Source organism: Pungitius pungitius, chromosome 19, assembly GCF_949316345.1.
Source record: "Pungitius pungitius chromosome 19, fPunPun2.1, whole genome shotgun sequence".
NCBI lineage: Eukaryota > Metazoa > Chordata > Actinopteri > Perciformes > Gasterosteidae > Pungitius > Pungitius pungitius.
Genome location: NC_084918.1, coordinates 5,106,171 through 5,178,259, shown reverse-complemented (window position 1 = coordinate 5,178,259; position 72,089 = coordinate 5,106,171). Strand labels below are relative to the sequence as shown.

The following is a 72,089-nucleotide window of genomic DNA, read 5'->3' as shown; positions in this document are numbered from 1 at the left end:
TTCCTTTTCTCTGTATTCCACATATCTGCATGACAGGTGAGCCCACTGGAGTTTTGCACCGGAGCCATGATTGCACGAGACGCACACGGTGTCAGCAGTCGCCCTAGGCAACCGATCCATCCGAAAAAGAAAAACTCTCTTTGTAAACTAGGATTTTTTTTCTACGCACCCTCCTGGATGCGCGTTTAAAAACAGGAAGTCGCCGTCCGCCTGTGATGTGCTCATTATTGGTATGTTGATCATTCTTACCCGACTGCCCTCATTAGGTCTGACAGGTCACGCAGTGATTAAAAATTGGAATGCTGCAACAACAGTGCAAGCATTAGGATCAGTGACTGCCTTAACTCCCAGTGACAAGGGAAGCCTGGCCAACGACTCCTCTCCAGTCAGTGGGAAATCTTCAGCCTGGCTGACTTCCGCCGATTCAAAGCGACGGCTCCTCAAAGTGTAAGCGAGACCGCGAGTTCCAGCGAGGGCTTCTGGGGTGGGGGGTTGGTTTTTTTTTTCCACTTCTTGCCTCTATTATTATCTGGGTTCAATCAGCTACAGCTCAGAGGTTGAAAAAGGGCTCTGCGCAAGCGAAACTGCGGATCCGGACCGTCTCTGCCAGCCTTGGACGGAAAGCACGGTGTGAGCGCCATATGCCTTTTCCGGGCGGCCTGCGCCATGCAAATATTCGGGTCGACAGTTGCGATGACACCCCGAGCCAGCTCGCCGCATACGAGGAGGCCGAGAGGAGGGAAAGATTCTGTTTGCGCGATCGGCGTCCAAGTTCAAGGACTCTTAATTAATCATTTTCCGAGGGTCGACTTCACAAGTCAGACAACGCGCTGACACACACGGGGCCGCAGTCTCTGCACAGACAGGAAACATTCAAGCGTCATATCTCAGTCCAGTGCGTTTGAGGCGTCACTCAAACTAAACATTGATGGATGGGCTCAGTTTTGTGGTCCAAAGGTGATGGATTGTTGGTACGGGGCCAGCGGATAAACGTAACTCCGCCCACACGCCCCGGAGAGAGCGAGAGGGCGCCGGACGAAAGGCACGACGACACGTGCCGGCCAGGCTGTGGCCCTGCCACCAGACCCCCTCCCCGCCCCCCCCCCCCGCCCCCGTCATTACCCTCACCTGCTGGGAGCAGACGAATGAAACTACCCGAACCTCGCAAGCTGCAGTCCGGTAGCGACAAAAAAAAGAAAGAGAAAAGGACCCGGGCTTTAGACAATATAATGGAAGCTCCGAGGGATAAAAGGCGAGGATGTCGGAGGAAGAGTCGGTTCAGTATGTCAGCGTTCTGTGAAATGCGCTCAATGACTTGTCATTCCACTGGTTCAATTAAGAGGATCACCCATAATCTTCTCTTGAGCATGTCGATGCCAGCGGAGTTTGTCTTTTTGATGGATTGAACATTTAGTGTGACATAGCGGAATGAAATAAGAGTGAATGAAACTCACTGCTATTTGTAGACAATAAAGTTTTAACAGCATCAGAAAAACATGGATGACTTTTAATAACTAATAACAAAAAGGATCTGTGTCCAGTGTATTCCTTGTGTTTATTTAAATCTCATCACAGCTTTTGTTAAACTTTTCAATTAATAAACTAATTGTAGCATTCAGCTATTAATAAATTGTGGTGAAGACAATCTAAGGTTACGCGTGAGTGGATTGTGTGGTTCTACTAAAAGACCACAGGACCGAATAAAAAGAGGGCAATTATAATAATCTGTCAGATTGAAAATAAAAAAATTCAGTCAGTTCACTAAGTTACTGCCCTTCAAAATAAAACCTTGTTGAGAGAGCCAAATATTGATTAAATCACAGAGCAGGCATCTACAATCAAAAGATGTTCACTGAAAACAGAGTTGGTGGGGAGTTAATTAAAAGGCATTTCTACTGGTGAGAACAGGAATAAAGACACATCTAAACATGGTGAACTATGGAGAGCATCATACTGCACTTCCAACATTTATGTATTTCATGAATAGAACTCGCACCGTGGCTCGAAGTTCACTGCGGAGTCCTGGGAGACATTTAAGCATTCTTATTTCACTGGTTCAATGTTTTTAATTATATGTTGGCAGGGCTTAAGATCTCATTAAATTTGTGAGTATCATTTGGATGCTTGAAAGACAGCTTAGTGTCATTCAGTGCTTTGGTGATGGATATAATAAATCCCATGCTTTCTAATCCTTGCGATGTTAAATTCATTTTCCAAACCTTGCAAATAAATCGCCAAAGACAACCTCTGAAATGCGTAATAGCAGATGTCACAGCATTCACAGACAAGTTGGAATACCCTTATTTCACAAGTGTCAGATAAAGACAGAGAAGCCAAAAAAAAAGCAAGTAGAGAGGAAACAGATTGTTAGCCTCCAAAGTAAGACGAACTCACTTGTGCATCACCCCCCACCAGCATGTCTTAGCTGGGTCACATGTACTGACGCTGATACTTGTTCTGTCTACAGTCAGCTGTCAGTGGCGTTCATCTCGTGTCATTTGTTCATCTCTGCTGGCGGATTGCGGTGCCAGGTTTAAACCAGGAACTACGAGATGAAGAAGATAATATCTCAAGTTCCGCTGCCTCCATTTTGTTCATTTTTCTTGCAAAACTGTGCGTAATGTAGTAGCGCTGTGGATGTTACAGATGGTACAATGATAAATTGCTGGAAGTCCTTTATTAAAAAGGCAACAAATGCATGCGTTGGTCTTTGTATTTCGTAAGGCCTTTTTCCAGTTGTACATCTTTTTTTTCGCCAAGAAGACGCCAAAGTATCTTCCTTCCCAACAAGAATTCTAAAGATGACATATACCCCTACGCATTGGCACAAAATGTAGTTATGATCACGCACAAATAGGCCTCTTCAGCGGAAAAATGTGAAAACAGCCTTCGAACTCTGCACATACATCATTCTGCATGGTGAAGGTCAAATGTCCAAGTGAGGTAACTATGAGAAAAAAAACATTTTCTTTTCTTTTTTTTGAGTTGGGGGGGGGAGGCTTTAAGATTTATTTTTCCTCTTCGGCCAGCGCTGCACTTTAGATTTTCTGTAAAAATAAAAACACTCAGAGCTTAATAGCTTCAGATGCCTTTTTGTGCCTGATTGCAGCTCAGTCAACCTTTACATAAATGTTCTTTAGTTGTTGCTCTTTTTTTCAAAGAAAAAAAAAAACGCACTGAATCACAGTCAGGTAGAACCCCCGACCAAACATTTTTTCCATTTGTTAAACGGAATTAAAAAAACAGTCCTGAAGAGTACAAAGCAATTAAAAGAATCAAACCTGATTCCCAACATCTGTCCAGTCACATTTGAACATTCCTGGGTTTCCTAGTCAGCGAACAGAATGAGATTAAGGGATTGTACTCATTGAGGCAAGCTCAGTGTTCACTTTGAAACGAATGAAGACTCAACAGGTAATTACTTCACCTGCCATTGACACTGGACGTCCGCTCGCCAATCTGAAGTAAGATAACTGAGCTCTCTCACTTTTTCTGTCTGGCAACATTAAACAAGGTACTCACCTCAGTGTCCCAAAAACACATGCAAGAACACGCGTGTACTTTGTGGATTCCTCCAGCAGGTCCATCGGCAGCAGGAGGCGGGTGGAGTGATTACACAATAGACCTTGACACGCTGATCAAAATGTGGTGTAATTACCGACTGCATTTCACTCTAATGCTTCCATCTTACAGTAGGTCACATGTATACCACCGCTGATCAGCAGTGAGGGAGTTATGAAGTGGTAATGTGTTTTCGTAAACTCCCAATATTTTTACTTCTAACGCGCCGGTCCCTTTCGCATCCAGATCCTTTGTTCAATAAAAGAATATGACACACCGATCGGCAGAGCATGGTCCACAATGGTTTCTTGGATGTGGAGAAACCACCAGATTCAATTCAGATACATGAGGCTATATGATAAGGACACCTTGTTATACCAAAATGGACTCTTATGAGTCACTGAATATACTTGGGTTAGAATAGATAGACTGTTAGTTCAGTGACAATCGTAAACTGCACCATCCCTCTTCTCAATGAGACTTTGGTGTGCCATCCATTTCGGAAAAGATACGATCTCCTGCTGTTTGTTTGTATTTCAGAGCTGTCCTATATACCTAAGAGAGTGTTTTCTCTCAAACTCCAAAATGAGATCAAAACAATATAAAGCACACAATCCCAGAGCCAGTGGTCCAGAAATGCAATAACATGTTTTTTTTTCCTTCTCATTCCAGCATTAATGAAGTTCATTCGTAACAGTTTAGTTTAATTCCCACAAATTGAAAGATGGGCTCTCCATTAGCAGCAGTGAACAAGTACGACTTCATTACCACAAGTAGAACTGTGCATCATAAAAATCTTATTAAAAATTGCCTTCTAAATTGCCATATTACTTTCTTTATGGGGTAATTTCCATACTACATGCAGTAATAGAATATTTTCTTTACCCTCTAGTGCATATTAAACTCACTTATCATCCCCTATAAACTCAACGCATTGTGAACTTAATGGGGAAATAGGAAAAGTTGTTTCCCATCTTTCCCCGGCAAATATATTTACAAGCCAAAATTGACATTGGCATATGCTTTAGAGATGCAAATAGCCTTTTTAGCAGATAGTCACGACATATTCAGTCCCTTTTCCATTAGAAAGCAGGGCCTATGACAATAAGTTGAACACAGGAACGACTTACAATGGATTAAAAGAGAGTCCATGGCTTTAACGTATAGGTCAAGGTTGGATGGATGAAGCAGGGAGTCAAAGAACGCCAATAATTAAGTGATAAATGATTCAACTCTGATTAGAAATATTGCAATTTTTCAGTGTTGTCAGTGGAGCCAAGGCATCAGCACAATGGACTAGTTACTGCCTTTTTCATAATTGAGACCAGACCTTCTAGCTGTGCCCCACAGCTCATCATTAATCACGCTGAGTGAAGCCGAGGCGATGTGACACGTCGGATGGTGAAGGCGCTTTTTTAGGTATTCAGGCGAACCAGAGAATCATTTGTAACCTAACGGTTTTCTGCTTGTGTTCAACGATATCTGCTGTGCTTATTATCTTTATATTTATAGTGTAGTTTGGTATCATGGCTCATGGCAAAGGACAAGTTCTCTTTTGGGTCTATTAACGGACTAGTTTGTATCGATAGCTAACACATGGCAACATCTAATCCCCATCCTACTAAAACATTTACACATCATCTCAAACCTCACCTCAAAACCTTACATCTTAATTAAATATTAGTTTTAGTTTAACTTTGAAGGCATAAAACCCAGTAAATCTTCAAGTCGACAGTGACGGGCTCTCCTAACTGGCTTGTCACGAAACAATCAATAGGTTGGTGTAGAGGCAAAGCCCATTATTGTTGAGAAAGATGTTCATTAATTATGTCATTTAATTGGATTTAGGCAGGTGCACAATGAACACCTCGGCCAGGGTGGTCAATGGTGGGAAAAGGCCTGAGCGTCACTTCTCTCTTTTTTCCTATTAGGAACCAGCATGGCCCCTGTCTCCCTCCAATCGCTCTGCTCTTTATTGATTAATGACCCTAATACATTATCGAGAAGGCTGTGAGTCGCGCTAAATGTACTATCAATCAACTTTGGGCATCAAGTTATGAGGGTCCGCGTTGAAAAGGCCAACCGGGAACGCAGGAGACCAAGTGGCTGTTTTCCCTCGGCGCCTGTCGCCAGGAAGTCAGAGGTGCTGATGTTTAACGGGAGTTAAGAGTCTTCCGTGGCTCTAATACCGGCTGCCCCCCGGGTGACAAATGCCCCCCTCGAAGGAACTCAACGTAAATGCCGTTTGATGGAGCGGGCCGCCGCGTTTCCTCCCACCTGTTCCCGGGCGGGCCAACGAGAATAATGAAACGCCCGTCCACACCCTCGACGGCCATCTATTCATTTGAGGACGGGAGCGAGGAAAAATGCCCCCCAGCTCCGAATATATCACGGATAGATCAACAATATTATATTACGCTGAAAACAGATGAGAGGTTAAAGGACTGCAGGCAAAGCCACAATGATTCCCAACTCCCGCGTGGCTGTGCAGGGCTATTATTCCCCGAGTGAAGACATTTATGACACTTTAAACTCAGCTTTGCACAAACTACAATTGATCATAATTTCTGAATTCTTTGCCGAACATCCTCCAGCTGGTAGTTACTCCAAATGCATTTGAACCCTTCAAAAGTACTCTTCTTTTTTTTCTGCAGCCGTGTTGTGATGTATTTTTTGAAGGATTTTACAATTAACCTCTTAAGCTCGCTGGATCTCGGTGCCACTTGAATTACCCCTAATTTAACTGTGAAGGTTATAACTAGAAATCAGTCCATATACTTGTTATTTTTTATTGAATTAATGTAGTATTAAACTCTCTGTTAAGTTACAAGTTAACACAAGCAAATGTTCTTTTCCTTTCAGTTTTCACCCAACTTCTCCATTTTAATTAATTTCCAACATTTATATACATTTCCAATCCTTGAATGTATTTTTCTCTATTGAGTCCTGCGCTCTCTCGTTACCTACATATTGGACCATTATAGCTGCAGTTATTCTGAGGAACCAGGGACTATTTTCTCGTCAAAAACCCATTAGACTGTTGAAACTCAAAAGTCGAGGGAGTGAGAAAGCTGTCAGCAGTCGTTACAAGTTTCACATCTATAGTTGCTTGTGGGATTGTTCACTATGGCCCACATTTAACTGTCCTATACCGCTGACAAAAAGTCCATGATTTCTTTTTAGCTATGAGAAACTATCCAGAGCAGTTACATCAAATCTGTACAGTAAAAGGCTGCATTGATGAAGAGTGCTACAAATGTGAGATGTATTTTTTACACTTTGGAGAAGAAAGTTCTTCTGGGTTTGGATTTTCGGTAGTGGTTTGTTTTTGTCAACTGGGAGTCGCTATAGGAGATTAGTTGAATACGACAGTCCAAAGTGTGCGATTAGCATTGAATTTGCAAGATGCAGAAATGCGTCAGTTTGAGACGAGGCGATTGAGGATTGACCGAAGGAGATCGACTGCCTGCTAAGTGTGAACCCAAATTTGTTGGACAAAATTTAAAGACATCACTCTGTTATTGGGATGGACATTTGTTTGCTAAACTCATTTATCTGTTGAAGATTCTATTTGATTATGAGACTAATTGTAAGTTGCACACATCTTGAATTCAAAAGCCTGACGGACTGCTGCTTGCTACTGTAATCAATTACGCCCCTTGGGGGTAAAAGCTTGAGGTTAAAGGTAATTGTAAACACGCTGCTATCTAGCTCGGATCGGGATGTATATCCCCTCGGGGCGAGCCCGCGTGTCACAGGGTCACAGGAAGCGTGGAAGCAGTCAGGAATCACAGGGGAAATGTGAACAGCTTTCCCAAAATGGCTCCGCGGTACATGACAGGAAACAAGCAGATCCTCCAAATGACGACAAACTCTGTTTTTTTTCTCCCTCTCTTCTTTTAAAGGACGGTAACCTTCGAGATTATTCTTTTTTTTTTTTCTTTTTTTATTTCATGCGCAGCCCTGGCGTTCACAGCCCGTGGCAGGTGTGCCTGACTCCGAGGTTTTTTCGCCCCTTGCGGGCACGCATGGCTGAGCTGCGAAAAAAAAAAAAAAGCAATGTCCCGTGATGATCAGGGACAATCCGCTGGTTTGTCAAAACCTGGCAGAATCTCCGGCTCCTGCAATGGCACCTTGTTAGATTGAGGTGCTCAATCAGGGGGAGTGCTGGAGTGCCCGGCCAGGTTGAGAGTGGTGATTACCGGGCGCGCGGCTGTCCAAAGCCGCTGAAACGCTCCGCCTCGCCACAGGAGGCCCTCTGACATTCAAGCCTGCATTTTCTGAATCAGTCTTGAGTGATTAGGGCAGCGACAGGCAAAAGGACAGATCAAACAATTATTCCTCTCTATCCTTTTGACGTGTGGCAGAGCAGGAAGAGCTGCAAGCCCTCCATGTCGACCATGCTAAATCTGTCCTAATAGAAAGAGCATCGAGGTGTTTGTTTTATTGCTTCAAGCTTCAATGCTGCTTTCTTCATTTTTATTAAATGCACGTCTTTTGTAGAGAAGGATTATCTTATTGTATGAAAACAACAAATGAACAAATGGACAAAAGAAAACCACTAATCACTCTATTTCTTTCACCAGCAGAACTGTGAGGTGTAAAGGGCTTTATTACCATTGCGCCAAAGCAATATGCCACTAATATATATATATATGTATATATATACTGTATATATATATATATATATATATATATGTACGAATATATGCTTTTGCAGCCGTTTGTGACTGTCTGTGGAACCTGCAGGCTTCACAATAAAACCAAACAGCACCCACATCAGCATTTTCAACGACATTTACCTCATATTTAGCCGCACAGTTGGCGGTTTTGTTGTTTTTCGCCGCCGTGCCATCAGCGCTGCCGGGACCCACAACAGTAAAACGGGGTGAGGCAGTACAGCACGTTTCAGAGCACAAGAGGGCAGCGTAAAATCCCTCCGCCAGCCGTCCGTCCCACCGACTTGCCGCCCACCTGAAACAACAGCCGTAAAAAAAAAAAAAACTGTTGTAGGCCGCCAATCTCCAATGGCTGTTGGTCCCCCAGTGAAGTGCAGGCCTGAGATCTGATTACAGAGGGGGAAACGAGACCACAGTCTGCTTACCACGGACGGGGTGACAGTTTTGCGTGAACCGTTCAGCAGGGATTCTCCTTTCATCTTGGCGGAGAGCGGTACCCATCTGCATGAGTGCGTTTTCAGACGTAACAACAAACAGAATTTGCAAAATAATTTTGTTTTTAAAGAAAGAACATTGAGCGAGATAACCTCACATCGACTCTGCTTCGCTGGCTTTCAGCAGATTTTCAATGAAGAGGTTCTTTGAAATGAGTTGAATAATGTAAAATCCAGAGAACTTTCTGTGAATGAGTGGTTTCCTCTGTGTGTGGAGATGAAACGTGAAAATGGTTGCACCATATTAAAAATAACGTAAGACATCAACATCATCTGTAGTCGCAGCTGAGAAATGTTGCAGAGACGCAAATGACTGCCAACAGAGCATTTGGGTGAACTAATCCTTGGAGGAAATTATATGCTGTACAGGTTTAATCACACGGATAAAGAAACTATAATCCACAGAGTTTTAGCAGCTATAAAATGTCACATGAAGATCGTCATCAGCAAAAAAATACACCAAATCATATGGTGCTACTAGAAAGAATCATGAAAAGAAATGTGCGCATGGATTCTTTTATATTTCCAAATAGCATACATAGGTGGTGGGTGTGATAGTGTGTGTGTGTGTGTGTGTGTGTGTGTGTGTGTGTGATATTTTGGTCGTAGCCTTTCAGAAAGTGGCCCTACTTCAAAGGCTGAGGGATTAGGGGCTTTTTTTTATCCCATAATTAATATGACGGAGGAGAAGGCGACAGCACCTGTAAACTGGACACAGCCGCCGGTATCCTACTGTGGCCAGAGAGCACCCCACTACCCACAATGCACCACATGCCGACTCCTTCAAAGACACAATGCCATGTTAACCACATGTCTTCATTCAATGGGCTTAATGCTATCTTTTTTTTGGGGGGGGGGGGGGGGGGGGGGGTTCATGTCTGGTGTTTGAAGACCAAAACAAATAAATCCAGCACATGTATTTGTTCAAATTAAAAATGAATTGCGTTTCTGGTTTAAATATATTTTGGGGAATTTTCTTTTTTCAAGCCTGTTTAGTTTTTTGGATCAAAACAACGCTCAAACCATAAACTCTATGTATCATTTTGCGGCTCAAACCACGACATTGTCTTATATTATTTTTTTGCATCCGATGACGTAGGCAACAAAAATATTTCAAAAAGATCTATAAACATATGGATGACTCGCTAGGCCAATATAGGCAGTATAACGTATATGCTGTACTGTAAAATCTGAATGTGACATTTCCTCCTCCATTAATCTCATGCCCAAAAACAGGTGAAAGGTTGCATTGCTTTCAGGGGGAATGCTGATTTGAAATTGCCAGCAGTTGCTTTGGAGAATTCCCTGGTTGCTTTGAAGTGTGCACCCCACTGAGTGTCCTAACTTTGACACAGAGAGCCATGGCTGCGGCTATTTATACATCTTGTGGGAGAATAGGTCTCCCCCACGTAACAGACTCCCTTTTTTTCCCCCTCTGAAGCCACCCCGAAAACACAGCTATGCCACAGAATTTGGTGTTGGTTGGTTGAGTTAGTGTGATAATTGAAAGAAGTACAAAAGTGTCGTCCTTGCTGTTGTTTAACGTTGTTATTTTCACTGTTGTTGAGGGTTGTAGCTGCCTCCTTGGCGACTTCTATATAGTGAAGTAACGGGGTCACAGTCAGAGAGCCCAAACCAATGCATCTCTTACAATTCTCACAGTCTATTGATTCTCCCTCTGAAATTTATGTTGCTTTTCAGTGGGACCCCCTACTGTGGCCCTCACAGCCTCCCCCCCCCCACAGGAGGGTCACGGTGACACAAGAGTGTTGGGCCAGATGCCGAGTGATCCCCTCTGATGCACCTCCACTTCTAAAAGCCACATCCATCGCCGCTATTGGACAATCAGCCAAGAAATACCACACACCGAACCTGAATCTCCAGCACGGCCCGCTCTCCTGCTTGCCGTTTTTTCTCTCTTTAATTCTACCAACAACAGTGTAAGTGTAAATCTCCGGAGCAAATGCTTGGAGAAAATAAAAATAAAAAGATGGGAGAAGAACTGGGGACGATGAAGAGGGGGCGAAAACAGAAAGAAAGGGAAAAAAAAACGCGCACACACACACACACACACACAAGTGGAGAACAAAACGGTCCAGCTGGTCCACCTTTGCCACTGGAAGTCACCCCGTGTTTTTGTGAGGGTGCGTGTGAACAAAACGGCCTTTGAAGTTGTGTTACAGCACTGTACTGTGGCATCACTACGGCCACTACTAAGCCCCTGCAAAAATGTGCTGGGTGGTTATAGAAAATGCTATAGAATCTAGTCATAAATCAACTAAATTTTCATGCAAATCGCCTCCTCCATGGGGCAGTAATGTAGTGTGTATAGCAGCATCAATAGTGCATAAAAGGCACCGTTTGGCACTTAAAAGAGAAATCATTGAGACATCACAGACCAAATGCACACACAACCTTCAAGGTCAAACACTGCGAAATAATGAAACCCCCGACACACAGAGAGAGAGACACACACAAACACACAATTGGGAGGTACAACAAGACTGGAGAGTCGTTAAGGCTTTTATCTTCTGCTTGAAGGAGAAAGATCCACCCGACATCCCAGAGGGTACTGATCAATCACGGCCTGACTGGCTCAAACTGTTTGTGCTGGATTTCCACATCTATCACCATCCGATGGAGCTCTGTGTCCGACTACAGCAGCCCCGGAAAAAAAAGAGAGCACTTTCAATTAGGGCATGGCGAAATAGATTCACACCACTTGATTTATAGTGCACGACTAATTACACAAGGCTTTTTTTTCTTCTTCTGCCTAATGCAGACGGAGCTGAGACTTAGCCTTGTACTTAAGGAGGTTATTGTCTTACGGTGGTTTCCGTGTCCTTTAGAACGGCTCATGATAACGACATGAAGGATAACAACGGACTCAGCCGCTTTGATGTTTGAGAGTAGAGCGTCGTTTTTTTTTTTCCGTAAGTATTTCCTCCAATCACGTAAGACGTCATGATTTAAAAGGTTCATTCCCAAAGCCACATTTTATAAGACGAAAACATGTGATACGAAGCAGACATTAAGAAAGGGGCCTGGAATACTTTCATATTTCAATCACGGCTTTTCTGCACTACGCACGAGTGTAGATTATGTCATTTACTTAAATGTTGCCACGAGCCTCAACCTCAGGGGTAGATAGGAATAGATTTAACAATAGGTACAAGCTACAGGCAGAGCACAGGGGTACGCTGCAACTCATGAATATCATTAGCTGTGAGCTGAATTTGTATTACTTTGGGATTACATCTAAACCTGCAACGCAACCTGATTGTAATTGCGAACTGGAAATATGTAATGTAATCATATGTAAAGCAAATGTAAAAATACAAATCACGAGAAGCATTCCTGTTGGTTGGTTCTTGGAAAGAAGTCAGGGAGTCTGAGGGCTCTCCGTTATTTTTTTCTGACAGGGCCGTTTATATTGAATGATTCACTGCTGTTCGTAATGAAAACACATAAAGAAACACGACGTGTGAGATGTCCTCATTGCCTTCAGTACAAACTCCTTTTCAGGTAACTAGAAGCAAAAGAAACCTCCATGCTCCTTAGTTTTACAATGAAATGCACCGGATGGCTTTTACAACCTAATTTATCCACTAAGCACACAATTATCCACCTACAACAATTCCACACTAGTATTTAACTCTCTAATCAGTGCAATCGGGGGACAGTTGATAATGAATTTACTCATCCTATATACCTTCAACATAATGATCTCATAATGAAGGCGTTCTCGTGTTTGAACACCCCCTTTCCCCTAAAGACACTGGCTCCCACAGTAGCAGAGGTGGCGGAGATGGGTGTCAAGCTGGGATTTTAGACACATTTCGCTCTTCAACAAGCCGCAAAGAATTACAAAATCTCCCTCGAGACGGTCTACGCTTCCCAGTAGGTGCTACATCCAAGATGAGGGGTGGTGTGAGATGGTGACGAACGAACGTGATTTCATTAGTGAAATATTATTAGCCAATCAATTTGTGCTTTCAAGTCAACACATAATGAAGTGATTCCTGAACGTTCAAGTTGTCGCTGACAGATTCCACCAACTAACAATTTGGTGATTTTTGTTCAATCCTTAAAAAAAAAAAACTTTTGAGAAAAATGCTGGATCAAAAACAGGAACTTGAGCAGCCCGCAACCCGAGTTTGAAAGAGCGCCACTGCAGGGCGATGTAGTGACAAGATTGGGATTAAAAACTCCGACGGTGACACAAGGTTCCACTCTGATGGAATTTGAGAGCCGCTGATCAACCCCCAGTTAAGGCCACGCGAACAGGACGGAAGAGGTGTCAGTTCAGAGCTTAGCTGGAGGCATAAACGCCGCACTCCTCCTTAAGCAAGATGAAAGAATGTTCCGCTTGATACAAAACCCGCCTGAACACTTTGACGGATGTGATCGACCAAGCCCCCCCAAAAAAGACGCGTAGTGACGGCAGATGATCTGCTCAGGTAAGCAGCATCGTGCGTTTTCAAAGTGCTTTACATTGCGACTTGTTGTAAGAGGTTGATTTCAAAGTCACTGCTAGTCTGCAGCTCGACAGATTTCCTGCCCACGTGTGGCAAAGTCACGGATGTCTGGGAGGCACAGGTGATAATAGGGCCTTAATCGCCACGCTGGTTCTGCTTGTCCCTCTCAATGTCACATATCCGGATGAATGTGGTACGTATCAGCCCATAGTTGGAATAATGTCACTTTATCTGGTTTTGTCAGACCAAGGTCTTGGTCACGTGAAGTGGGTGAGAGATGAAAGGGGCATCTGTAACATTTTAACGCTAGTGTACTGTATAATCACCAGGTTAATACTATTTGGAAGTTGCAAATTTGGATTAAAAATAAAGCTGAAAGGCCTCTTTTTGCATGCAAGATGTGAAGGCTTTCTAAACGAAAGGCGGCTGCTTTGAGGGTTATTAGCATTTTCGACACAGACAGGTGATCAGAGCAGACGAGTGTAGAGATCCAGCCTTTGGTCAATGGGAGTTTTGTTGACAATGTGAATGTAAAGTAACAGAGATAACAACAAAATACTAATTTTCATTTGAAAAAACAACACAAGACATAAATCACCAAAAGCAAGCCTCCCAAGACGATGCTTTGATGAGGATGGTTCTTGGCAGAGACACGTCGCCCCCTTCCCTCCTCTTACCCTCGACCATACCGGCTGCACCTCATCCAGCCATGCCTTACCAGCACCCCTGCTGTTCAATACCGTCTCATTTGTTATGTATCAAACGCAAAATTTCAACGCGTTGCCCTCACATATGCCGCGGTGCCCCAGTGATGATCTGGCTGCCGTCCAATCCTCAGCTGAATAAACACAGGGGCCATTTGCAGGTTGGCAGACACTGAGATGTTTGTCTTTCAAAGGCAATCCACCTCCCTTTACTCTGGTTCACCCCTTTCCCCCTTCAACGCAAAGGGGGGGTGGGGGGGGGAAACGGCGAGAGCTTCCAACAGAAGACGTGTACAGCACTTGAGCCGCTGGGATCGGCCGTCATTGAGTTCCTTGTGTCATGGGCAAGATTTTAAAGTTGCGAGAGGAAGAGGAGAAAAAAAAAAAAAACGTCAAACTTCAGAGGACATCATATCAAAGCGGCTGGATCAAATAGGCTGAATAGATGGTTTGGATAATCGCTGTTATAACAAATCCAATCTGCAAACAAGGGCGCAGATTAAAATATAAAGTAAATCTCGAGTTAATTAAGTAATTACACGGCTATAAGGAATCCTGACATTTGATTGTGATTATTTTATCAAATTCTACAGCAGACGCAACATTGTCCAGTGGAAGCTTTGGGTTCTGAGGGAATGTGAACGTTTTCTCCAAGGGATCGAAGGATGGGCAGAAACTTATACACAGCAGGTCAAGGTTTGCATCCTGAGTTCAAGGAAAGCTTGTGGATTGGTTGAATGTTGATTTATGGACAAAAATAAACTAAATGAATGCCATTCCCATCAGCCCCCAGGTTGAATTTGTGTGTGAATTAATACATGTTTTCATAGTGGTGTTGCAGGCTGACGCTGGCACGTGGGTCACCTTGCAGGGATTTCATTTTGTCACTTAAAGGGAATGAAGTCTGGAATAAAAAAGTGGATCCTGGGTAGGAAAAAAATAACCTCTCCCACTAACACGCTAAACTAAGATTTAAACAAAGGTACTTTTTTGCAATTTTTCAATGCAATATCTGTTTTGGGAAACCGGGTTACCTCGTCCACATGTGCACACACACACACACACTGAATTTTTAAACTCAATGTTTCAGTGATGTGTCTGTCTCTCTAAACTCCCCAACCTCTCAAACAGCTCACTGGAAAACACAGGAAAAACATGAGCATGGTAAATGCAGCTCAGTCCAATCTCCCGGAAAAATGGTAACAAGAAAACACAAAAACCTAAAACCCTAAAACAAATGCTACTCTGAAAACACTGTCCTATTGTGTATTCATGACCCGGCTCCTCTTTGGAGATGGCCTTTCAACGACACAAAAGCAAGCAGGGTCTGCTGTTTCTGCCGGTTTAAACAAATAACAATGATGCAACAGGAGTGCTTCCAGTGAATGTGAAATACACTGTTGAATTACCCACAATGGTTTGCTACGCATCACAACAGCCAGGACAGGCTCAATATTAACATTTCCTTTTGACGTGTGGCAAAAGGTTTTCTTTAACCCGTGGAGGTTGAATGGGAATCAGCGGATAATAAGAAATTAAAAGGTAAAGAGGACACAAGGGGAAAGAGCGAGAGAGAAAGCCAAATCCTGGCCCCGGGGCTTAATGTAAGAGCACAATGGCCGCCGAGGCAGTAAAGGAGTGGACATTTCTTATTCGCCCCCTCCCCTACTGCCACCTGCATTACAATTAACCTCATGGCAACCTTGAGGTCTCTGATTAGTGATGGCCTATTGTCTCGGCCCCCCATTAATGCTCGGCCCCCACTCTGCCCTCAGCGCACTCGCGTCAACAAATCAAACCCAGTTTCCGGCAGGGTCTTTTACCACAGCGAGCTGGCCTTTAATATGGGACACTAAGGGGTGGCTGTGGAGAAGACTTGCAGAGAACTGCTTTCGGTACCTCTGTGAGGCAGGGGGCAAGACTGAAACTTAAAAAGAGAGTATCATGAGATAAGAATGCAAATTCAGCTCGCATTATCACACGGCCAAATCCGCCATATTCAACGTAAACAAGCCGCAGGGGGGGGGTCAACAAAACGAGGACGGAACCTGGAAGAAAGCAACTGGAAATGGATACTTTCCTTTGCCTAATTGAGAATAAAAACAGGAATCCAAGCATTTTTTTGCCAACCAGGAGAAGGGAAAACCATGGAAGCGGAAGCATCCTAAAAAACTCCAAGCACGGCAGATGTTGAGATCCCCCCAAGGAGTGAACCGACACATTAAACATAACTTCATCTCATGCACTGAAGTGCAATCACAGCTTCTCTCAGGGGGAGTTGTTGCACCATGTGTTGCGGACACTGTTTAAATCTCAAGAACTAGCAAACGAATGCTCCGCGGAAAGGGTCGGCCCGCGCAAAGAGTACACCTGGGAGCTCCCGAGTGGCTCGTCAGGAGCATCAGCTATGTTTCTATTTGTATTAAGCTCAGAAATCAACTCGGAGTGGTTATAACTGATCGTATCGGGAAGATACACGTCACGCGTTGATGTGAAAGCTGGTAGCCAGTAGCACAGTCCTCTCATTCCCCACTAATTGTTCATCATCAAACAAACATTCTGATTATTATAAGTAAATATATGATCAGAATTAGTCAAAGTAGCTTCAAAACATAAACAGTTGTGAGATGTAATGCATATTTATCACTTTAATGACGAGATTGAGTAGAAACCAGCTTGGTAGTTTTAGTCACTGAACAGTACAATTTCTTGTGCCAATGTAGGATTTGTGTGATGAGGCAGTTAAGTCAAAAATGAAGAATTACAATAATGTCAGCTTTGCAAGGGATTGTAATTACTGTTATTATTAAGTAATTATTGTAAATACGGAATGTTTAGTATTCATGTGTGTAGAGGTATGATAATGAACTGTGGAGTAAAGCATTATACATTTCATCTTTTGGATCGTTCATCAAAGAGTTTGAATAGTTAGTCATTTGACCATTCTGCTATCAGTTGAAACATTTCATGCAGTTCATGCAGTAGTATTAAGGGATGTGAATGTTTTGTTCCATTCGTTCCAGTGAAAGCTGCTAACCGCTTCAATGCCAGACAATAGTTCAGGTTTGAGCGTTTTGTAATAATAATTTCAAGAATACATAATGGCTAATAAAAAGACAATTTAAAGGGTGTATTAATAAAGTATTTGTGAAGCTCAGATTTTTTCCTTTTTTTCAATTTAGCAATTGCTTTAAAAGCAATGCAATCTCAAATGGCACCATTGTCCTACAATATCTCACATATCAGCCCAGTCTTTAGGGCTTTATAGCAATCAGCCTTCAGTAGTCTTTAGTAGCCTTCAGTAGTCTTGAGTAGTCTTTAGTAGCCTTCAGTAGACTTTAGTGGCCTTCAGTAGTCTTGAGTAGTCTTTAGTAGCCTTCAGTAGACTTTAGTTGCCTTCAGTAGTCTTTAGTAGACTTTAGTGGCCTTCAGTAGTCTTGAGTAGTCTTTGGTGGCCTTCAACTTTCTTTAGTAGTCTTTAGAAGCCTTCGATAGTGTTCAGTAGTCTTTAGAAGTCTCTAGAAGCCTTTGGTAGTCTTCAGCAGTCTTAAGTTGTCTTTAGTTGTATTCAGTAGATTTTAGCAGTCTTTAGTAGTCTGCCTGCTCTTTCCTGTGAACACATGTAGAGTGAGATGATAGGGGGAAGGGACATAAGCGGAAACTTCATCTTTGTAGGGGGAAAGAGAAGTCTGTCAGTCGCACCTGGCCGTCAGCAACACAAGTTTATCTCCATAACATTATTATTATCACTGGGACAAAGATACACTGTTCTGTTGAAAACAAATGTCAGTGTCTTCAAAAGAAATCAAAGAAGTGCAACATATGAAATCTGATTAGTAACATTTGTGAATAAAACATTGAGAAACTTCTAAAGAGACCACAGACAAGGCCTACAGAGGGAATATAATATGGAGCTTATTTTATTTTTTGTAATTGCATACTTTGAATCTTGTAGCTGGGAAATTAGCATCAGCTTTCTTGGATCTTCCACTGGATTCATTTGTTTTATGCTGGCACTAATGGCCATTCAAGCTCCGCAGATAGACTCCGGGGGACGAAAGGGGTCAATTTATTCCAACATAAAAGAAAATATTGGTGTTTCTGAGCTTTCTGGTCGTCTCTTTCATTGTTAGCTCAAAGCCACTTAGACTGTTATTCTATCCGTGTAGCATGTCATTAAATGAGCAACTCAATGCCGCATTTATCTTTTACGGTTAGCGTCTTGGTTTTCCAACAAGTATCCTCGGAGTCATCAAACACCCTGGACGATCCGATAAGATGATTAGTCAAAGCAAAATGGTGGTAGCTTGTTCTCAGGTTAATGGCAACTTCACAGTTTATATTGTTTACTTTATCTTCATCAACGCCCAGGTGAGGCTTGGCGTTTATGAAGAATGAGATTGCAGAGTCTTTTTTTTTTGCCTATTAAGTATTTAATCCATCCTCGGCCAGGTGTGTGTCGCTCTGTCCAGCTAAGCAATACAGCGGTTACACCAATTATGGGCTGTCCAGTGTGCAGGTGGCGGGGGAAGCTTTTGGGGCACATCTGCCAGCTGAATCAACCGTTAGAGCACGTACCACACCGTCTGTAGCCCTTCTCCCCTTGGGACGGCCCTCGCCATGCAGGTGCAAAGACGGAGGAACCGTGATGGATTACACCAGATTTAGCTAATTCTCCATAACCTCTTTCATTGTGTGCGTGAATGAGACAACTAGATGCATATTTTTATTACATTTCCTGAAACATTTTTTTCATGGTTTCGATTTTTGACTTTGACTCTTGTAAAAATAGTTGAAAGGTGTAGCGAGCTCGGCTTCCAGTCTGTAAAATGTGAAAAACTGGGCACTCTTTGACTTTTTCTGTGAACTTAGCTCGAAAACATTTTTTCTTTTCCCAATGCAATGGTTCCATGGGCCAAAGAGCTGCCACATTGCTTTTATGGCTACACCCGGCAACCATGAAACATCTAAAAACACACACAGCTTTAAGCCCCCGCCAAAGGCCACGCCTAAAATAACACCAGAAACAAAAGCAAAAAGTCACAATCCACTGCAGTGCACAAAATGTAACTGGTTTTAATTAAAAAATCATCATTTTTGTTTCAAAGCTTTCCGAATATGTATGTGGTACAAAATGCAAGGTGGACATTTTGTAGAGAAAAGTATGATCAATTATGGTGTTTTCTGAACTGGACAGCTTAAAAATGTAATTAAAAAACGGAGGATAACCTTTATTTGCAATGTAACAATTCTAATTTGTCACAGATTAAAACAAACACCATAAACTTCTCATACTGCTGGAATTCATGACGGAATAGAAATAGAGGTTGTCCCATTAATATTCTGAGAGGAATGCGTTGGCCTGTTGTTTTCTTCCAAAAGATTCATCAATGCTGGTAGTTATTGTCCAGACCCCCCATGGTCGCAATTCTTTATCCTTGCCATCTCGGTAAAGTGCATTATTTATTTTTAAAAAATGATGTATTTTTAATCTTGCAGACTCCAGGCTGACCGAAAGCAGCCGCAACGTAAGTGGGTTTGCTCAAGTAACGGCTGAGTGTGTTTCAGTTATAGATTATGGAAGCACTCCCCGGATCTTACACGAGAAGGGATTACAGTTTGGTTGCACTCGTAGATGTTACTATTACTAGCTATTGTTTCCTCAGATGTATGTAAATCCTTTGTTTAGCGTGTTTCCATATGGTGAAACACAAAGATAATACATTACACCAAACTACGTGTTGATTTATCTCAACTGCGCAATTAGTCTTTCCTTTAAAGCGCACACGAGCCTCAAAACAAAAAAAATCGACACAAAAGACAAAACGGGGGTTCAAACACAAAATACAAAGGCATTTGCATTTGATTTAGTTCACATGTAAATGAATCATTTAGCTCTTTGAGGAGCTATTACACACTGCTGAACTGTTTGCTGACGTGCAACTTGATTTCATCCTCATCATCTCAGCAATTTAGAGTGGTGTTTTTATCGAGCCTGTAAACAAAATAATCATTAACCAGCATTGGAGAGAAAGCGTTTTGTCTTGGTAAAATATTACACCAGGTGAGGCTGCGTGTCTTGACAGGTCGCCATTTTCCAGCCACTAATTTGCTCTCTTTGTGGCAGTGGCAACTCCCCGCACAGCGGCACGACAATTATATCCAGGTGCAAGGATTTGATTCAACAAATTCTAGGTGGATCATTCCAGCTTGCGGTAGCCTCCCCCCTCCCACCCCCTTCTCCTCCACTCCCTCATTGCAGCGCCTTCTCTCTTCTGGGCCAGCTTAGAACAGATGCCCTTGAAAGATCCACAACCCTCACAAGTGACTGAGGACCTTGACAAAAAGCTGAAACACTTCCAGAAACGTGAAAGTCATCACGAACCATGGTGTATTTCACAATAATTAGAAACAGGGCAACTGAAAACATTCCCCTGAATATAGATGGTAACATGCTAATGAGCATGGAATCAAGCCAATCAAAGAAAAAAAATGGAAGAAAAACGAGACCCTGGTGGAGATGGGAAGGTGCCCAACAAAAAAAAAGAAAAAGTATTGGAATGGAACATGTGGGGTGGGTGGGACGTATGTATGCGTGCTCTGTCTTCTTGGCATCACTGTAGAGGGCAGGGTGGCCCCGTACAATCCGCCTGTCAAAACTAAACTGCTGTAGAACAATTGGAGGGAAGTGTGATTCGGGAGCTCGCACCTGGCAGACGGAGAGACGTCCTGCCACGCCAAAGTACTCAAGCAACGCCAAGGGAACCAAAAAAAAAAAAGGCAACTTCTCGGGAAATATTGTAAATAAAAAAAAGTGTGTTGTCAAATGTAGTGATTTGTTTGAGCGGATTGAAAGTAAATGGAGTTTGGAAAACTCAACCGTCTGTCCTTATAATCCGTCTGTCCTTATAATCCAACTAAAAGCATGTAGCGTCTTGATCATTTCTGAATTGACATTGGGTCTTATAGCGTGATTCCCCTTTTAATGATAATTGCTACTTCAGGAGGAGAAGACAAGTGTCTTATTAAAAATGCTGGACGGGATCGTCCCCCTTCGGCAAACTCTGTCATCGGTGACAAGCTACATCTCAATTCCGCAGACAGCTGATTGGATTTACACAAAACTTGGGCTGGAGAAAGCCTCACGCTGAGAGTAAAATTGACTTAGGCCTGTATTCACAGAGCAAGATGAAGGGCATCTTCTCACACTCCATCCCTTGTCTCTCTGCAGCCCCAATACTTTCCATGTGTTCCTCCGGCGTGTGCATGAGGATTTTCTCTACGTGTGATGTCACCGTGAAGACGGGATCCAGTCGAAAAGGGAGGCGTGAGGGGTCGAATGAGGAGTGCTGCCAAACATTTTATGGCTTCGGGATGCCTGGGGTTCAGTGAATGTGCGATCACTGTAGATCAGAGATGCCAGAGAGCACCGGGGGCAGCGGGATGAACACAGTTGTAGCTTGATGTTTGTGTGACAAAGTTGGGTAAGAGCGGCGATATTTGGGAAATTCAAAGCCTATTCAGCGCATAATATTTAAGAAAAAAAAAATCTGATTGTGACTGGGGGTTAGGGGATAGAGTCAACAACGCCACTTGGGGACCCACGAGCTATAGAAAAACACCCAAGGCACGCAGAGAAGTTACTGTGGGCTATAGGCAGAGACCAGTTGATATTTAAGTAAACGGTTTAATTAAAACAAAGCAATAAAACCACAGTAAATTCTAATAACTACAAGAAAACAAACAAACTCAAGTCTACTCAACACGGCAAACAAAACACAGCAAAAAAACAACCCACAAACAGTACAACGAAGAAATGACAAAGTAGAGAAAACATAACCAAATATAATTGAGCAAAACAACAGCAGGGTCCCTGTGCAGCACAACACAAGAGGTCCTGTTTGTCTACAGATTTAAAGACAACATTAAAAACCAACACAACAAAACATACCTGTGCAGCACAACACAAGAGGTGCTTGAGGCCCTGACGGCAGGTGCTTTTAAAGGCCTGCTCTTAATTGGCCGTTTGGCTGGGGAGGAGCCAGCCGAAAGGCTGCGTTCAACCCCACCACATAAATATAACCAGAAAACATTCTTTCGAGAATCACAACTGTTCTTCTAATTTGTTCAGACGTTTTCTTCATTTTCCATTATGATAATGCCACCTTAATTTTATACTGTAAGATTTTCTGAAAGCATTGTGATTCAGATTCATTAACATGGCTCAGGGTTACACGTCACAAAGATGAACGTTTTATTGCTTGTTACATGTGAATTTCATTTGACGAACCGTAACTACGTTTCTGTAACTCTAATGTATAAAAATGCAGACAGTGCAACCAGGGGGGGGGCTGCGTATAATTTCATTCCCACTGCATCCTCACTGGGGTGCTGGTTCCCAGACTTCAGCCAGAACACAGGCCTTTATTTGATTTAGGGAGCTCCCCCTCCCTTGTGTCTGCTCATGAAGTGTCCCAGTATGGAATGTCTGCATTATTACACGGCTGACAGAGATTGATGTGTCTCCGAACCATCTGCACACGCAACAACCCTCGACTGGTACTTACTTACATGTAGATTCATTAAAAAAAAAAAAAACACTTTTAAGAGTTTGAAAGTAAAAAAGAATAATAAGTTTGACTTTGGTTGTTACGGTTTAAAACATCAATGGGAGAAAAGGTTTGGCGATGGGCGTTTGATATTCTAGTCAAACACCATCAACAAAAGTTTCAGGAATGTGTGATTTATTGAAACGCAGCACGTGTCCACGAGGTTGGGTTGTGGCCGGAGCAGCTGAAAGCCACCGAGTGATGTAACTTTGAGATGATTTACGAGCCAACGACATATCAGTCAGACTCCCAAATCTGGGCCTCCCAAAATAGTCGTTCAAATAATCCTGAATGGTCCTTTGTAATATTAAATAAACTTATTTGAATAATGTGCATGTCAAAACATTAGAAAGGCAGTCGATTTCTAAGAAGGCTTAGTCAAAAACAGCCACACAACATATACAGTATATATATATATACATATGTATGTTATTATAACTATAACTATATCTTTCTTAATTCACATAAGCATGTGTTCACGGCTCAGAGAACAAAGGCTACGGTGCACTTGAGATTCAACCTGTAACCCAGAGGGATAAAGTGTTCAAACCTTACAGTACGTCACAGTTTTGTTTAACAAGGCCAGGGATCACAACACTAATCCCCCCCCCCCCCCCCCCCGCCCCCCCTGCTCTCCCTTTGGTTATAATTAACTCGCAGTGCTTGATGCTAATGCTATTTTAAAGATGTGTTACTATAGACTCTAATCCCGATTCAATCTCTCTGGCTGTGTGTAAAGCACTGAGAGGAGAAACGAAGAGGGTGACACATGTTACATGATAAGTGGAAAACCTAATATCACACGGTGTTATGACCTGAATATATTTAGGAGGAGCGGAAGAGGAAGGTTCAGTTTACAAAGCGCAAGTACAAGACTGATGAGATTGTGTGACAAGAAGCGGCACAAAAAAAGAATATTTGATTCCACTTGAAACCAAAATGACTATTGCAAAGCCTAAGTAAAGAAAACTTGTACGAGATCCAAAACATTTTAATCTGATGTTTTTCTCTGATTTACCCCTCAGTCGATCATTTTTTTTTGACACGAATGAATCACACAAGTCAAAAGATAAACAAAGCCAGTGGTGCAATGGCGAGACTCAATCCCAGAGTGTGGTTTTAAGCATGAACCAATTATTTCCTGAAAAGAAAGTACAAACAACTAGAGGAAGGAATTTTTTCGAGATATATTTAAACCATTTGCAGACACAGCTCCTTTCAAACCACCCATTCCACTCGCCATTAAGCAGCAACGTGCCGCCATTTATCCGCTGGAGGACGAGGGCTTGCGGATGTCTGTGGAGCGATGACAGCCCGATACTTACGCCACGTAAGTTTGGAGGCAACCTTTAGCGAGAAGTTCAGCTGGATGCTTTTCTTTTTTTTTCAAAGGACTGCATCAACACTCGTCCATTAGACACAAACCACTGCTGCGCAAAGGCTTCGAGGCAAATGGCCGAGTGTGGACGCAGTGCAGGGGGCTGTCACATGTTTCCAAAAAAAAACAAGTGGTTGCATTCAAGTTGTGTGTCACTTAAACACCAGTCCTGCTATTTGCTGTGAGCAAACAGACAAATTATTCACAGCGGATTGAAACCGTAATTACATATGAATTTGTGATGGTTAGATTGCAGCATATCGACACTGTTGTCATGCCACAGAAGACCTTTCAACAGCTGCTGGTTCAAGGTTCAACTGAACACAAACCAGCAGTGCAGCATTACTTGTACATCTTACCCATTGATGTTCCGATGCGGTTTTGCATTCGGTCGTAACGTTGCTCTCCACTCAGCTCCGGAAACACTTTCATCTGGATCCCACTCGTCATTCCTACAATTCCTGCAAAGTTTGGATACTATTTGTCGGTTTAAGCCTTGCCGTTTTCCAGAACTTTATGTTTTGCAGAGACTTGACCTTTAGTGAGTACGAACATTTTATTTGCCCTTTCATCGGAGTCAAGAGCTTTCAGAGACCTCAGTAATGCAGAAATCCACTTTAAGTGGTAATATAAAAACATTGTCTTGTACTGAGTTGAACTACTTTGGTCAACAAAGGAACGATTGGTTAGTCATCAACAAACAGTTTTCTGGAACATATTGTAATAGAAAGTCTTTATTGATGCAACATTATTCAAACACATTCCACTCTGACTACAAAGTGTTTTTGTGTGTCCATTGGCAGACATTAAGCATCATGTCACGTCCCACACAGGGAACCGACCTCAACCAAGACATAATCCCCTGACATGGCGGGCATGGAAATCCACTCTGGTCGTTTACTTACAAAACCCTCCGACACGGACGCTGTTCATGCTGTGCAAGAGACAATGACACAACCAATGAAGTCACCACAACCTACTTCAGTTTGGGATATTATCTTTTTCGGTAAGCGTAGGTCAAAATCATGGCAATCCAAATAAACATTTGAATAGATTTTCCACAAAAGCGTCACATGTGGGTTTTTTGGGCAGTTGTGGTATAATTTCCATTGCAAGGGGGAAACATCAATTAGTGATTAATTGAAGAGGGTGGAAAATGAATAAACACCTGGACCGGGAAAATGTAGGCCAACCATTATCAATCAAACCGTGAGTGAGCGACGAGCGATTGTAATTAATGGGATCACGGGGCCTTACAGTGTCGTTTTATTTAGGAATCATTATCAGCAAACACGCTGAACGATCACAGTGGAAACCGCCAAGCGGTTGGTCACTCGGGCAGCAGAGATGGATTTATTGTCTGCCAGGACGCTTTACTGCGAAATGCAACCAAAGCAACGCAGTAAGAAAACTCTGTTTATAAGACATGGGTGTCTTCCACCTCAAATAGTCAAAATGTAAGCAAAAGGTTGGTTTATGTTTGACATTTTACAGGATAGTCTTATTCTCAACCTCCTTGTGTATTAACAAATAGTGTTAGCACATTAGGTTTTATTAACCTGCATGTTTAGAAGAAAGGGGGCTGCTTAGGCCCCCAAGCGCCTCAGCTCTGTGCACCTTTCGCTTAGCGACCGTGCCCCCCGAAATGAATTCAAAAACCTTTTGCCATGTATTTAATATTTCTAGAGAGGTGCTTTCACACGCTTTTTTCACATCCCTGTCAAAGGGAGCACAGAGGTCACAGCGGCTCCTGGGAAGGACTCGACCCCGTTACATCACACATTTCCATCCATTCTCACCCGAGCCGCGTCGAGTCACTCGCGTTGGCTTTGAAATAAGGAGCCAAAGACGTCAAAAACCGAGAGATACTTACAGGAGCAGCTGCTGCACACAGGCCGGAGCGCGGCGTTGTGAAATGGGGAATCGTTGAGCAGGATCCAGCAGCCTACACACCTCACCCAGCAGATCGTTGTGAATTTACAGGTTTGACATTTGGTTTTTACAGTCTAAAACGAGGTTTATTCTCTGTCATGAGTCACATTCCTCCACGATCTCTCCTCCGGTAACATGAGGTAAAGCTAATATTCTTTGCCTGCTAGAGCCCAGCACACACAGACAAACACTCTCCGCTTCCAGAGCTTTCTTGGCTCCCATCACCAGTCAAGTTGCATTTCCACCGGCGTCCCGCTGATGCAGCTGGTGAAAAATACTCCACGCCAAGCGTGCTGTTATGATGATACCTTACACGCCATGTTTGGCTTGCCAAATTCTACTTTTTAATCACCCTCTTTCTGCGATACCAGTATAATTATAAATGAACGCACTGCAGAGAGGTGGTATGATTGAAGCGTTGCATCAGTCCGTGTGTTTCGACTGCGTCTCTTGTTAAAATGCAATGATTTTGATACCTGCTCTATGAAAAAGACGTCAAAACGGTTTGTTGACATTGTTGGGTCGTAATATTTTACTGCTGGATTTCCGTTTTTTGGCTTGATGACACAGTCGTATTTTATTTGGTGAACACTGGAAGCAATAACAACTATTTACCAGTGCACACACTAATACAACAAACTGGCCCCAGTATAGGAACTGGACTACTGCTGGAGAGATGGACCAACATTAAAGAAAGATTTACTGAGCATTAACAAAAAATAGGCAACAAACGTGCAGAGAAGAAAGTGTAAATTTTGAGTTGTGAATGTAACTGATGAAAATCCATTAGTTCAAATATCTGCACTCAGAACACATGGCAGGCCAAAAAAACTGTATTTACTGCCTCTTGTCCTTCACAAGTATTTGAAGGTTTTGAGAAGCAGCCCAACAAGAAAACAACAATAGATTTTTAAAAAACATGGGTTTAAGATTTATTTGTGTTTTTTTTAACACCTGAGCACGGAATAAAGTTGGAATTAGAAGAAAAAAGATTTTCCGTCGACAAAGTCCAAATCGGAAACTACTAAATTCCTGTTTTTGTGGCACTGGGTGAGAACATGAGCTTGTAAGATTTCCAAATTGCAAGCAGTAAGAAAATAATTCAGGTTTAGTAACAATCCAATAAAAGCATGGCCCCACAGAACAATGGGTGGATTGGGGCTCGGCGTTTAAGAGGGTTCAAGCACGCGGCTGAATAAAACCCAAACTTCAGTTGGCATCAGGCTTAGCGTCATTATAAACTAGGAGTTCATATGTTTTCAGCCATATTCCCCCCCCAGGCAACCCCTCATGATGCACACTGACAAACATCATTTCCCTGGTGGAGTGGATCAGAGGGAATCTGTCAGTCATTATCTTTGTCTGGTCATCCTCATTCCGAAATAAGAAGTCATTATAAGACTCATCAAATAAGCAGATGTCGACAAGCTGCTTTGTAAAGCGAGAAGACCTCTCCTATTAACACACCATATGTGTTGTTTTTTTTACCCATGAAGTAGAAATGTTGGCTGTTGTCATGGATTTATTAGCAAATCCTTTGATTTGGATTTTTCTATAACAAATCAGATGCACTGAGATGCGGGTCAACGAAAGGATGTGGCTCCAAACAAACAACATTGGAAACACAAGATTGGAAACAGCTCTATTTAAGCTGTTGTAGAACATGTTAGGGAAAAAAAGTAAAATAAATATGTGCAAGGGTTAAATGGAGCGAGATTTTGTAACCGGAAGCTCAGCCGCTGGCATTCCCTTGCATTAAATACCACTCTCCAATCTTCCCACGGCCACTGCTGCCGGAGTGCCCTTGAGCAAAACACCCCCACAAAAAAAACAACAACAAATAACGGCTCAGCGGAACACCGCGACGCCGTTGCACGTCCCCCCCCCCCCCTCTCACACCCCCCCACCCCTCGCCCTCCTCGGAGGTTTACAGCGGCATCAACCTGTCGCAAAGAGCTAATTGGAATGGCCTCATTTAGCGACACGTCAAGGGGGGGGGGGTGAGGGTGAGGGTGAGGAGGAGGAGGGGGGCGGGGGGGGGGGGGGGGACAGCGCCGTGTCAGCGCCTCCACAAATCTCCTGCACGGTCTGAACTTAATAGCGTGTCAGAGACCACAACTGATGCACGCGGGTCACCGCGAGCCGATGTTTCACGATAACGAGCCCTCTGCAAACCGGGCGCGGGGGCCGCGGGGGCCGCGGGGGCCGCGGGGGCAAAGCCGAGATGAATGTCCCAATCAGGGATGTGGTTACGTTTTTTTTTTTTTTTTTTTTTAAAGAGCTGTGAACGTGCGAGCTCCAGTCTGGATTATCGTAAGGAAGTACATTGAGGAGGGAGGGAGGGGGGGGGGGGGGGGGCAATTGGATTTGGTTGGATTTCTAAGGATGGATAAAGCTGATTTTGCAGATAACACAGGCGTGTTGGACCGACTAATTCGGACCTGTGCAATAGTGGCGGTTCGTAAATAATAAAAAGATGGAATGGCAGTGTGCATAGTTGTCCATTGTTGAGGTCAACGGCGAACAAGTCGGTCGGAAAGCATGATGTATACTATTTAATTTAAATTCAAGATCAAATATTACTTTGTGATTTTTACACGTGTAAAGTTAAATAGTAATGCAATAATGATTTGCTTTTACCCTCTTTCTTAGTTGTATTTCTGAAGACGAAATACAACTAAGAAAAAAACAACAACTACAACTAAAACATTCTAGCATAATTCCTTTTGTGTAAGAACTAATAATAATAAAAAAAACAATGACTGCATTATTTCTGTGTGCAAACGTCGACGTCCCGTGTGGGATGTGTCGCTCCATTACACACAGTCTGGCAATTAAATCATTCTATGGCCGCAAATACGACAAGGTTCCTTGAAGACGTTTTGTCGTGTCTGCTGCCAATAAACTAAAGTGGCCTTGACTTGAATTTGACCTTTTTGTATTACGACCCTCAAGCTCGGCAGATGGAGGCTGATAACCGTCAAGATGCAAGATATTTCCTAACTTGGAGCGTTTTACAACTTTATTGCTGTAAAAAAAATATAGATATCACGTGTGATTTCTCTCACACACGGAATCCTGGTGAAATAACAACTGCAAATATGAATTAAGTTATTGATTTGGTTCTGAGTGAGTGACGGCAGCTGGCAGACTGCTCAAGGCATGGGCACCTCATCCATCAAGGACCACGTGATAAGGCGTTCTTCTAATGATGGACCATAATCCAGGTGTCAGTGGCCGCAAATGTGTCATCAAAAATTCAATTTATCCGAATATGATGTTTAGAAAAAACGGTAAGACATGATGAATTTGGCTCTGAATAGCCAGTTCTCCACAAAGTGCCACACGAGTTCCGACATGTCATCAAAAGACACTTAAATTGAAGACAATCTTGCACAAAAAAAAATTAAAACTGTTATAGTATAACTTGCGTGGTTTTACTGAATGGTATTTGGCACCGATAAAAAAAAGACCCCCCAAATACCCCCACAATTCCGAATTGTAGACATGTAAAGCCATGAGGGGAAAGGCGGTGTGATATTTGATGCACAGCTAAGCTGCCGAGTGTCTACCTCGGTGGTAACACACACGTCAGGCTCGCTTTACTGGCCACAAGTGCTGCTGATAAATATTCATGACGCCGGCGCCTGCGCTTTCTCCATATATCTCTGTGTTTTCTCATTTCCAGACTGGAGCGTAAATACATCTAAAGTGGATGTTTTTCCTGCGCTCCTATTTGATCATGGAGTCCCCACTAGCACTTTGGCAGTCTGATAGCACGCGCGCTGCAGCCTGTCGTCGATTTATTTTTTATTTTTTTTACGATTATTTTATTTTTGATACCGTGTGCGGTGGGTTCAGTGTAAAGTAATAGAACAGAAGGGGGAATTAAACTGCCCAGTTTGCATCCAGTCGTGGCACGTTAAAGGAGCAGCAGCGATTTGGACCCAATATTTTATAGTTTCTCTATTCAGTTAAACATGAGCAGGGGAATAAAATAAAAAAGAAGGAGGGAGAATTTAATTCCATAATGAGGGAACTATCCCCAAAACCAAACAAAACCCATATTCTCAAAGGGGTTTGGGGTTTTGGATATTGTCCATCAATATAAACCTGGACTCTAAACCCGACTCCCCTATTTCTTTAATTTAAATGGTTCTCTCAAGTTCAAGTGGTTTTAATGGAGCATTCAGCTTTTATATTAACGTTTACAAATCTGGCCACAGCTTTCTATTGAAATATGGCGCATGTGTGGAATATGTCGCCAGTCTTAAAACCACACAAGATTGCTTTTAACACATCCACTCTTTAAACAGCATGCTTTATATTTCGATTTACATGTGAACATGTTTCTATAAAGCTGCAGAGTGACTTTCTGAGACGAATTCACTCGGCGTGGAGCGCGTCTTTTTCCCTATAGCAGTGCATCAGCGACGCATCAGCACCGGAACCTAAATAGATAGTGTTAAATAGAGTCGAAAAAAGTCATTTTTATTACCATCCTTCATTTATCTCCAAATGTAATAGTCCGTGAAAAGAAAATATGAATACATTTCAATACATTTCAGCAAATCATCTAAGATGGTGGATGTATTTTTTCTTCTCTTCTTTTATTTCTATTTTGTTTGATATAAACGGGAAAGCTTGCGCGCGTCCGTGCGCACGCCCCCTACACACACACACACACACACACACACACACACACACACTCCTGTGCTTTGGATTCTTATTCCGATTAAATTCGCCATTTGGTTGTTCTCGGCTATACAGCCGCCCCGACAGAGCTGCAGACTGACAGATCGGGGCTCCATGCACACTGGCAGTGTTAACCATGATCACTGGCGGCTGCTGATGTGATCTCTGCCTAATGGGGCGGTCAAGCAAGCTGCAGCCAGGAACAATGAGGGGGGGCACATTGACTCCTCCAGCACCCTACATCTATGAAATCCGGGCGAACGCGGAAAAGAAAATAAATTAGATTTGAAAATTAGATTCCCGAACAATTAAGTAACGCAAACTATCTCGGTTTACACTGAGGAACAACCGCCGTGATTAATCGATTTAATTTGCACATTACTGCAGGGCAAAGTGTTGTTAATTTGGGATAAACAGGAGATGCAGAAAGGGGGAGGGAATTTGCTTATCATTGACTGTCAGGGAAGTTGTGTCAGTGCGGTTGAAACACAATCTTAAGCGTATGATTCGTGCAAAAGCACACACACACACACACACACACACACATACACACAATAAAGTGTTAGACTTATTTGTGCAGAAGGCGATAATTCTTTCCTCAAACCCGTGCTGAATGCATTATTATGGTGTAAAAAAGTCTGCTGTAGGCTGCAGCTAATTATTAGATTGTATGCAGCTTACATTAAAGAAACCCATAGTTTCACACAGCACCCCATGTCGAGATAAACCTCAACAATGAAACCAATAACCTCCAACGCAATTCATTATTGTTTGTTTTAATCCTTTAATATAGTACGAAATGTATCCAAACATTTTTTTTGTAAACTAAATTTTACATACGAGCGCATTTCTCCATAAATACCGATCAATTCTAACATGTTACCGGTCCTTTACATGCGGATAAATATGGAAAATTGAGCTACTTACATGTAATAATACTTCCTTTCAGACAAAGCAATTGACAGAGATTTTATATTTATCACGTACATAAACAGATTGACACGGAATTTCAGGCTTTCACTACAAGATTTATCGACATGACATTAAATAACAACAATGATACTGTGCTACTCAAACTGGACCTTGGACGAAAATGTTGCACTGAATAGGCTACAAAAGCACATTAATACTAGGAGTCGGTTAGGTCGACGTGTAGACTGTAGTAATACTGAATAATTCACATTTGGTTCACAACTATAACATTCTTTTCAATGAAGTTCTATTCATCGCAATATTCTTAAAACCCTCTCATTTTCCATATATCTAGGGACCACATTTTCACAAATTCCCTTAAACTGTGATAGAACTATTTACAAAATAAAATATTACATTTTTTTACCGAACGTGGTGAAATCCTTTATGTACAAAAATTCAGGCCTCTACCCGGAGATAGCATGCTTTTGGAGATCTCCTTTGAGCAGTCTCTCAGTAAAAATAAGGACTCAAAGAAATATTTGAGGGAAAAAGTTAAGCTCGGTGGCTGTCCTCGCCTCCTGTTTGTCCATGCATTCTCTCTCACTGACATAAGACAGCCCGCGATTGATCGTTCAGGCCTCCCGTGTTTTTCTCAGTCCATTTCGCGCTGGCTGACTGTATAAAGTCTTTGATTCCAAGCAGTTTTTTTTTTCTTTCAAATCCTGCAGTCTTTTTTCTATTTCTTTTCTGGTTTTTGTTTTTGTTTTTTTCCTCCAAAAATATTTACACGTACCATTCATTGAAATTTGACGACAGCGTGCTGTGGCTGGTTGTGTGGTGAACTGCTGAAGCTGCTGGTGATATGGAGCTGGTGCTCTGGTTCTCTGTGGACGGTGATACTATAGTGGGAGGTGTGGACGACTCGTACCCTGAACTGGCCGCTGGAGATGGTTGCGGTGCTGGATTGGTGGATTCATGGACCTTCAACAGTAAGAAAAACGTTATAAAAAAGCATCCTGCGTAGGCTGTTTGGTAGCTGCATTGTATCTTTTTTTCCAATAGATGACACACGAAATGAATCTAAGTCAATGTCCTACTTTTTATAAAAATGTGCACAAAAAAATAGGCCAAACATTATTATTATTATTATTATTACAATCTTAAATTAAATGAAAGAAATATACCGTCAGGGCAAATGTAATTGTTTGTCCATGTGCTAAAAAATCAACATCTTCTAACACTATTACATAACATAGATTGTATTATTTAAATTCCAAAAAAGCCAAAGAACGTATGTAAAACACCATCTCACAATGTTGCTCTAACACTGGAAATAATACAAATAGATAAGCATCGGTGTTTTTACCTTCATGTGCTTTCGGAGGGAGCTGGGGTGTGTGTATGACTTGTCGCACATTTTGCACAGATAGGGCTTGTCAGACGTGTGGACGTGCATGTGTTTCTTGCGGTCACTGCTGTTTGCAAATCGCCTGTCGCAGCCTTCAAACTCACACTTAAAGGGCTTCTCACCTAAATAAAAAAAAGGAATACATATATCGTTGAACACTGGATCTCAAAAGGACATATCATACATTGTTGTATATGACGATGTTTTTGTTCTTTTAGGAAACAGATGGAAAAGGCAGCCTATTTTACTGTTACTGACACACAGACTACACAAAGAAATACATGTTATTAAGCCATGCCAGGAGCATGCGTTATTTCATTCAATTAGATAAAAATAAAAACAACTTTAGCAGAAAATGACAATAAAAGAAATATATATTTGTAAAAAAATGTCCGTTGACAAGTGCACTGAATCACATGCCAGCAAAGAACCTCCAGCTGCCCAATAAAACATCCCGGATCGCATGCATATTTTGGACTCAATATTGTCAACATGGATTTGGCAGTATAAAAAAAGCGGGTAATCTGAGCGGATCTTACCGGTATGAGTCCTTTTGTGAATTTTTAGATTTTCCGATCGAGCAAAGACTTTGCCACAACCGGGGAACGGACACGGGAAGGGCTTTTCTCCGGTGTGTACTCTGATATGATTTACAAGTTTGTATTTGGCTTTGAACGGCTTTCCTTCCCGGGCGCATTCCTCCCAGAAGCAGATGTGGTTGGTCTGCTCCGGTCCCCCCACATGCTCCACCGTCAGATGGGTCACGAGCTCGTGCATCGTGCTGAAAGTTTTGTTGCACGACTTTTTGGGGTTCGTCAGCTGCTCCGGCTCGATCCACTTGCAGATGAGCTCTTGTTTGATCGGCTGCCTCATGTATCGAAAGAAGGCCCCGGCTCCGTGGTGCGCGGCCATATTCATGTTCATGGGGCCGTAGCCGTGCAGCTGGGTCGAAGCGTAGTGGTCGGACCGCGGGCTTGTAACGTGGCCGTACTGGTCGGCCCGCCCGTACATGTCCCCCGAGAAGCCCAGCCGCATCTGGCTGTTGACCACGTTGGAGGACGCATGGCTCGCCGCCTGCTCGTGGAGCCCCGGGAAGAGCAGGTGCCCCGCTGCATCCGAGTGTCCATGTGGCCCCGCGAAACTCCCGGAGGCGAACAAACTGTGCTGCGCCCCGGTGGCGTCCCCGAAACCCCGATTTCGGAAGAGAAAGTCCCTGGTGGAGTTGAAAGCCGCCGTGGAGTAAGAGCCAACGTGGGTCGGGTGGTGATGGTGTCCCAGGGCGGCCGCTGCGTAGCCGGGTGCCTGGGAGGAAAACGCCGTTTGTCCGGAGCCGATGTCGTGGGAGCTGTGGTTTATTTTGAAGGCGCCCATCCCATCCGCGAACGGATTGATCCCCAACGCAACTTCTCTCTCTGTGACTTCGCCTGTTGAGTGATGCCGCGAGGAGCCGAAAGTAGTGACTCCTATGGTGGGATACTGCGGTCCTGCGTCCAAGAGCATCTTCAGTCTAGACTCGCCGAGACGACTGAGAGCAAAAATCAAAAAATCACGCACAGATATTCTTCCTCCCCCCTTGCTCTATCTCTTGGACCTCACTCGGCTGAGCAAATTCTCAAATCCACCGATTTTCTGTTTACTTTCTAGGACGCGAGGAATTCCCCTATACCGCTCATCCGATGCACGCGCAAAATCATGTATACATGCAATATTGTCTTTTGCGGTTTATCTTCCTGTGGCGCGACTTTCACCTCCTCAGTCAGGCGGTGGGCTCTAGACTGATAGTCGCAATCATTCCTGCAGATAAATGAATTGAAAAGACAACACAGTCCAGCCCTGATGAATGGGAGAGGAGGGGGGTGGTCATGTGGCCTCGGAGCTGCGCGCTCATTGGCGCAGCACCTTTCCCCCCAATAACATCCACTCACCAAATAACAATCCACGATGCAGGGCCCACACTTCTATTGGCCTCTTTGCATCATCAATCCCAGATATTGTAAGATTGCTGACTGTGGATTTGTTTAAAAGGCAGAAGAACAGCAAAACCAAAGTAGAGATGTAGAAGGCCTTGTGGAAAGTCAAAGTAGGTTTTGCACACATATACATATTTTTATTATAAAACATGAATTATGAAGCAAATGTGTCTTGGTGTCTTTGTTAAAAGAAGAAACCGGGAGCATTTGGCTACGCATTGTTTTTGGTCAAGCTTTTGTGCAGTTAGGCACCCACACGTTATCCCAACGTGTATATTTATGTGCCTACCCGTACGTGTGTGCACGTGTGCGTGCTTGTGCGTGTGTGTGTGTGTGTGTGCGTGCGCGCGCGCGCTGTCTATCTGGCAGATAGAAGCCTTAGATGTTAGAACAACCAATTATAGAACAAGACTTCAATTAAACCCACGAATTGGTAATCAAACAAAGACCCTCGTGACGTGGCTCAGGTGGAGGTTTAGAGAGAGGCCATGGCAAAGCGTAAGGTCCGATATGAAGTCTGCCCACTTTCATCGCTCTCATTAAACTACTTTTATTGGGTTATTATCAACTTTCCCCCCCCTTTTTTACCTCGCAGTGACACACGTCGCCTTGTCACGTGCCTCTGACGGGCCAGTTCTTTCTCCCTTGAACACAACGTCTCGCCGTCCACTGGAGCTCACACCAGTGGAACATCTGTGCGTTCGTTTCCCACATCGTCATGTTAACCAGCACGTGCATAAAGGTTACCTTGGATACATAAGCCAGTATTTAACTTGGATCCACTGGTATGCCTAATGTATCCATCACGGCTTGGCTGTGCCTTTGCGACTGTTTCTTCTGCAGGCCTGTGATGCATGCATATTTGTAAAACCTTGTGGGTTGTCGAAGTTATCAAGTGGGATTTGCGGCGCTCTCTGCATGAGCCTCCGGCCTCTAGAGTTCAAAGCCACATGCACAGACTTGCCATGCGGACCATTAAAATATCGTCTTGGCTACTATGCTACGTTTCTACGAGGCGTTTTCAAGCCTTTCCAAGTCAGTCTTGGGAGACCAAAGGCAGAGGGGACGTTATGTTGTTCTCATCTTAACATGTGATATTTAAAATATGGAGGAATCTTTCCACAGGTGGAAACGGTAAGAGTGGCATATCATTAAAAAAAGGGTCAAGAGTGGATGTCAAAAACGAGAGAAGCTAAATGGAGTTGTTGGAATTATACTTGTTGGATTTAAACGGCCAGTACCTGCTTCTATGAAGACCATACATGGGTAAAAGATGCATCCTAATTCACACGCCATTAACCGTTTAGTGGCATACTCCTAATATGCTACTATGCTATGCAAACAAAATATTTTAAAATGGCTACTTTGAGACATTTAAAGTAAAAGCAACTAGGACGGAGCAAAAAAAAACAGGGTTTTAAGAGAACTTTGGGGGTTTGGTATCTTATAAAACTCCCCTGCTTCTTGTCTCCCAAGAGTGGGCTCGTGCACAACTTGGACCAGAAATAGCACTTCAAAGTTGTGTAGTACGCGGGTGCTGCAATGCCTCCGACGGCAGATGTGAGCCTCATGAGTCCCATGCGTAAAGGCCATTTAATAAACATGTTTTGGATCCATCACGTTCCAAAATATTGACTCCATTTCCAAAGTGCTGGACATGAGGCTGTCAGCAAAGATTTCGACAAATCAATTTCAGGAGGTAGGATTTTTTTTTTTAAATCTTTGTTTTTAAATAGAAACAAACATGAGTGTATTATTATTCAGCATAGTGAATTAAAGACTTATTTGTTGTTTTTAAATATGGAAACGACAAATGAAATCATCAAAGAAGAAGAAAATATCATTTGCAAAGACAAGATAGTGACAAGTCACTCTCACAAACGACTTAAATTACAAGTTAAATGTTAAAAGTTAAATTACACACATTTAGCATTCACATCAAAGTGATAAGTATGTGACCTTCTATAAGGTCGCTTCACGCAGTAATTAATCCCCCCCCCCCCCTCCACCCCCACCTCTTATTTGGTTGTAAGATATTATTCACTTTACATAATAAAGTCATCACTGTTAATAATACGATAATTATAAAAGCATTACTATGTCAATACAAGAAGAATATTTTAAATATTAGGTTTTGATAAATATATATTTTTTGGTCCGTGAAAAATCCAAATATTTATGGTTTTAAATGACAAAAGGAATGCCCCGAAATAATTAGCAGCTCATTTATACGGCACCTTGTTATGATCCATATGTATAAAATATTTATTTTGAGCATTCAGACAAAAAGCAGAAAAGGAGAACGAAATGTTTTACATAGTAAGATATTATTGAAGTCACTGATACTTACAGTACACACAGATTTTATTTTGGTCTAAGGGCTGCAACGGCACCACCTCCTGTGAGCCTCATCTTCTGCCGTCCTGGGTCTGAAGCAAAATTACCCTGGATCATAACAACAGGTCCCGGCCATTACCATTTTTCCCCTCGGGACAATGGCCGCAGTTCGCCCAATTCACGCTTACTATTTACACGGATCCCACCAAGCAGAGCACGGAGTCGACACATTAGCACGCGCTGAAGGAACAACGGGATATTTTAATACGGGTATTTATCAAAGCGCATATTAATGCTATACACTCCGGACATTTTCAAACTCCCACGTGGAGTTTTCCTTCGGTTAAGTTAGCCGCTGACGCCGACTTTTTTTTACGTGCGTAAAGGATGTGCGTAATTTGCGCATGAAGTTTGGCTGCAATGTAAAACAAAGATATCTGTGCGTTATTTATGATCCTAGCAAACTTTTACACGAGGCAATGTGCGTTCGCTAGCGAGGCAGACTGTATTGCAGTGGCAGAATCAAAGTGGGGAAATTGCTATTTCATAGCCTCGCGTGCTTTGTTCGCTGCGACAAAAGATAGACGACTGTATATCTGGATCAACTTTTTTAGCACTTTTATTGTACAAAAACCTTTGCATAACAACTGTTTTTCACAAGCGTTGCCCGAGGCACTGCGCATGCGCGCTGGCTGCTTGCTGTCACTAAGACATTTTCTTCACGTTGGAAACTGTCACTGGTGACGTCAATCACTGAGCTCTGACCAATTAGAGCGCAGGGTGATTGTTTGGCTCCACGGGCTGCAGCGCCTACCATGAATCTCTATTCAGTATCAAAGCGTCCTGCTGCTGCCTCTCAACCGAATGGGATTCCATGTAGTCTGCAGATAGACTTAACTTTAAAAAGTTTTTTTTTCTTTATTTTTCATTGCGATTAAAATATATTTGTCATCATCATTATTATTTTGCCTGCTGTCAAGTTATTCTAAAATTAGGAAGTAATGAGCGTGGATGCACTGGGAAGCCCCGTGATGGACCCTACGTTTTCCAAACGGAACACGGCGCTGAGATTAGTTGACTTGGCAGGGGCTCACCACCATCACCATCATCACCACCATACCCCTCAGAGCGTGACAGGCTTCCCGGGGTTCAGCAGCCATCCACACTCAATGGCTCACTCGCACCCTGGGGAGATTACTGCGGAACCCCGCCTGGGGCCGAGTCCATTCGGGCCAGAACACATGGGGCACTCCGCGGCCCTCAAAATCAGCCCAGCCCATCATTATCCCCACCACCATCACCACCACCACAATCATCATATGGCAGGCCACAGCGAAGTGGTCTCCAGTCAAACGGGAGCTTTTGGCCCGGTTCAGGCGACATCGGTCCCCTATTCCATGTCTCACACGGCCCAGGCTTTATCCGCAGGTAGGGATTTCCTCATCCGGAGAGATCTGACAGCTCAAGCCATGCCGGTACTGACCGACCAGACTGCTGGTTCAGCCTCTCACCACGGAATGTTTGTCTCAACAACAGGTAGCTATCCCGGACACTATGGTCATCACCCCGACGCCGGGAACCATACCCTCTTCTCCGGACTCCACCACGACCAGTCTTCTAGCGGATCACCGGGTGGCCAAGCGTTGAATGGACAAATAAGGTTAGGACTACCTGGAGACATGTACGTTAGGTCTGATCACTTGAGTCAAGTGGCAAGCTCCAGGGCTGATCCGTTCTCCGCCTCGCCGCTGCATGGCTACGGTGGGCTGAATCTGAACATGAATCTCAGCGCTGCTCACCACCACCACCACCACGGAGCCGGTGCCTTTTTCCGCTACATGAGGCAGCCGATAAAGCAAGAGCTGATTTGCAAGTGGCTGGAGCCGGAGCTATCGCCGAGGAAACTTTGCTCCAAAACTTACAGCACCATGCACGAACTCGTAACGCACGTGACGGTGGAGCACGTCGGTGGACCCGAGCAGGCGAACCATATATGCTTTTGGGAAGAGTGTCCGAGGGAAGGCAAGCCGTTTAAAGCCAAGTACAAACTTGTAAATCACATTCGAGTGCACACCGGGGAGAAGCCGTTTCCATGCCCCTTCCCTGGCTGTGGGAAAGTGTTCGCGAGATCCGAGAACCTGAAGATCCACAAAAGGACGCACACAGGTCAGTAGTTGATCACTTTTAACGGAAATGTACTACTATTAGATATATATATATATATATTTTTTAAATATTCAAATTGCATGTTGAAAAATGTAAACACATTATCCAGGAACAAAAAGAAATTCTTCGCATCATTTTTAAATCGTTTTGTCACAATTTCTAATGTGACTTTCTTGGATTTTCGCTATTTTAAAATACCCTCTCACGCATGATGGCAATAAATCTGATACATCAGCCGGCTGCAGCTACTGGCAACCCGTTCGTTGCGAGATGCATCAGTGCTGGCAAAGGCTGGGCTTCGGGATTATATTGTACAGCTCACTCAGACAGACGGTTGACGGTTGAACCTCTTGTTTACACCGCAGCACAAAGACTGAGGCCCACGCCCGGTCTTATCCACGCAGGCTACACATCTTCACATTGAGTGTGACTGATATGATGATGATGATGTGCTGGGGTTGTTTTGTTTTTTTTTCATCCACTTGTAGCTGCGTTTACGAGACAGCACTGCGTTTGCTATGCCTATATTCCCACCAATAATCATAATAATAACAGTTGGTTGGATCGCATTATACTTAAAGCTACAGGGAAGGAAGTATTCTCGTTTCACATATACGTATAAGAGCATTTGAAATACCTTTATTTTCCAAATTGATATGACATATGCATACGTAAGCGGGCTCTTGGAACGATCAGCTCTTGGGTAGCCTTTAGCCAAAGCAACAAGTTGACAAGTGCAGAAATGAGTCACCAACAGGTTGGCGGAGCTGACTGCGTCTGTGATGACTTACGTGTCCATCGCAGCTGATAGCAGCACTTCTGATTTAACATAGCTCTCATATTAAAAAAAATTTTAAAAAACAAAACACATATAGGCATTCAATATGGCTGCTTGCCTCTGTGGTACACTGTTGTGCCGTGGAGCCAGTGAAGAGGAAAAAAGGGCCTCAAATTGTTGAGTCAGACTTGGAAATGAACACAACGACTACATTCCTCTTGGCTGCATGGCACCCCCACCCCCCCCCCCCCCCCCCCCCCTGCTCCATTTCTGCACCCTATGTATTATTCATATAATTTGCTCACATTACCTAAGTACAAATCTGTTAAATTATTTCTGTGTGTTGATTCCCAAGGGGCCTGGTCTTTGGTATCATGTTTAAAACCTATCTGGAAGTGTGGTTATGACTGGGGCTGCCCCTGGGGTCTGTTCCTCGACGGTTTCTTGTACTACACTAATATCCTTGATTGGCTCTCTCAACCCAGCAGCTGAAGGTCAAATTGATATTCAACCCACAAGTGTAATTAGACAGAGGCAATTACATATTCTCAAAAGCTTTAATCGGAGGAGAAAAATCAGCAGCGGATGATTTCCATATAATTTATTCAGACTGTTTTTTTTTGTTGATTTTTTTGGGGGGGGGTCCTTGTCATAATCAGGTAGAAATACTTATTATTAAAAGGCAAAATTAGTCCCAGTCCACAACCATTTTTAGGATTGAAATAGCACACAAGGCCTGGTGGCACTACTTATTATTGTTGTGTTGGCTTTAGGTCTGTGCTTATAGCTTGTCTCTTTTGACGTATGCCTTCACGCACCAGGTATAGAGACCCGGGACAGTGGGGGGTCCAGCCCTCCTGTTTACACCCCACTCGTGTCAGATCTGTCCAGTAGTCACGCATTTTTTAAGATGGAGGTAAAGTAGGCAAATGGGTCTTTAATGTTAATAAAAACAACATTTTTTTTTCTTTTGGGTCACTGATTCTTGGATGCTTGGTTTATTTCCAGTCCATACATGCCCGTTGCAATTTAAACATCTCAAGCAAAAAATGAGATTTTTTGCTTGAGCTGCTCCTGGTTAGAAGATCGTCCCTTAAATACATATTTAAATAAATACCCCAAGGTCTCTGAATCCGTATTTGACCGACTCGTATTTATTTGTGTCACTGTACATCACTGTTTGCAGGTGAGAAGCCCTTCAAATGTGAGTTTGACGGATGCGACAGACGCTTCGCCAACAGCAGTGACCGGAAAAAGCACTCCCACGTCCACACCAGCGACAAGCCCTACAACTGCAAAGTGAGGGGCTGCGATAAGTCCTACACGCACCCCAGCTCCCTGCGGAAACACATGAAGGTGCACTGCAAGTCCCCCCCGCCCAGTTCGGGCTACGAGTCGTCCACCCCGTCCCTGGTCTCCCCTTCCTCCGACCTGGGCCGGGAGCCAGGGGGCTCCTCGGTGCTGTCTGAGCCTGTGGGGGCCTCCCAGTCGGCGAATCTGAGTGAATGGTACGTGTGCCACAGTTCGGGTGCCAGCGGCGCCCAAACCCCACCCAGCGGGGCCTCCACGCCCGACCCCGCGGACGAGCCGCCTTACAGAAACCCAGGACCGAGGGACGCGTTTTAAACCAACTGGACTCCGACGGTGGAGTCGGGGGAGGGTGTGTGTGTGTGTGTTGGGGGGAGGGCGGGGGGGGGGGGACAGAACTCGCTTGCAAACTGTTGAAAAGTGGGTTTTGGCTTCGGTGCCTATAACGAGCGGGGAAGGAACCACTGGTCCCATATTGGTTGAGCCACCAAACATTGGGAAGGAACACGAGTGCAAACGTTAAAGACGTGCTAATGTCCAGGCAAAATAAAAAGGATTACATTTCCAAACCTCAGCTACTCAAAATGGTTGGCCCGGTGCCTGTGAGAGCCGACCCGCCGGTCCACTTAGTCGTGTAGATCCGTTAGACTGCGGGGTTCATTCTTTTAGACTAGGCATGTTGGTGTAAAAATGATTTTGTAAATTCAAGTTGTGACTTCGATATGCTTTTATTTATTTTTCAATCTGAAATGGAGGGATTTTGTATCATCGAACCAAAGTGCATGTTTCAATTGGGGCAACAGTGTATATTTGTACATTTTGTAAGTTTTGATGTGTTGATGTTAATAGTTTTGTGAGGATCTGTCTCCAGGCAGCTTTTTACTAATTAATGCCTTTATTTGTACAAACGGTTTATGTTTACAGTATTGCTTTTTTAATTTGTGCAGAAGGTCAACAATTAAACTGTTTCATAAGCCTGCAGTATTTGATATACGACCGTGACATTATAAATGTTTTATCAAAGTGGGAAATTCGTGATTTTGTATCATTGTCGTCAATATTCTTTTTTTTCTCTCATTTTTAAAATCTGAAATCCAGCGGCACTCAAAACGCGTACCTAATTGCCTTGTAATTTGTGGGTATTTTAAATAAACCTTGTATGACTAAAGTGAAAACTCTGCTGAGCCATTCAGGTTTATATGTCATTTACAGCCATTTACCAACAATAGAAAAAACAAATGTTTTCATTAATTTCCATTTAAATAAACCATTTCCTCCTTTAATCACAGCTTGCATGGGATGCTCTATTAATAACATATTTACTACTTTTACTACTAACTCAGATAGAAAATAGCCAGGGCTCAGAGCAATAAAATATGAGCAAAGGTCCTTCATTTTAATGCGTTATTTTCGTAATAGTTTTTTTCGGTGAACGGGGGCGATGTGAAAACGTGTGTAAAGTCTTACTTTCTGTGCCTCGATGCAGACGTGGCCCAGAGCTGGGTGAAGGGATACAATATTCTGATCCAGACTTCAAAGAGCATTTCGTACAAAGAGCCATTTCTTTTTTTCACGACGGTGAATCCTCACGGTGAATTAAGATTTCTAAAGCAATAGCCAAGTCAAACTCAAATGATATGGGGCCAAGTCCGTGGACTCAAAAGCCCGCTCTAAAGAATGTAATATTTGCTTCCCATGGGGTAGGAAACGGTAATCTATGTCCTTTATATTGCAGACGAAGGCAGTATAAAGAAGAAAAATATATTCTTTTGCTCCAGGCCTACTTTACCACAATCAAAGGAGACGCCGCTAAAAGGCAGTTGTCCCACACCATAATATACTTGCATTGCGGGACTGGCTGAGCTGCTCAATGGATACATTTGAACCATGGGCCATATTTCGCCTCTTTGAATGAAATGTGCAAAACCACAAACACGTTGGCTGGTGATCGATATAAAGTTCACAACAAACTCGTAAATGAAATATGTGAGCTTTGCGCCACACTTGCTGATGAAAAAAACACTTCAAGTGTGTAAAAATTAACTTTTTGTGAGGAGTGAAAATATACCAAAGGACCCGAAGAGCTCTGCTATGCTGAGGGTGAAACGTTCTGCCCTGGGGGGGGGGGGGGGGGGGGGGCACGTTTCACCCTCGGCCTCGACTGACGCACAAGTGGGTGGAAACAACGCGGCCACAAGTCTGTGATGCGTTCACGGAGTTTGCTTAAGTGCATGACAGTTCGCGCTGCATGTGGATGAAGAAAAAAAAAAAGAATAAACACCAATACAACCACATAGAAGCAAATGATGAGGATGATGAGGATGATGCCTCGTTTGGCACCAGCTCGTGTGCGTGAATAAAAAAAAAGAAAAAAGAAAAAGAAAAGAAAGGAAAGGAAGAAAAAAAAGGCAACAAGATAGTTGGATCTCAATTGGAAGTTGGGGGCCCCTTTGAAGTGGGAGTTGATATCAGAGGGATTCTTCTAGGTCGTCTGAACGACGTTGATGACACGGAAAGCCTTTTGTCACCGATTTGTTGGGCTCCTCTCTGTTTGGCCTCCTCTCTGTTGGGCCGTCTAAAGCTTTTAGTTCCAGTCGTCAAAATGGACAAGAACTAACTGAGTCGCGTAAAAAAACACACACACACACACACAAAAACATTTTCCATTCAGATTTGAAAGTGAAGGATAGGCGGCATTTAAAGAGTCGTTTCGGTAGAAGAAGAAGAAAAAAAAAAGAAAAAAGAAAAAGAAGGGGGAGGGTTAAAAACACAAGGCCCGCGTGGGTCATTTATTTCAGCCAAAGAAACGAATGGCCTTGAATTCATTTGGAGGCGACGGAGAGGAATACAAACCACGCAGCAGCGCCGCAGGATGGTACGCGTCCGCTCTGCGATCGTTTAGTGGCCTTTTACGCCTCGTGATTTGTGACTTTCACCAAAAACCAAATGTCACGCTCTCGACGAGAAACGAAGCTCGTTACAAAGCGCACGGTGTCGATGCGACGACCGTTGGTTTTAATCCAAGTGTTCTTGGAAGGACCTTTAACAACTCACCCCTGGTCTGATATCAGCTATATGGGGGTCAGCAATATCAAAAACAAGTGCCTGTGTGTGTGTTTGTGCGTGATAGAGAGAGAGAGAGAGAGACGAGCCATGCAGTCCACAACGAGAAGCTGAGGGAATATACATGAAATACAGACTAGAATGTTAAAAAATAAAGAAAAGAAGGGGGAGGTTTTGAACTGCCAAAGAGCAACATAAAGAATATGAATCCATTTCGCTCCCCACAAGGCCCTCTCAGTAGCACTGCTGCAAGCTAAAGCTCATTTGAGTGTGAAATATCATTTCTTTGGAAAATAATGGAGGCGGTAATCCTACTTCCGGAAACTGTCCGGCATTATTGAACAAAACCCTTTTAATAGGGGGATTAGCAGTCTAGGAGTAAAAGCCTCCCCCCCCCACACACACACCCCCCACCCTCTTTCCTACACACCACCCCTCATCACTCCCCCTTTCCTCCACGCCCTCCCCACGCTCCAACACCACCACCATCAGCACCTCCGACACCAACCAGGTCATAATTATCAGGAATGAAGTGGCCGAAATTGGCACGGGAAAATAGAGAGAAAGGCAGAGGGACAGGTGCAACAGAGCCAACGGAAACAGACCGGATACGGAGTCGCTATAGAGCCGGCCCCCCTGCAGACTCCGATCGAAGAACAGGATGCATTGATTTCTATATTTATCTTAGTGAATAGATAAGTGAGTAGAGTTTATTTGTAATGTATTGTCATGCAACATGACTCTCCAAACGCATATCTTGTTATTCTCACCATCTATATATATATATATAGGGGGGGGGGGGGGGGGCTTTACTTCTTCGCTAAGGAGGCATTGCACTTCATTTCTTTGATCGGGTGTGAACAAGTGAGGTCAAAAGGCAAACCACCAAGTTAAGAGCTACCATAAATGTCGTCATGAATACTGAATAATATATTCTGATAACGCCCAGGTGAAGATCACGTGCCTGCGATGCATCCACCTAAAGCTGTACGATCACCTCTGAAGGTCGATGAACTGCACATAAACGCGGTGAGCGAGCAGAGTAACGGTTTAAGGCTGCAGGCCCGCGGCGGCTCTTCATGACTCCCCATCCAGAGGACCTGAGGTAGGGGTGACCACGTATCCCCCCCACCCCACCCCACCCCCCCCCCCCCACACACACACACACACCTACCCTCCCACCCCCCTTTCCATCCCACCACCACACTCTCCAGGTTTCAGGAAACCAAGATATTTTACTTTACTATAGATGAGCCGGCTCCCTCCAATGCGACCCCCCCCTCCCGCCCCCCCCGCCCCCACCCTCGGCAGCCCGCCTGATCAAGGATTTCTGCATAGTCGGATTTTATGGGCGAATGTGCCGCATACTTCACACCTGCACTCTGAATGGCAGCCCCCTTTCAGAGTATGATACGCCTGTTGGCCTTGGCCTCAATGCAGCTGCATGAATGAATCAGCGACCCGCTCGTTGGGTGTCTTTTGATCGGAGATCTCTCTTCTCTTCGTCTGATCTCGCAGTCTAGTTAGCGCGAGCGGCGATGGCTTCGTTAGCGCGAGCACTTGCACACTGTGCGGGGTGTGGGGGGGGGGGGGGGAACTTGTTGCCGCGACTTGAGCAAACGTACAGATCTAAATATTGATGGGGGTCTATTCAGACGCCATGTGCGCGCGTGCATATAGGAAGCGCAAGAACAATGTGGGGACTTAAGAAAATACAAATTTTAAATTTAAAAAAAGCACCGTTTAAGCAGTCACCTGGTGAGATGTCTTCATGCACTTTCATACAGTGAGTGAGTCCCTTCAAACCATGTTTCTATTTATTTCACACAAGAACACACTTTATACAATTATTCCAGATTTTAAGAACTGATAAGACTATGAATGCCAAGAGGTACGCGCCACCTGAAAAGTGGGCCACGCATCACGCAGAATGAATGACTCTGCGTGGGAGAATTTGCCCTAACTGGGTCCACCAGTCGTACAGTAATGTATCATAGCCTGAATTCATCATCCTCCACTGACCCCTGCGGGATCCGAGGGACAGTTTGGAGATAGCAAACAGGTGTGCTTGGGCCCGTGAAGATCCAACAAAAATATGAAATCCTACCAAGGGTCGCAATGTACCGGGGGCCTCGTGTTCTAAGTTCTAAGTCAGCAGTGAACAAAACGACCCCGCGTGCACGTGACACGAGAAGTTGAATTATAGCCAGTGCTGCTGGAATAAAATAAAAATGTAAAAAAAATAACGATTTTCCTGGAAGTGGTTCACAAACAAGGAAATGAACCGTTTTAGGACAAAACCCTCCCACTGATTCAGCCAAAGCTGTAATGGCAGAAGTGCATTCACACACTCGATAAAGAGACACTACATCATCATATATCAAAAAAAGAACCCATATTAGGAGATGCAAATGTTTCCAACATTATGAATCATTGGTTTATCTGCACTATTTCACACGTCAGATGGGAAATATGTTCCGTGCAGACAAGCAAACGCACAGTTTGAGAAGAAACATAATGCACGTGATCAGTGTAGCAGTATCGACGACTTTGGGTCATTTCGCTACCTCCCGCAGGAAAGACATTATGCCTCCCATATTTACATACTCTTTAATATTTGTCAAACATTCATAAATTACAAACTAATGAAATGTTCGACGGTCCTTGGAGACGGAGCTAATGAAGACATAGACTTTTGCGTTTTGACACATCTTTATAGGTTTAATACCATTCTCTCTATCACGCTCTATTAACTATTATTATACTTATGTCAGGCCACCGCTGACACGTTACGACATCAGGATCACCTGCTGTAGGTGGGCACACCATGGGATACAAATGCCTTCCATCTATAACGCCAGAAGCCTGTGCGAAAGTATTAAATGTTAGTGAGATTATTAAAAAAAAAAAATAAAATTAGAGGAGTGGACATTTTCTGAGAGAATTTCCCTGCACAAAAATCACAAACGAGCTCCAACATTTTTCGAAAAAATATATATTAAAGATCGAAAAAAAAAAGATTTGTTTCCTTTTTTTATTTTTTTCGGGATAAATGAAAATATCATCCTGCAAGAGAAAAAAAGAGGAAGAAATAAACACTGTAATGAAGGATTTGTTCAAATTTTTTGTACAGTGCACGCAGCTTGTGTGACCACCACCACAACGTCAAGAGGCACTCAAAGGACCGAAGAAAGAGAGGGGGCGAGAGGAAGAGGAGGGGAGGGGGGGGGGAGATATTAATTATGCAACGGTACAGTGTATTTACGCACAGGACACGCATTTATGTATTCATTCGTTCTCATTATTTCTCCCTTTCTATGACCCAACATTTGCACATCTCTCCACACCATCACCTGCAGTTGATCAGAACGAGACACGGACTTGAAATACTTTGAAATTCAATGAATGGAAGCTATTGTCACCGCGACAATAAAGATCTTTGGAGACGTGTTTATTTGACAGAGCAAATCCCCAGTGTGTCAAGGTTGTCATATTCCCCTCAATGTCCAATGCAAATGCCGCGACATAATCAGATGCAGCAGCATGACGCGTTTATTACTTTGTCAATCATTTTCATACGACAGCATTGAAACAAAGCGAGCCCACGTCCGGTAATAGAATTAAAGGGAAAAAGACTTTCAGCAGAAGGCAATTTCAATTTGACGTGTAAACCATATGTAGGCTAAAGTCCCTCCGCCGGTCTTTATCATGACCCCCCCACCCCCCTCCCCTGCCCCCTCCTCGTCCAAACTGTATTGTTGCTTCAGCTAAGCTGCGCCGATAGCGTTTTTAATAATGGTTTTAACAATAACATATTTTAGGCAATAATTCGGCGTGAAAAAAATAAAAACGTTTTTTTTTTTTTTACTTCAGAGAGTTAAAACCCCAGTAAAATTAAAGGCACTTGATTCTGTCCAAGGAAACACAAAGCAGGACTTTCTTTTAAATTATTCCTACTTCAGCGCAGAAGGCGGCTTATCCTCCTTGTCCATGAGTTAATTCATCAAAAGGAAAAGTTTCAATACGATTTTTTTCTTTCTCGGTTTCAATAATAAGTAGACCACTGCGACATTCTTTAAGCTCAGGCTATCTTCATAATACTGATTTGTGTAGCCTAGGAAACCGGTCAGACCAGTGCACAACAAAGCGCAAAGGGTTTTTTTTAATTTTTTTTTTTTTAATTTCTCCAAATTCACCATTAGCGCGGCATACTGGCAGAGAAACATTTCTATTTCTATTCTGTGGAATACATAAGCTAAAAATAAGGGCAGCCAGTGCAGCAGCAGACAAGGTAGGAGTCGTTTCCCCTCACGTTTTTCCACGCACATATAGAGTGAAATGTGAGAGTGTGTTAAGAGCTGTCAGGAAATCAACCTCGGAGTCCTCGCCCAACGCCGAGGCTGTCTAATTTCAAGGCATAATTAACTTTATGCTCAAAATCAATTGTTTCCTGTACACAGCCAGGGTCCAGGACGGCAAGCAGTGAGAGGCCTATTTGAGCATGTGAGAAAGCAGGAAGCAGCCCTACCTGCCACTCATTAAGCCCACAAAAACTCAATACAAAGAGGGGGGAAGGAGGATTAGACCTGCTCGTTATACCTGCCGCGCAATTAACACTACTTATTCTTCTAATCACTCTGTTCTAGAAATAATACCAAAAAAACACTCACGGCCATTGCTTGATTTGTAGAAAATGGATATCTTTTTTTTGGGCGGGGGCATGACAATTAGACTGTTAATAATAATAATAATAATAGTATGCGTATTACGCGAGGAATTCGTCCTTTTTCTACTCTACGAGGAGGCACCGCTGGCTTGTGGAGAATACTCTTCCTCTTAATTCCATCTGAATCAGGTCTCGAATCAGCATCTTCCTCCTCCAGCATAAAGCGGGTAATCACATCCCCTTTAGAAACGGAGGTAGCTGCCGGTCTTTGTCCCCGTTGTGTTGTAGGTGAATCGGAGCACACTTGAACTGAAAGAGGACTTGACCTTTGCCTTTATGTTTCCCCCCAATGTTTGTCTAAATCACAATTGTCTTTTGTGAGGGGACATGCGCTGCCGGGACACGTCCTATTGAGCGGATGGATCGTTCGCAGACAGACGGGCCTGGAGAGGAACTCAGTGGCTCATAGGTGTTTTTGGGGGGGGGGGGGGGGGGGACGAAATAAACAAACAAAACAAAACAAGAATATTCAAAAAGGGACGAAAGAGGGGGGGGGGGCGGGATGCAAGGCAATGCACGGAGAAACCATCTTGAATTAAACTATAAACGAGACTGGAAGTGTCTGGACAAGAGCTATTCGCACGTGTGATTCATTCCTCGCTTCTATGTGCCGTAAAGGTGTTTAAAACGCAGCGAAGGGCCCCCGTGAAGCGCCTATACGCGCACATGCTTCATATTGAGGGATAAACTTGTTACCGTTCTTGTCAGGTCCACCTCCGTCTCTGCTCTGCTGGATGGACGTCGGGGTCAGTGGAGCTCTCGGAGGAGGGATTCCTCCAGGTTTCCTGTCGTTGTTCTGTCAGGATGTTTACTGTAAACAAACAGCGGTGTGTGGGTGACTTACACAAAAAGGTGCACTTTGGAGTCATTACACGGCAAATTAGAGAAACTAGAGGGAAATGTATTTTGTATTTCTTTTTAATTTAAATGATATTCCATAGCATATCATATGTATTGATTTTTTATCATATACGTATATCCAAAATGTTAATTCTCAAGGATGCTGAGGGGAAAGCTTAATTTCCCCTCAGCATCCTCATGAATCCATCCATTTTTAGTACACAACTGCGCACTCATTAGTTTCTTTAACTCTTCTATAAATCTCCTTTGATGCGTTGTAAAGTTTCATTTTATTTTTTACCATTAGCAAAAGCGGAAACTCCATCCAATAACTTAACTTACAGTAAGAAAATATGCATAACTATTATTTATTAAGCCTGCAAAGCTTGTAAATTACCCCCATACCATACATACTTTCCGAAATGCACACGCTCCCACCAAACTTCACGACATAATTAAACCGTGCAAGATGTGAATCATGTCAACAACAATAAAAAACCCATCAACCATCAGAAGTAACGCATCCACACAGATGTGTGAAGCATCACTGAGTTATTCTGATGCACACGACAGCGGTCTGACCCTCCTTCCAGCCGGCTGGGTCGTTATGTCGCAGTTTTCTCTCAACAATCACCCACTAGACTGCGGGGAAAGTTGCTTTGGGAGCGATAGAAACACCAGAAGCGGGCAGTGAGCCGCTGCTGTTTGTGACGGGAGGGACGCGATGGCGTCGCTCGCAGCCTATAGGGGAGCGCGGATGCGTCCATTTATCACGAGTGGCAGCGTGTGAGATGACACGGAGAACTTTTTTTTTTTTCTTCACCATAAAAAGCTTCGTCGGAGGTATTGATGTGATGATAATTACACTGCTTAGTGTTTTGTTGTTGTCAGTTTGTATACGTGCATATTTTTACATAATATGAGCGTTGTCATTTTGACGCACATGTCACTGAGATTTTGAACGTGAACCGCATCAGGAGAGTGAGGCTCGTCCAACTTCTGGGATTGAACTAAAATCTCTAGACTGGGAGGTTTCTATATATTTGCTTCTTAAAGTCACCATTACAATAGGTTTTATGATAAGGAATTCTGCACATACACAGTTCTGGATCCTCACAATAAATCTGTAAAATAACCCACGTCAAAAATGCCAAACCCACATCTCAAAATCTGTAACTAATCATTTTCCAGCTTTAGAAGGAATGTTTTAGCACTAAATACGTTGCCAGTGTAACCAACTTTTGCTCTGTATATTAAATCATGACCCCGGAGGACTTTAAAAGACATTTAGCGTGATTTGCCACTTCCACTGATACGGTGCATTCAAAAGGGGAATTTGGAATATTTTGGCACGAATAACACATTTCAGATTATGAGTGTTACCCCAAAGAGCAGCTATTGCACCCCTTACAGTACTCACTTCTGTATCTCTTCATAGTCTGCCTCGGAGGGGAAGATCCAAAAAAAAAGGGGGGGGGGGGGAGGGCAAGGATTACAAAGTCTGTGTCAAATGTAAAAGCTCCAGTGAGATTTACAGAATATCATAATTAATCTTTAGGGCAGTTTTGAAAGGAAGACTCCGACAGCCTTAAGGGCACAAAGGGAAGGGCACTTTTTCACTAATATTTCCCCTCTTTGTACAATAGAATTACAGGATATATTCAAATGTGCCTCCTTAACAGCTGGTGTAGAATCATGCTCTTGGTCCAATAGTGAGCTTACTTAAATGTACCTCCTTTAGGACCGTTTGTATTTCCCCTACAGTGTGGATTTACTGAATGTAATACTTTCATTTTTATGACCATTAAGGATATTTTGAGTATAATATCTCCTCTATGGGCTGTACTAATAATCAGTGACATTTCTTTCTGCTTTTTTTTCAAACTGTGAATGGGGGGGAGGGCGGGGGGGTTGAAGGGGGTGGGGGGGGGGGGGAGTCCTCCACCATCACCCCCTTCTCTACATAACTTTGTTCCTTTCGGTCTGCAGATCAAAGCGCCCTGAAAACGGTGTCCCGAAGATGTACTTTGTTGTGATGACAGGGCGACAATGCGCAGAGAAAGCGTGGTCTATCAGACATGTCAGCCCGCAGAAAGGAGAGGGCTGAGAAAGGCCCGGGTGTCGATTTAATACCCCAACTGGAGGAATTTAAAGCTTTTTTAAAAAAAAAAAATTTTTTAGCGGCGTTCATGTGTCTTCAGTATTCCTCCAGTTAAGCATCCATGTCTCGGGGAGATTTGTTTTTAAAAACCAAATGATGATGAGACGACAACACGGCGCGAGAGTATTTTTTTTTTTAAACAAATAAATGAGTCCAGGTTTTAGATTGGATCATTAATTAATTAATTAATTAATAGTATTCGTTATCAATATTTTTCTGTGTGGGTCTTGCAAGTTGCCGTGAAGGTGACCGAAGCCGAAAGTTGAAGAGGCGTTCAGGGTGAATGTGCTGTGTGTGACTTGTGCCTCGGAGTTGGAACCTGCTGCTCCGACAAAGTTTGAAAAAGGCATCCGAGGTGACTGGAGCTCAGATATTCACAGTCTGCAAATATTTGTATTCGTTTGAGAAATGGGGATTTTAAAACGAGACCAACCCCCCGACAAAAGGTGCAAAAAAAGACAAAAAAAAAAAAAGAAGCATGAAAGCATGTATTGTCCCCTCGGCTTTGAAATTGTGATTCACCATATCATAACCCCTGCGAGGAAAAAAACATCAATATCCCCGCGGAAAGAACGCGTTTCTATGGAAAACTAAAGAATTTGTTAGCGCATAACAGATCTGGTGTAGGAAAGGAGGGGCGACTCAAAGGATCAAAAGCTCAGCTCAAGAAGCCTTTTTTTGGGGGGGGGGGGGGGGGGGGTTGAGAAAAGAAGGACGATGTTGACTTTTTTTTTAAGTTGGTAAGATTCTGGAGATGCGTGTCCCGCAGTCTCTCTAAAGTTTCTCTCCACTGAGAAGTTTTCATCACGTGTGAATGAATTGGACCAACAGTTTCCGCAGAATGATTGAAGCTTTAAAACGGGGAGGGGGGGGGGACTTTATTTCGTTCAACCAAAAACAACAACAGCAATAACATAATTCTTTGGGACAATTACACTTACACTCCCAACGCAGACTTGCACTCAAATATTGTTATATATTATGCCCCCCGTTATCGCACGTTAACGGATCAGGAGTCAAACAGCAGGCAGTGATGCGCCTTGCACGCATTAGGACGCATTATTATTTGCTAGCAATTTAAAAACACAAATTGCCTTTTTCCAATTATGTTCAAACAATTCAGATCGGAGGAAAAAGAAACATAGCATAGAAAACGAGTGTTTTTAAACGTCTACACTATAACAACAGTAGTATTTTCTGATTATAATAAACACGACAGCAGCAAGGGAGGGAAAAGCTGGTGGCAGAAACGTCTCAATTGTGAGGCCTACGCACATTTTTTATCCGCGCGCCCTTTCAGGTACCCTGACACGCAGGCGGCATAGAAACAACACTAAAGTAAACAGGACTAACAGGAGACTAGTCCCTTTGTTGTGCCAAAGGCAGCTGCCCGGCCCTCCATTATCCCGGAGCAGACTGACCGCATCCTCCCCACGGCCTCCTCGCCAACCCGCTGCACAAAAAGAGAGGGATGTTCTGCTTGCATGGGTAACACTGTCGTTCCAGCCCTTAGCAGTCCTCTTACTCTCTATTGAAAGGAGTGGGAGTAGTGGACACAGCCTGATCTGGGGAGCACAAAGGCTCTCCGTAGAGTCCTATTGGAGTGAAAGGAATGAAGGGGCTGGAAGTTTCTGAAAGAGGTTTCGGAAGATATAGAGAAAGAACGGAAGTTTTGTGGTTGTGCTTGATTTCCCCTCCTAACTAGAGATGGAGTGGCTGGATGAACCCACTTAAACTCAGTTTACTAACCTTTTAAAAAGTTAAAAAAATTTGTCTATTGTTAATACGTCTTTAAAAGTTATATTTTTCTAGGGCCATTTGGTCGTAACAGACTGCAGTTCTGGAACACATGGTTTCTGTATATAAGTCCCTTTTACCAGCTGGCATGTATCCATGGTGTTTCACATTATTTTGTGACCTAGATATATACATTTTCCCTTGCGTCCGATCCTAAAAGCCCACTATTCAGAGTGAAGCAGAGACAGCAGAAATATGTAGAAAAGGCCCAGCATTTCAATGAACAGTAATGGGGGATTATTGGATATAATTAGATATTAAACTGTTGGCTGGCGGAGATGGGGATGGGAGGTCGGCGTGCCCTCGGGGAGTCCCATGCTGGCAGGGTTTATCTGGACACACACGTACTTTCAACATGGGTTGAATACAACCCAGTTGTTTCAAAATGGCCTCCTGATTTATATCCATCAACGTTTAAAGGGCCTGTCATGTCCGCTGAAATAGAGGTGTTGACAGCCACACTTGACAGCTTCTCCCTCATACTGTTCGGTGTTATGGATGTGCTGTGCACCCGCCACGTCCCGGGCGCTCTGTGCCGAGGGACAACGCGGTCTTGTTGCTCCCGTTGATTCAACTTCCTGTCTGGGTGATTGTGCGGAAGCTTGCAGCATTTTGCAAACACACAGATGACACGACTGCTGCTTGTCAGGCCTCTTGGATCGCATGAATGGTGACTGGTGACAAATGATGTCTGGACCAAACTGCAAAATGGACATGGGCCCCCCCATGTCCATTTTGCAGTTTGGTCCAGACATCATTTGTTGGGGGGGGGGTTGGATTTGTCTAACTTTCTCCTTCTGCAAATAAAAGCAGCAGAGAGCGGGTTCATGAGACATCTCATGCAGTATTCTGTGTCATAGCCTGTACTATAAATTGCCGGGTAAACCCGAGTGGATAAATGCTGGTTCAACACGGCGGCCTGGGAGTGAAATCCTCTGAGAAATGCACGCCGCCTGCAGGATCCACTTTAAAAGGCGCATTCCGGAGGTCACAGTGCAGACACCGCACAGTCGCGCCATTTCATCCCATTTGTGTGGGCCGCACAGCCGCCCCGAGGGCCAAGGGAAACACGCGCTCGGGATTTCTCAGTCTATAGTTAGCAAAAAAAAAAGGCCAGCTCCTCTGGCTCCAACGAGCAGGGACAGGTATGACATCAGCGGAACCAGCTTTCCTATTGGTGCAGGGACGGAGGAGAAAGACATTTTTAAAAAATGGCTAAATCAGAAAGCTGCCGGATTTGGTTTCAACTCATCCAACGTGCAATATTTGCACTGTAATTGAGATTCATTGCCGCCGTGTACTTACAGTATGCACAGCAGGTATGGCACACATAGTGTAAATAAAGGGGACACTGTGTTTTGCTACCGGGTCGTTCCAGACTCCAGCCTGTGCTATTTTAACTCTGGGAGCCCACTGTGACGGTTCACGCACTTATAAAGCCTCTCGTGTTATAATTACATCATCTCGAGCCCTGTCATTCAGACACTAGCATGTGAAGCATGTAAACCCCATAGCTGGATATATATCAGCCTGCTTTGTTTGACATTTACACACAACCATGGTCTTGTGCAATTATGAGCTTGCTGTTCCGTCAAATATTTAACGCCTTGTAAAACAGCTGGCTTTATTGTACAGTGAATGGAGCGCCTCTATTAGTGAGGGAGGAAGAGGCAGAGGGCATAGAATATAACCCTTGACATATGCATTATGAACATGATTCAAATAACTGCGCACATGTTTAAGATGCCGGCAGACTGCATTAACTCATTACTTAAATGTGAAGAAAAAAAAGCAGAAGATGGAGCACAGTGGCACAGAGCACGCTGCATTTCAAGTAAAAAGAAATACCATTTTACACACTTTTCATGCACTCGTAGCTTGGTGCCGATTGTGTATCGTACACACGCTGGGAGCTCAGATCCTGTAATACTCAATTGCAAATACAAGTCTTTACAAAAGTAGCAGCTTACAAAGGGGTTTTAAAGGAAGCAAGGTTAACTCAGAGCTTTTAATGTTTCTTGATGCTTAAGGATTATATTAGATTTTGTGTCTGAGACACTTCTACATAATATACACTGTTGTTTAGTGGAAAGCTCTACATTTATGAGTTAATCATACATTTTAATACAGTTAAAATATGTATAAACAGTTGCTTCCAGATCAGATGACGAATCGCAAGTACAATATTTAAATTAATGATAAAGAGTTAAATTAATGAAATACATTTGCACATGAAAATGAAAAAATACGAAATACAAATCCCTCAATATTATATGTTTGCAACATCTTTAGAATTTCTTTACAACAACTGTTTTTTGGCACTAATACACCAACACCAATGATTTCTCCAGACCTTACACGGACAAATGTAAAATGCTTTAAAAAACACGTGAATTATAATGCAGTGACGGAGTGAACTGATGTAACCTTGTATCGGTTTGTAATTTGTTTTCATTATTTCATGTTATTTTATTTTCATGATATGGAAATAGGGTTAGGGTTAGGGTTAGACGCGACTTAAATGCACACATAGCACATTGTCGCCTTCGTGATGGTTTTTGAAAGCCAATGCAGTGATTTTGTTGCCTCAGCCGAACTGTATTTAGCTGTTTTAAGCCCAGCCGTCTGTTATTGCTTAAAATTAATGTTTTGTAGCCTGAACCTAACGTTCATTTTACTGAAATCATGCCGAGCGACACAAAAAATGTGACCATCTGGTTCGCTAAACACAAAACCAGTAGATTGATTGAGACTATTTCACAAACCATGAGATGGGTTGTCTATTGATAGGATAACACTCAAAGGGGCCATTCTGCTGTAGTGAATACTTCATTTCAGATAATACTCACATACTTTTACTTTCGTGTTATTTTCAATTGAAAGCGTTTACTTGGAACAGAGTCATTTTTGCGGTCTAAATACGCCCTCCATTGTCTATATAAAGCTGCAGCTCTCTTACGATAAAGATGAAATGGTGAAAGATAAACGTGATTTACATCAGTAAACATCCAACTAAAGTAAAAGTTAACAGGACGGCATCACCACAAATCTGACTAACTACTTCCAGTGCATAACTGCTTTGATTACTTGTGTGCGACACACACACTATTTGAAAGACTATGGAAAGACAGACTGTGTCCTAATGGTCAGTGGAAGGCCACAGATAAAGTGTTTTAAATAATGCCAAACACATGGTGCTTGAATAGGTTAGCTGGAAGCGGTGTCCGGCTCGTCTCATGTCAGCTTCCCACCAGGGGGATCTCGACGTGTGGGAATAGAGGCTCCATGCATGGCTGCCATGCATTGGCCCTTACGTTTTGCACATGTAGGTAAACAATCCCGCCTTGTCTACTGAGGGGCCCGCGTTTATACATGGGTGCAAAACATGTGTTGCGGCCAAAGTCGCATCAAAGGTCACTAAGCTATGCTTTGAACACTTCAAAGCTGGGGGATGAGACTGTAGCTTTTAAGTTTTATGGCAGGTGTAAGCAGGGGTTGCTGACCAGCCCAGGGTGGTCTGCTCCCTGGTCTGCAAAAGGCTGCTGGTAGTTAGCATGGTAGAGGTGGCGGTGGTGGTGGTGTGCAGAGGGTCCGAGGCGTCGGGGGCAGGGACATTACCCACCGACCAGGCTGTGTCCAAAACGTCTTGACGCAGAAGGCCGCATTTGGACTCCTTGGATCTGAAAAGGGGTTTCTCGGAGCAGACTGGACCCAGGCAGACGTCCACTTCAAGGGTCTCTGGTTTCAGAGGACCTCAGCAGGGATCGTCTAAGGCCTGCATCGGTCCCATTTGGAAACGGATACATTGGCAGAGGAGAGCGCAGGGGCCAAAGCCTGATGACCATACCACAGAGTGACCACAACACTGCCCCCTCCCCTGACAGACCAGAAACAGACCCTATAGCAAGTTCAAAGGATCCTAAGGGGTCTTGCCAAAGTTCATTTGCAGGAGTTCATTCATCTCAGCACCTGATGTGGTTCACTGCTCCTTTTTTTCTTTTCGTGAGGCATTTTAGTGCGAGACTTCAAAAGGTTGCCACCCTATTACGAAGTCTTCTTAAAAACAAAAAGTCTGCACAAGCTTTATAACCGCCTTTGTAATGGTTGTATCCAATTTGCTGTTCATAATGAACAAGAATCATCTACTCCTGTTATTTTGTCCTCAACAGATTTGAATAGTGTGACTATCTATTGAAAAGTCTGAAAGGGATTTTGTTGATTTACAAACATTGTCTAAAATGACTCTAGAGCCCACTTGCATCCTGCATGGAGCTGTGCAAGTCCAGGTTCTGCAGCAAAGCTTCAAATTCACGCAGTCGGGTGTGCCTTAATCCACCACATTATGAACATTGAAACCAACACAAAGTGGCTTAATAACTCCTCTGGTGACAGAGTCGGCTAAATTGATCATTTTGAATGCTTTACAATATCCGTAATTATGCGAGTGGAGTAGAAGGTGCTGAGCGCCTGGTTGATGATGCCGGAATGACAGGCCTGCAACAGCCCGCTCTCTCTCCTTGAGATAGTTGCAGACCCCCGTGCACATTGAGAAAAGCCATTACAAGCCCAGGGTGTGAAGCAGGTGGGCTTGCGGCACTCCACAGATGGCCGGGAGCGTTGTTAATGAGAGAACAGTAAACACCTGAAAAACTTTCTTTTCTTTTCTTCTTTTTAAAAAAAAAAAATCTCTGACGATGTGGCCTGTCGAAGAAGGCGGAATGCGCGGCCGGGTTCACACATGTTCACACATTCGATCGACCCCGGCTAATAAGGTCCTAATACTTTAGCGCGGGGTTTATGGACTCGCTGACATACGCTGTGAGGTATTTATTTACAGCCTTTAGATGAGCAGCTCGCTAGCCCTGCACGTCACACATGTCACAGGATTAGTGGAAGGGAGGCAGACGTCTTGACGATTCATTCTTAATCGTTGTCTTATTACAAAGGAGCACTTTGCAACACCTGGAGAAACCTTTTCCTCCCAGAGTGTGCTACTGGGTTGTTACTGTGCTCAAGCGAAGATGATTAAAAGTGCATTACCTGGTGATTCCCTGAATGAGCCATGCTGAATTGGTTGTTTTCTATGTTGTGATTAATTGAACTTGCAGAGTTTCCACACGCTTGGTTCTTCTGTCCCCAGTCATCACCTATTTATTAAAGACACATTTTCAATATCTCTACAGGAGTCCAATTAAGGATTTACATTGTGACTGTATTTTTCACTTTAATTACTATACGCGGTACAAGCGTTGACGTATTTCCTTATTTATCAAACAAGAGTGGAATAGAATTCGTCAAGTAAACAGATAAGGTAGATTCTGTAATTGCTCCTACTTTTCAGATGAAAAAAATCCAATAAAGGCCATAAAATATGATGACCAATTGAATCATTGGACAGATTAATTCACAGCATATTTGTGGTGAACATAAATATTGTAGCTAGCAGTAGATTGAATACGGGTCTAAACGAAAGAATTAGATTTGAATATTTCTATAATCCTCAAATACAGTAACTCAACATTTGCTCTGATATCACAATAGCTGGTGAGACTTAGCACAAACTCTATGGTCAGTGCTATTAATTTCATTTTACCTCATACCGGGCAAACAGTTGGAATCCTTTCATAAGTAATGTTGTACGACATCAGTGCCGGCGTTCATAGCGATGCCTCGTGGCCCCTTGCACTCGACTGGTACGCAGCGTTTGACACGCGCATTCTGGGATCCACTCTTAATACTTAAAACCTAAATGCCCTCATTGTTGGAGATGACTGCAATAGCGTTGAAGCTAAGTGGCTTCAAATTGAAATTTCCTCTGGGTTTGCCAGTCTGCATATGGAGCAAATAAAAGTCCCGTGGCCCTGAATGAATGTTAATTTTTCTTTGCGTGGGTCTGCAGGGTAAGAGGGATGATGGCGACGTCTCCACTAAACACGCAGATTTTCTGTGAATAATCATCTAATTTCCCTGAAGAAATTTAATAAATAACAAAGGGCAGGACAACCCTCTGACAGTGATGGTTTCCTAGGAGCGAGGCCTGCAGTAGTGCGAGGCTACCCATGGTATCCCGCTTAATGCCCAATTTTCATTCTGCATCTATAGCACCTCCTCTGTGTGACCCGGCAAATATCCTCTGGGCCTCTTCATTAGTCCATGGGGCCTGTGTGCAGACGCTCTCCAGTTAATTTGCTCCGGCAGGACTGTTTCCCCTACAGGAGATCCGCTTGGGGGGGGGGGGGGGGGGGGAAGAAAAGAAGAAAAAAAAAGAAGCCTGCCTCAGTCATTTAAAGATCCACAGAGGCACGCTCGATGCAAATACACATTACAGGTTTCGCTTTCTCCCCTTTTTCTCCTGTCCACTTCATCCATTTCAAGTGCTTCAGCGAGTCTCTCCCACCGCTCATCGGCTTGTTCACGGCCCGCTCGCCGCTCTGATCTCGTCACGCGCCGGTGACGCCAACGCGGTGGAGGATCATGGCTGTAACATTTCTTTTCCTTTTTTTTTCTTCTTCTCCTTCTGCATTGTTTGGCCCGACCACTCACTGCTACAATTGAGCCGCGAGTGGAGCTGATGACCAAGATGGCTAACCCCCCCCCCCGCCGCCCGCCCCAGGGGAGCGCCGAGTCTGGGAAATCAGGCGAGAGATGGAGACAGACAAGAGCGGGAGAGCAAGACCAGACTCGACGCGGACACGCGGTCACACACCGGCGTTTCCACCGTGGCACTCGGCTCGGCTCGGCTCGAGTGTTTTTCCACCGCGTGGAGGCGTGCCACATTTGTGCGGCGCAGGGGGCTGTCATTTCTTTCCGATGGTTTCGGCGGGGGGGGGGGCGGGCTCCCGGGCGAGCCGCTGGCGTGACGGGGCCCGGCTCTGACAGGTGCTGCCATCCCGACCGGGCCACAGTTGTCTGGTGGAGCCGCAGAAGGCCGAGGGGCCGTGCTGGGAGCGTGATCCCAACTTGGCACGGACCGCAGGCACCAGCCACCGGGGTCGGTTTTAATTGCGTAACTCTTGGGGAAAAAGTAGTTGGGGGGGTGGGGGGGGGGGAGGCATGGTTGCTCGACCACACAAACCCATAAAAAACATCATTTATTGTTGGTTCAATTCAACTCTTAAATCTGTACTCCTCTCTTTTTGGGTGTGTACGGCGAGTGGGTGTAATGTTTTGCCATGAGAACAGGAAGCAGAGAGAAGGGACAAACTCTCCCCATGGAACGTTTGCCAACACGTCTTTCTTGTTGTGAGGTTGCACAAGGAAAATGTTAGGCCTTCTACCGAGTGGAAGAGGAGGGGGCCAATGAAGGTGTTTATGAAAAATAGAAAAAAGCAGGACCAAATCAGACAAGTTGGGGCTTCATCACTTCCAATCCTCCTCCGATCGGATGTTGCATTCGTTAAGAGAGCGAGCGTTCCTCACCGCATTACACCTTGCCGGTTTGCTGCCTGCTCTGTAATTAGCTCAGGCAAGCTATTGTTTCCATGACAACAAAAGCAAGCAAGAGGCGGACGGCAGGAAACAAGGAGAGGATGGGGGGGGGGGGGGGGGAAATGCGGTCGCAGGTGGAAAACTCGGACACATCTGCAAAACAGTAACGAGGCATTCGCAGTCCACCTTGCAGATTCCCAGTGGCGCTCCCCGCCGCACTCAATGCAAAGCAGTGAGGTGAAGCTGAAGTAAGAGGGAGAGGAGGGGTGGTGGTGGTGGTGGTGGCGGTGGTGGTGGGGGGGGGGGACAATACAAGAGATGAGATTAAGCCAGTCTCGTGGTGCTGCAAAGAGATCAGGTAACAGTGTGAGAACGACACATTCAAACACACCATCGCGACGAGACCGAATGTGTCGGCTTTAATTTGGAGGCCTCGGCTCCGGGCTGCAGATGATCTGCTCTTTTCTTTTGGTGGAGGGCGTCCAGATCTTTCTCTTTGGAAGAATCACGCCATGGCACCGACCAGACACCCCGAGGAAGGAAACACTCGTTTGTATTTGGTTGGAAGTTTGTTTGTAGGATCAAATGTTCCAACAAACTGCATCGTCGGATGCAAAAGTTTTCCTGTCAATCGTTTGATCTCCAGATGCCCTCACAGTATATTTCTGTTCTTTTTATGATTATCCAGGTTCTGTCTGTGCCTGAGGTTTTAATACTTAAAGATGAGCGCGTTATGCTTCTTTAAGTATGTTTCAGTTGATAATGAATATTACTTTCACTTCCATCAGGTTTCAATAAGCATCACGTTGAATACCCCGTCTTTCTTTTCTTGCTCTTTGCCTATTCAGGCGCATGATGAAGTGTATTTCTTTTGGTTTAACTTTTAGATGATAAAGTTGTACTTATCAAGTGACCATGTTTTGGCTCATCCTTCTGCTCTGAGATTTACGGGGGGTAGAATCTTTAGAGGGAAATCTTAGGTCTACAGATGTTTTCAAGATGTTTTTTCTGTCAGTTGCAGATTATCCCCTGTAGCAAAATCTCATTAAAGTGCAATTTACAGAGCCGCACTGATGTTGCCATCAACCAAAATTAAAGACATTAATTTTTCACAGAAGTTCACCCAAGTCCTCGCAATAAATGATGTAGCACTTCGTAAGAATGATTTGCCAAAGTATTATTTTGGAGGAAGAAATTAACTCGCATTAACGGAGCGAGGGAATTGGACAAAGGCTGCAAAAAAAAAAAAAAAAGAAGATGTGCAAATGTGGCCATTTAGTCGGAGCGTGTCGGTACGGAGACATTCATATTAAGGCTACCACGCTGGGACAGATGAGGGAAGAGGGAAATATGAAACCCTGATGGAGGTTATGACACAGACTCATAGAGAGACGTGCACACTGGAGGGCTGAGGCGCCCACTCTTCCATCCTCACTGCTGTTTAAAGCAGGAGGACTGAAAAACAGACTAAGTGTTCATGCAGAGTGGTTGAGGAGAAGCTTGTCCTCGTCCTCGCATCTTGCAGGAATAAAATGTTCTTGAATTGCTGAGGTTTCAAAAATGAACTTTCGCATTTTTGTGTGATTGTCAAAATCAAAAATCAAGATTTAAGTATTTCAGAAATTAAATAAAACTGATTAATTTTTATATGATATTTCCCATTGTAGACTTTATGTGAGAATAATTATAGTGCTTCTTACAATATAACCCATAGCAAAACAGGCACTGTGCCTTTAAACAGTTAAAAGCAGGCTCACTTGGTTTTTCTTAGGTTAGGAATGTTTTGGTCCCTGAAAGTAAAAGGCTGACATCAAAATATATTTCTACGTTGCTCGCATGTATGCAAACATTTTTGAAAAATTAAAAAAAGGGAGACAACAAGAAGAGAAAAACACAGCTATCCAAAACATTTATAATTTAAAAAATGTCAAATTTCTGTCGAGCAAATGATTGAAATTCCTTGCAAAATGTTTTTACCATCACAGTCGGTGTGTTTTAATGTAACACTCAACACTGGAATATTTGACTCATTGTCAAAGACTTGCATATTAAATGAAGTCGAGCAATAATTCTTCAGCTTAAATAAAAAAAATTGAAAGGCATTCTTATTGAACATATTAATAATAATAATAATGCTAATAGAATTGTAACAATAATAATAATAATAATAATTTGAATAATAGCAATTCACATTCATAATAGTTGTAACAAACCTCTCTGCCATCATTTATTTCATTGGCTTACCACAAAATTACAATAACCCGGGTACGATTTTAATAAACTGTAATGCACATTTTGTGTCATGATTGATTAAAAATTGACGTCGAACATGGAAAGAAAAGCTTCATCTTTTATGTACATAAAAATTAAAACCATGAAATGGTGTCTAAGCTGTGTAAACGTGTGGGCACCGCTCAGCTCCTGCAACAGTCTGAGAAGCTGCGGGGATGTGATTTATAGTGATGAGGATGTACTCCTGCAGACCACGTAGGGGACATAAAAAGTAGAGCATAATATTATATAGTCCAGTGATTTATGTTGGTATTTATGATTCGGAAACGGTGCAATTAACATTCATAGACTTGTGGTCTGAAAAAAATGCTGACTTGCATAAAGCCTACTGGCCTGTGCAGCTCAGCGACATGATGAGATATTTAAATCATGTTGTAAAAAGCACATTTTTTTATTATAATAATAATAATTATTACTACTAATATGCAGTTGGTAGTACAACTATTACATTTTTTTGCTTTTTCCTAATTAAATGAACCCCCCCCCCCCCTGAAAGGCAGTAGCAGACTACAACAGACCTTTGTTTCAAAGTTAAAGGTCTGTCTGGCCATAACAATGTACGGCGCACATATAGGTTTAATTAAGTTAACTCATGAAAAAGATGTCACAGCATGCCGCACCCTGCCTGCCCGCTGCACAGAATGTAGCCAAAAGAGCAAATGCAGGGCTTTCTTAGGGCTGACTGTCTCTCAGGAACTTGTTTTTGTCCCCAACTCGCACCACCGGGGCTTCGTGCCAAAGCCTATCAACTAAATATCAAAGATGCAGGGTGTCGGATCTCTCCACTCTGCATTTTTACCTTATTTCATCCAATCCCACCTGCTGTCGTGGGTTAAGTTATTTAAATGCCGCTTCTATTGGGAAGGCTGCACACGCATGCACGCTGAAAAATGCCATTGTCTTTTTCTCCCTTTCATCCTCAAATACGGAAATCATTTGCGAGGAAATTATAGGCCTCGCGAGGGCAGGTCCTTTGCATACTAATTTTGTTAGACTTACCTCCCGTGGTCAGTGTTCGATGTGACCATTAGTGAGAGCACTAGAATTTATTTTATTCGATTGAAAAGACAGTGTTTAGAGTAATGCGGCGGAGGCACCTTATGCCAGCTTTAAGATAAATGGTGGAGAAATCTCTTTTGTCTGTTTTTGGGAATCGGGCCCGCTGCAGATAAGCTTCAGGAGTGTTTGAGTGGGCGACTTGAAAGAGATGCAAGGAAAACACGTGGCCTTTGTGCAGGCACAATGGCCCCCTCATCAGGTGCCTCCTCAATATGAGAGGAGACTCATTTTCTTATAGAATAAGTCATGTTGCATAGCTTGAAACAGGATATCCTCCACCACCACCACTGACCAGTCGGTCTATTCGCTGACCTCCAATACCTGCCACCCCACCCCGTCTACACCCATCTCTCTGCATGATAGAATTACACAGGCCCATATTTCTTCTCAAATGATGTCGACAAACCAGACAGGTTTTTAAAAGGTGAAAGGAAATATTTTTTACAGGCTAGAAAATAAACACTCTTCCAGCTTGGGGATTTGTAAAAAGAAAAAGAAAAGAAAAAAAAAAAGATGGAAAAAAGGCTGTGAAGGGAAGCCGAGGCAGGAGAGATTTTACTGTTGGTTACTTTGGAGGGGGGGGGGGGGGGGGTTTGAATGGCAGAAAAGGGGAGGGGGAGGAGGCTTCAAAAGCCGCTTACCAGCAGGTGGCGGCAGCATAACGTTTGAGCAGCCCCACCCCTTCAGCTTCGGGGGTTGTGGACTTTTCCTGCTAATATTGACAGGTGTTTTATCCTCCAGCTCGGGAGAAATTAAAACATGTCAGCAAATGTGATATCGATCACTGATGAGTGAACTTTAAAGCTGGTCTTACATGTTGCCTGGACAATTTCATCTGGTTATTAAAACACACACACACACACACACACACACACACAGTGTCTTTGGTCAGTAATGGTCGTATATCTGAATTTGCCTTTTGCACTCGCGTGTCTAGTTTGACAATAACACGTCGCTCGCTTGTTGAACAAATCACACAACAAAGTCTCGGCGTCGCTCTCTGACCCCCCCCCCCCCCCCCCGCCACGAACGGAAAGCTCATCATCGTCCTTTACGATGACTTCTCCCCGGTGGGCAAGGTCCCCCCCCCCCCCTCCCCCCTTATGTGGTCGGAGTCGCTCACAAGATGAATCGCGTGATGCATCTTTAATTTCCCGGCCGTGGCCCCGGTCCAGCACTCGGCGGGTCACGTGGAAATGACTGCCGGACAGGCCGGTGACATCAGGCCGACCCGGGGGAGGGGGGGGGGGCGCAGCATTTAAGACGTGATGTACGACGGTCATTACCGAAAGGCAGGCCGGGAGGGAGCGCGGGTCATTCTTGCCACGGAAGAGAAAGCGCCGAGGAGGCACGAAGGTGTGTGGCCGGTTTAGAAAACGCCACGTTTCCCCGAGGGAACGAGCGCCGGCCCCCCCACCCCGATGGGTGACCGGTCCCTCAAGACAACCCCCCTCCCTCTCCCTCTCCCTCCTCACCTCTGCTCTTTGTTCCTTTACAGTACACGGCTGCAGCACGTGGCACGGCTCCTTTCCCTCCGAGTTGCATTTAAAAAATAATAATGGTTTGACTCATCGACACGTCGCCGCGGTCCAAATTGGCAAAGTCGCAGCACTCTCTTTCCAGCTAGAGGCCGGCGGGCTGATTAGCGGGGGCCACGTGACGGAGCGCGCGCGGTGGAGCTTCCGGCGCTGCGGCTAATTGCCGAACCTGTGAAGGGCTTTTTCTTTTCACTGTACCTTTGACTGAGGGCTTGACCTTCGCCCCCTTCGCCCGCCTCCCCCCCCCTTCCGCATCTCCTCCTGCGATGTTCCTCTTTGTGAGCGCGGCTTCTGGGTGGCGCGCGCAGAGCAACGGGCCGCAGTGCACGCTGGGGCCTCGGCGTTGTGTCTGGTGTCACAATATTTGGGGTATCACAGAGAGCAAATAGATTAGAGCAAAGCAAGGTGTGAATGTCTATGAATATCACCACACGTATCTCAGCGATGAGGTTTTTTTTTTCTTTTTTCCCTAGCTTCCTTATTACGAGCAAAGGGTTATTGAAAATTAAACAAAAGTGCCTGACAAGTGGAAAGTTAATTGCATTGAAAGCCAGTTCAAACCTCACATTCCTAACGCAAAGAGAGGACGGCATGTCAAGGAGATTAAGAAGCGAATGAAGCAAGGAGAGAGAAAAAAAAGGGGAGGAAAAAAAAATGAAAGGAAATAACCAAAATGAAATAATGTGCTGGACCACCTCTAGAGCGAGTACAAGCGTGGCATCTGTGTCAGATGTTGTTAATTAATGTCAGTATGTTCCTCGCTGGCACTTGGCTTCCTGTCCTCCGTTCAGGGCAGATCCTAGAGAAGGAGTGAGGGAACAAATGTGTGTGTCTGTGTGTGTGTGTGTGTGTGTGTGTTGAGGAGTGGGCAGGGGGGCTGAGGGGTTAGAAACAGCAGTGGTAGGGGGTGTTAATCCCGCTCATTATAATTCCAGTCCGTGGTCTGTACTTGGGGAAAGGGACTACAGTGGCCGACCAATGCATCTCATCCAAACGTGTTTCCCTTTTTCACCCTCCCCAAGTGGACCCTGACTGCAGCGCGGCTTACGAGCCTCTCTGCCCCCCCGTCTCTTTGTGTCTCTGTCGGTCCAACCATCAAACTCGCAGTCGAGGAAAAAAAAAAAAACAGAATGCAAATCTGAGACAAAAGATGAGGAGCAGCGATGAACGCTTGAGTGAAGCGAAGCACAGAAATCGTGGAGCATTTCAAAGTGGTTCGAGTTGAATTGTGGACAGAAATGAATACTACTTTTGCAAATTTTAAAAATCCAGTACTTTTGATTTTGTGGTCCCCTGGTCACCTGCAGCTCACTGTGTGATGCCACTGAAGGAAGGAGGGCCCGACGACTGTAATGTCGTAGTCAAGGGCAACGGTAATGGCACAATAATGGTATAGGAATAGGCCCAGACTATCCTGCAAACTGTATATGCAGGGAGAAAATGTGTTTAGACTCCGATGATGGATGATGGCAGCAGGTGAAGGCAGCAAAGGCAGCATTATTTAAAAAAGAAAAGTATAAAACAGCAAGTTGAACAGTGGAAGAGTCTTTTACATTGTTCATGAATAAAAAAAACGATTTGATTGCATACCACCTATATATTTTGATTCAATTGTCGTGGTCTTTTCATTGAAAACTTATGTAACACTGCATGCAGCACAACATTTTAGTACAAGTTTACCTTTCAGTTTTCTTTAGCATTTCTCTTTTTTTAAATCTGCAACCTTGTGTCAAGTTGTTGTACATTTTGTCAAGTCTTTGGGGAAATCAAAGACTTTCAAGACAGTAAATTATTTTTAATGCTTGCACAAAATAATAGGCCATTTTCTAAATGATGTGCCATGCTGGTGCCGAGGATCATCAGGATGCCAGTTTTGCCTCCCTGTTGATCGGCTAATTCCAGACCGAGCGCACCTGGTGTGTCTTATTGCGCGCCGGAGGAATGGCGCTCCGTCGACTGGGTTTGGTTATTTCCACGCAGAGAAGAGGTACTGACGATGTTAGCATTAACGGGCCATTAAAATGAAGAAGGATGAAGTCATTTGCCGCCACCAAAAAGCTGCCGCGCGCTGAATGAGAGACCAGGACGGGATGAGATAGGGGGAGGAAGTGGAGCCTTCAACATGGCCACCATGTCCGGTAATGACCAGCGCTGGGCTTTTTATAAGCCTTCCACTGGGCAGGGCCTCAGATTAATGTAGACAGGAGCGGGACGGCAGCGGACTGCTGCAGGGGCCCCGTCGGGGCCTATTTCAGACGGTCCATGCCTGATGGTAAAAGTGTAATGGGGCTGTGCCATGCAGATGTTAGAAGGATTTAGAGCTGTTCCACATCCAAGAAAAGCTCCAAAAAAACAACAACGTTTTAAAGGACTTTAGAGGGTGATGGTTATGGTATCGACTGTTGGAGTACTGCGGTTTATCACTTTCACCTGCCTTGCTCTGAGTGCCGGGAGCGTCTGGCCGGCAACCGCTTCCAGGGGAGCGTCGTGAGCTTATCTTTTCAACAGGTTTTTTTTTTTTTTTTTTTTTGGGGGGGGTGGTTGGGTGCACAGCAAATCAGGGGGCCGGCTTAGCAAAAGAGTAGAGCACAGTTTGGGGTGGCGCCACACCTCGACACTAATTTCAGGGTTAGCAGAGTGCCCAACAGGAGAACAGCATTGCCATGGCAACAGTTAACAGCTAAAAGCACTGTCTACACTCTGATAGGGGCGCCGGGATAATCAGACGCAGCGACACACACGGCCCGATGACAGCGGCCTTTTTCTTTAACAGGGGAACATTTAGGTGACCTATAAATCAGTTTTTCACTTGTTAAACATTAGATTTTATTTAGACAAGCCGGTAAGTGAAGCGGTTCCTGTTCCGCATGAACGGTCATGCCCTAAGTGCGGTGCATTTCAATAAACCTTTGTTCAATCTTTTTAATCTTTTAGAGATCGCAGTTAGGCTTCCATTATTTAGCGTTCATTGTCACAAAGCAATGACACAAACAAGACGGCTTATATGCGTTTGTTTTTTTCTCTCAATTATCTTCGTTAGCAGACGCACTGTAATGACATACACAGTTGTGCTTCCCAAACCCACCAAGCAAATTTACTCCCTCCGAGTGCATGAGGCACATTGTAAAAATGATCCTTTAGTTCTCGGCATACACGCGATATAAAAGGGAATGAAGAACAATAGAGAAGACGGCAAATCGGGGAGCGGGAGTGATAGTCAGTCAGGGGCAACCGCAGTACATTTTCCATCAGGATCTCATCAATTTATCAGAGGAGGGATGTTATTAGCTTCCAGATAGCTGCGGCACGACGCATGCAGGTATTTTCCTCCCCATCAGTCTCCTTTATATTTTTAGATGCTTTTTATGTGAGTACAATGGCCTCGATATCAAACATTTTAAATGATGCTTGAAATACCAGTCACTTGACTTTGATGTCACAGGCAATTAAATCCAACCTTACCCCTTTCCACCGTTAATAACAGCAATCTCGCCCGGCCTAGTGCCTAATTAATATGTGCTATTTGTCACTTTGCCTTGACACATGTATATCAAAGTGGGGGAGGGGAGAGCGGCTGGAGGGGTGAGGAGGTAGTTTTGGTGGGGAGATAGGTGTGTGTGTGTGTGGAAGGATGGGGGTAGGGGGGCAGTGATGGAAGAGCAGTGTGCTGGGTTTTCATTAGGTGGCGGGGTAGAGCTCCGCCTCCCTCTGCGTGCGTGCTGCTCAGTGAACGGCAGGTAGTGTCATTCCATTTCACGAGGCGGCAATGCAGCACAATATTCACACAAACTGCATCGGGACTGTCCTGATTTGGATTCTGGACAGGCGACAGCAAATATTCATCCACATGAATTCACAAAACAAATAGATTAATTCATTGATCTATTCGTGTGATTTGAAAAATTAGTTCCGGTCGTGATTATTTCTGCATTTAATGAGTTTAATATGGCAGAATGCCTCATTTTGGAACGAAGCTCTTCATATTGTCTATTTGTCCGTAATCCTCCGCCTTTTTTCTTAAATCATCATCCTTCACTGGAGTTTGACTGTGGCAAAGCGGTGCTTATAATTAGGCGCGTGTGTCTGCGTGTGTGTGCATGTGCACGGCGCATTTGAGCGCATGCATCGCCACTGCCAGTTTCCAATATGGCCCCGGCGGGTGGGAGGCCGGCGCTGCAATATTGCAATGGAATCAATGATCCATGGTTCTTCAGATGTGACCAACAAACTAAGTTGTCATCTCGCTCCGAGACAAAAGGGCCGACGGGGGGAAAGCCCAAAGCACGAGGCACCGGAGCTGCAGAGATTACATTCGCAAATGTGCATGGTTTCATGCCAGCGCGGTTGTCAGTGGGGTCAGTAGAGAAACACCAAACATTCATATGTGCAGCAAACATCTCTCCAAACCCCCCCGGACCCCCGGTCCAACCATCTTCTCAGTTTCAGTTTCCGCCTGGAACCTTCCTGCCAAGAGCTGCCAGACTCTCGCATCTGCGTTATATCGCAGAGCCCTGTGAGTCCAGGATTCACTTGTAAAGAATGCAGTTTTATTGGATGAACAGACTAATGTACCGTGCAATGTAGTGTCACTAGCATTTTATGCCACGTTGAAAGAGTCAATTAATTTGCATAATTCAAACGAGCACGTACCGCCACTTCCGAGGCGCGGCCGGGCATCTTGGCTGGTCACATCGGCTCCTCCATATCTGATGTATTCATCATTCTTTCCATACAATTAATTACATTTATGACAATTTGAACCCTCGTCCCACCCACCGGCCTGGCAATTTCTGGTGCCCGGGCTGCCATATAGGAGCATCCCGATGAAACCCTGGTGATTTAGTGAACACCTTAACAGAGAGCCTATGCCTAGGGCTGAATAAAATTAATATTTTGTTTCCCATCTGGTGGAATCAGCAGAATTAATGAGGGAAGGAGGCCCGTAGCTACGCGGAGACCAGGGATCAATCTGCCTCTCTCCGCTGGTTGCTACTCTTTGCTGGAGGTGTGCGTGAAGCTGGGTGTGGGGGGGGGGGGGGGGGGGGGGGTGGATGAGGGCGATAGTGGGTTTTTACGCATACATTACAGCTTGGGCATCTGTCACCCACAATGCACTGTGGTGATCACTACTGTAAATGAGCGATTACAGCAGCGCCAGTCACTCCTCGAAGCCCCGATAGACGGCCCGGTTGCGTTTACCCACCACCCACCTACTGATGATGATGCTCCGTCGGTGACGCCCTTCTGTCCGTCTTTGCCTTCGTCACATGGTCAGAGCCTCTAATTGAATTGCAGTGGGGCAAATGTCTCCGAGGCGGCTGGCGGTGCGCTGCGGCAGTGCGAGGCTAGTTTGGTGCGAATAGCTCAGCATCTGGGCTGCACGTGATCCTCGTTGTCATGGCGATGGCTTTGGGTCAGTTTTATTTTTTTTTACGCTGTCGGATCAGGAAGAGGGGATTTTGAAAATTTCCTCTTTTTTAAGCTGTTTTTATTCTTTGTGGATGGGTTCTTGGTTCAAAGTGGGAAAATGAAAGTTTGAAGACATGCACATAATTCAGCATTCACTTTGTTTTTCTGGGCTTTTGTGGGTCACAGGGTTTTATTATTCATTTTATTTAAATTATCACAGCTGTTTTGATACTGTCAGTTAACGTTTCAGCTTTTGATGTTGCCAAAAACTGGCAGAGACTAATTTCCATTTAAACTCATTGCAATGTGAATCTTTCCTTCAGCTGAGGATTCATTTTTTAACCTATTGCACAAATGAGGACTG

The 72,089-nt window shown here is 44.0% G+C and overlaps 2 protein-coding genes across 3 annotated transcripts; one reads left to right on the top strand and one right to left on the bottom strand.

The window, feature by feature from the left end:
• Positions 1 to 31,294: 31,294 nt before the first annotated feature.
• Positions 31,295 to 34,667, bottom strand: zic1 (zic family member 1 (odd-paired homolog, Drosophila)). Its single transcript, XM_037456269.2, has 3 exons — positions 33,393 to 34,667; positions 32,812 to 32,975; positions 31,295 to 32,426 (listed from the first exon to the last, which is right to left on the bottom strand). Exons 1-3 carry the CDS (start codon positions 34,351 to 34,353, stop codon positions 32,229 to 32,231), a joined length of 1,323 nt encoding a protein of 440 aa, XP_037312166.1. The 5' UTR covers positions 34,354 to 34,667; the 3' UTR covers positions 31,295 to 32,228.
• A 3,306-nt stretch (positions 34,668 to 37,973) lies between these two features.
• On the top strand, positions 37,974 to 41,771 carry zic4 (zic family member 4). Of its 2 annotated transcripts, XM_037456510.2 has the most exons (3): positions 37,974 to 38,588; positions 38,697 to 39,326; positions 41,291 to 41,771. In XM_037456510.2, the coding sequence occupies exons 1-3, from the start codon at positions 38,162 to 38,164 to the stop codon at positions 41,728 to 41,730; spliced, it is 1,497 nt and encodes a 498-aa protein (XP_037312407.2). In that variant the 5' UTR covers positions 37,974 to 38,161; the 3' UTR covers positions 41,731 to 41,771. The 2 variants fall into 2 exon arrangements, with proteins under 2 accessions (XP_037312407.2, XP_037312406.2); XM_037456509.2 differs by having other exon boundaries at positions 37,974 to 39,326; positions 41,291 to 41,770.
• Positions 41,772 to 72,089: the final 30,318 nt, after the last annotated feature.

Excerpts from the sequence above, each read along its gene's own strand:
- zic4 (XM_037456509.2), top strand. The coding sequence starts at position 38,162 with ATGAGCGTGGATGCACTGGGAAGCCCCGTGATGGACCCTACGTTTTCC. Across the intron at positions 39,327-41,290 it reads CCACAAAAGGACGCACACAG|GTGAGAAGCCCTTCAAATGT; the intron begins GTCAGTAGTTGA and ends CACTGTTTGCAG.
- zic1 (XM_037456269.2), bottom strand. The coding sequence starts at position 34,353 with ATGCTCTTGGACGCAGGACCGCAGTATCCCACCATAGGAGTCACTACT. Across the intron at positions 32,976-33,392 it reads TCACAAAAGGACTCATACCG|GTGAGAAGCCCTTTAAGTGT; the intron begins GTAAGATCCGCT and ends TTTTTTATTTAG. Across the intron at positions 32,427-32,811 it reads CCCTCCGAAAGCACATGAAG|GTCCATGAATCCACCAATCC; the intron begins GTAAAAACACCG and ends TTACTGTTGAAG.